This window comes from Phycodurus eques, unplaced genomic scaffold (genome assembly GCF_024500275.1).
Source record: "Phycodurus eques isolate BA_2022a unplaced genomic scaffold, UOR_Pequ_1.1 contig_179, whole genome shotgun sequence".
Classification (NCBI taxonomy): Eukaryota; Metazoa; Chordata; class Actinopteri; order Syngnathiformes; family Syngnathidae; genus Phycodurus; species Phycodurus eques.
In genome coordinates this window covers 734-72,822 of record NW_026904176.1, presented here as the reverse complement: position 1 = coordinate 72,822, position 72,089 = coordinate 734, and the positions used below count along the sequence as shown (strand labels likewise).

At 44.5% G+C, this 72,089-nt stretch overlaps 10 non-coding genes and 3 pseudogenes across 10 annotated transcripts; 8 read left to right on the top strand and 5 right to left on the bottom strand.

Annotated features, from left to right (window-relative positions):
* Window positions 1–6,859: 6,859 nt before the first annotated feature.
* Window positions 6,860–6,935, bottom strand: trnae-uuc (transfer RNA glutamic acid (anticodon UUC)). The gene has a single exon. It is a non-coding gene; the product is annotated as a tRNA-Glu (tRNA).
* A 9,733-nt stretch (window positions 6,936–16,668) lies between these two features.
* LOC133398449 (U5 spliceosomal RNA) lies at window positions 16,669–16,783 on the bottom strand. The gene has a single exon (XR_009767822.1). It is a non-coding gene; the product is annotated as a U5 spliceosomal RNA (small nuclear RNA).
* A 905-nt stretch (window positions 16,784–17,688) lies between these two features.
* On the bottom strand, window positions 17,689–17,814 carry LOC133398451 (U1 spliceosomal RNA; annotated as a pseudogene).
* A 2,325-nt stretch (window positions 17,815–20,139) lies between these two features.
* On the top strand, window positions 20,140–20,221 carry trnas-uga (transfer RNA serine (anticodon UGA)). The gene has a single exon. It is a non-coding gene; the product is annotated as a tRNA-Ser (tRNA).
* A 9,452-nt stretch (window positions 20,222–29,673) lies between these two features.
* On the bottom strand, window positions 29,674–29,864 carry LOC133398443 (U2 spliceosomal RNA). The gene has a single exon (XR_009767819.1). It is a non-coding gene; the product is annotated as a U2 spliceosomal RNA (small nuclear RNA).
* Window positions 29,865–31,369: 1,505 nt separating this feature from the next.
* LOC133398446 (U2 spliceosomal RNA) lies at window positions 31,370–31,548 on the top strand (annotated as a pseudogene).
* A 9,319-nt stretch (window positions 31,549–40,867) lies between these two features.
* On the top strand, window positions 40,868–41,031 carry LOC133398450 (U1 spliceosomal RNA). Its single transcript, XR_009767823.1, has one exon. It is a non-coding gene; the product is annotated as a U1 spliceosomal RNA (small nuclear RNA).
* A 3,479-nt stretch (window positions 41,032–44,510) lies between these two features.
* LOC133398453 (U2 spliceosomal RNA) lies at window positions 44,511–44,701 on the top strand. The gene has a single exon (XR_009767825.1). It is a non-coding gene; the product is annotated as a U2 spliceosomal RNA (small nuclear RNA).
* Window positions 44,702–45,012: 311 nt separating this feature from the next.
* LOC133398447 (U5 spliceosomal RNA) lies at window positions 45,013–45,126 on the top strand. Its single transcript, XR_009767820.1, has one exon. It is a non-coding gene; the product is annotated as a U5 spliceosomal RNA (small nuclear RNA).
* Window positions 45,127–48,419: 3,293 nt separating this feature from the next.
* On the bottom strand, window positions 48,420–48,598 carry LOC133398444 (U2 spliceosomal RNA; annotated as a pseudogene).
* Window positions 48,599–50,099: 1,501 nt separating this feature from the next.
* LOC133398452 (U2 spliceosomal RNA) lies at window positions 50,100–50,291 on the top strand. Its single transcript, XR_009767824.1, has one exon. It is a non-coding gene; the product is annotated as a U2 spliceosomal RNA (small nuclear RNA).
* A 315-nt stretch (window positions 50,292–50,606) lies between these two features.
* On the top strand, window positions 50,607–50,719 carry LOC133398448 (U5 spliceosomal RNA). The gene has a single exon (XR_009767821.1). It is a non-coding gene; the product is annotated as a U5 spliceosomal RNA (small nuclear RNA).
* An 843-nt stretch (window positions 50,720–51,562) lies between these two features.
* Window positions 51,563–51,635, top strand: trnat-agu (transfer RNA threonine (anticodon AGU)). Its single transcript has one exon. It is a non-coding gene; the product is annotated as a tRNA-Thr (tRNA).
* The last annotated feature ends 20,454 nt before the right edge of the window (window positions 51,636–72,089 follow it).

The window sequence follows — 72,089 nt, the reverse complement described above, 5'->3', positions numbered from 1 at the left end:
AGAATGTGGTTTGGCATTGTCTTGCTGAACTAAGCAGGGGCGTCCATGAAAAAGACGTTGCTTGGATGGCAGCATATGTTTCTCCAAAACCTGTATGTACCTTTCAGCATTAATGGTGCCTTCACAGATGTGTAAGTTACCCACTAACACAGCCCCATACCATCACAGATGCTGGCTTTTTAACTTTGCGTCCATAGCAGTCCAGATAGTTATTTTCCTTTTTGGCCCGGCGGACACGGCGTCCATAATTTCCAAAAACAATTTGAAATGTGGACTCATCGGACCACAGAACACTTCCACTTTGCATCAGTCCATCTTAGATGAGCTCGCGGTCAGAGAAGCCGGCGGCGTTTCTGGGTGTTGCTGAGAAATGGCTTTTGCTTTGCAACGTAGCGTTTTAAGTTGCACTTACGGATGTAGCGCCGAACTGTATTTCCTGACATTGGTTTTCTGAAGTGTTCTTGAGCCCATGTGGTGATATCCTTCACATACTGATGTCCGTTTTTGATGCATTGCTGCCTGAGGGATCAAAGGTCACGGGCATTCAATGTTGGTTTTCGGCCTTGCCGCTTACATGCATTGATTTCTCCAGATTCTCTGAACCTTTTGATGATATTATGGACCATAGATGACGAAATCCCTAAATTCCTTGTAATTGTACGTTGAGGAACATTGTTCTTAAACTGTTCGACTATTTCTTCATGCACTTGTTCATAAAGAGGTGAACCTCGCCCCATCTTTGCTTGTGAATGACAAAGCAATTCAGGGAAGCTCCTTTTATATCCAATCAAGGCACCCACCTGTTCCCAATTAGCCTGTTCACCTGTGTGATGTTCCAAACAGGTGTTTGATGAGCATTCCTTAACTCTATCAGTCTTTTTTACCACCTGTCCCAGTTTTTTGGGAACGTGTTGCAGCCATAAAATTCTAAGTTAATGATTATTTGCTCAAAATAATAAAGTTTATCAGTTTCAACATTAAATATCTTGTCTTTTTAGTGTATTCAGGTCAATATAGGTTGAACATGATTAGCAAATCATTGTATTCTGTTTTTATTTATGTTTAACAAAACGTCCCAACTTCATTGAAATTGGGGTTGTACATTTGTGTCACGATACGACGGTGTTCATTTGAACTGCACCCAGAACCAGGCGGAGGCTGAAGAAGTTTGTGGCGAACGGTGGATAAAGAAGAAATTCAAAGGTGGATCCTTGGGCCGTACCGGCGGGTCGTCGAGACAGGGATCGTGCGGCTATCGGTGGCGTGAGTAGGTGGATGGCTTGGCGGCGTGGTGGAAGAGGTCAGCAAGGCGGGGAACACGGAAGGAACACTGAGGACAAGGAAGAACACGGAGTTGGGTCAGAAATATTGCGAGGACCGGCGTAGCTTACGTGTAAGTTGCGAGCCGCTGTACCACGGGTGAACGTTAATACTCTGGCAGTAGAGTCTTGGATCTGGCAGGCTTCAATGCAGGTGATGACGAAGGCTGATTGACAAGAGGTCCGCGGTGTTGCTGATTACTGGGATGAGAGACAGCGCGAGAGGGGCGCCACCCGAGGTCCAACAGGAGGAGGGGCGCCACCCGAGGTCCAACAAGGGAACTGCAGGGCACAGCTCATGACAATTTGTTTGCTTTGAACATGGTTGGTGAACTATTGAAACGTATCAAGTCCATTGAACAGCTCCCAATGCACTTTTGCAAGGCAGAGAGCCGTGCCTTTTACCATTGGAGTGACTTTGCAAAAAGTAGAAAAGTCATGAAATGAGCAAGATATGACTTCATTGAAGAAAAAAGAACAGGAACATCTGACATGGCTGCATTTCTTAGAATGAGTCAGTTGTGTTGAGGGAAAATGTGTGCATTGAAGCATTTGAGTCAAAAGTCTCAAGACTGCAAAAGATACGCTGCAAAAAATAAAGATTATTATATCATTTGATTTGAAGAAAAGGATATTCCAATAGAACAGGAAAATCGGACCTAAATAGATTTCTTCAAGAGGTCAGTGATTCTCAAACTTTTGGACACCAAGTACCACCTCGAAAAAGATCCGATGACAGTACCACCATCACGACCAATGGTAATTATTCATTTGAAAAGTTAGATCCAACTGAACTGCCCTTAACAAATGTGTGTGCTCCTAGGTTAAAATAAAACAAGCAAAATTCCTCTCCCTCTTCTATATCTCTCCCTCCCTCTCTCCTGTGTCCGTCTATCTCCCCTCTCCCTTTCTTCTATATGTCTCTCTTCTCTCCATGTCTCTCTCTCTCTCCTATCTCTCTCTCTTCTATATATATATATATATATATATATATATATATATCAACTCCCTCTTTCTCAATGCTATATCTCTCTGTTCAAGTGAAAGCACCTGTGTGAAATTTAGTGATATTTAAGGAATATGAGGTGAGGAGACCATATGTTGTGTGTCCAGGAGACCAGGTGGAAAGGCAGTAAGGCTAGAAGTTTAGGGGCAGGGTTTAAATTATTTTACCATGGTGTAGATGGGAAGAGAAATGGAGTCGGGGTTATTTTAAAAGAAGAGTTGGCTAAGAATGTCTTGGAGGTGAAAAGAGTATCAGATCGAGTGAAATTTGAAAAGAGTATCAGATCGAGTGAAATTTGAAATTGAGGGTGTTATGTGTAATGTGATTAGTGGCTATGCCCCACAGGTAGGATGTGACCTAGAGGTGAAAGAGAAATTCTGGAAGGAGCTAGATGATGTAGTTCTGTGCATCCCAGACAGAGAGAGAGTCATAATTGGTGCAGATTGTCATGGACATGTTGGTGAAGGTAATAGGGGTGATGAAGAAGTGATGGGTAAGTACGGCATCCAGGAAAGGAACTTGGAGGGACAGATGGTGGTAGACTTTGCAACAAGGATGCAAATGGCTGTAGTGAACACTTTTTTCCAGAAGAGGCACGAACATAGGGTGACCTACAAGAGCGTAGGTAGAAGCACACAGGTGGATTACATCTTGTGCAAACGATGTAATCTGAAGGAGGTTACCAACTGTAAGGTCGTGGTAGGGGAGAGTGTGGCTAGACAGCATAGGATGGTGGTGTGTAAGATGACTCTGGTGGTGGGGAGGAAAATTAGGAAGAAAAAGGCAGAACAAAGAACGATGTGGTGGAAGCTGAGACAGGACGAGTGTTGTGCAGCTTTTCGGGAAGAGGTGATACAGGTTCTCGGTGGACGGCAGGAGCTTCCAGAAGACTGGACCACTGCAGCCAAGGTGATCAGAGAAGCAGGCAGGAGAGTACTTGGTGTATCTTCTGGCAGGAAAGGAGAGAAGGAGACTTGGTGGTGGAACCTCACAGTACAGGAAATCATACAAGGAAAAAGGTTAGCTAAGAAGAAGTGGGACACTGAGAGGACCGAGGAGAGGCGAAAGGAATACATTGAGATGCGACACAGGGCAAAGGTAGAGGTGGCAAAGGCCAAACAAGAGGCATATGATGACATGTATGGCAGGTTGGACACTAAAGAAGGAGAAAGGGATCTATACAGGCTCGCCAGACAGAGGGATAGAGATGGGAAGGATGTGCAGCAGGTTAGGGCGATTAAGGATAGAGATGGAAATATGTTGACTGGTGCCAGCAGTGTGCTTGGTAGATGGAAAGAATACTTCGAGGAGTTGATGAATGAGGAAAATGATAGAGAAGGGAGAGTAGAAGAGGTAAGTGTGGTGGACCAGGAAGTGGCAATGATTAGTAAGGGGGAAGTTAGAAAGGCATTAAAGAGGATGAAAAATGGAAAGGCAGTTGGTCCTGATGACATTCCTGTGGAGGTATGGAAGCATCTAGGAGAGGTGGCTGTGAAGTTTTTGACCAGCTTGTTCAATAGAATTCTAGTGCGTGAGAAGATGCCTGAGGAATGGAGGAAAAGTGTACTGGTGCCCATTTTTAAGAACAAAGGTGATGTGCAGAGCTGTGGCAACTATAGAGGAAAAAAGTTGATGAGCCACACAATGAAGTTATGGGAAAGAGTAGTGGAGGCTAGACTCAGGACAGAAGTGAGTATTTGCGAGCAACAGTATGGTTTCATGCCTAGAAAGAGTACCACAGATGCATTATTTGCCTTGAGGATGTTGATGGAAAAGTACAGAGAAGGTCAGAAGGAGCTACATTGTGTCTTTGTAGATCTAGAGAAAGCCTATGACAGAGTACCCAGAGAGGAACTGTGGCACTGCATGCGGAAGTCTGGAGTGGCAGACAAGAATGTTAGAATAATACAGGACATGTACGAGGGCAGCAGAACAGCGGTGAGGTGTGCTGTAGGTGTGACAGACGAATTTAAGGTGGACGTGGGACTGCATCAGGGATCAGCCCTGAGCCCCTTCCTTTTTGCAGTGGTGATGGATAGGCTGACAGATGAGGTTAGACTGGAATCCCCGTGGACCCTGATGTTTGCAGATGACATTGTGATCTGCAGTGAAAGGAGGGAGCAGGTGGAGGAACAGTTAGAAAGATGGAGGCATGCACTGGAAAGAAGAGGAATGAAGATTAGCCGAAGTAAAACAGAATATATGTGCATGAATGAGAGGGCTGGTGGGGGAAGAATGAGGCTACAGGGAGAAGCGATAGCAAGGGTGGAGGACTTTAAATACTTGGGGTCAACCGTCCAGAGCAATGGTGAGTGTGGTCAGGAAGTGAAGAAACGGGTCAAAGCAGGTTGTAACAGGTGGAGGAAGGTGTCAGGTGTGTTATGTGACAGAAGAGTCTCTGCTAGGATGAAGGGCAACGTTTATAAAACAGTAGTGAGGCCAGCCATGATGTATGGATTAGAGACAGTGGCACTGAAGAGACAACAGGAAGCAGAGCTGGAGGTGGCAGAAATGAAGATGTTGAGGTTCGCTCTTGGAGTGACCAGGTTGGATAAAATTAGAAATGAGCTCATCAGAGGGACAGCCAAGGTTCGATGTTTTGGAGACAAAGTTAGAGAGCGCAGACTTCAATGGTTTGGACACGTCCAGAGGAGAAATAGTGAGTATATTGGAAAATGGATGATGAGGATGGAGCTGCCAGGCAAGAGAGCTAGAGGAAGACCAAAGAGAAGGTTGATGGATGTCGTGAGGGAAGACATGATGGCAGTTGGTGTTCGAGAGGAGGATGCAGGAGCTAGGCTTACATGGAAAAGGATGACGCGCTGTGGCGACCCCTAACGGGACAAGCCGAAAGGAAAAGAAGAAGAAGATGCTACTGACCGAGATACCCAAGGTCAAAGTGAGAGTGTGTGGTGCATCGACGAACATGTGGTGGGTGTTTCGAAGTGTCGGAGTAAAAGTACCTGTGTGAAATTTAGTGAACAATTTACTAAGAATTATGTTGCCTGAACAGGAACTTGAATCCTGGACCCTGAGATTAAAGAGTCTGATGCTCTACCAACTGAGTTATCCAGGATCTACAGTCAATGAGGGAGTGAGGTGAGGAGACGAGGTGCAAATTAAGCGCAAGCAAAATAGGTACTGGAAAGACAGAACATCTGATTAAAAGCCTGGTATGCGAATGACCGAGATACCTACGGTCAAAGTGAGTGTGTGTGGTGCATCAATGAACGTGGTGGGTGTTTTCAAGTGTCTGAGTGAAAGTACCTGCGTGATATTTAGTGAACAACTTCTTAAGAACTATGTCGCCTGAACAGGGACTTGAACCCTGGACCCTCAGATTAAAAGTGATGCTCACTTCCTCTGTAAATCACTGAGGGAGGGAGGGAGTGAGGTGAGGAGACGAGGTGCAAATTAAATGCAAGAAATTTGACACTGACGAAACAGGTACTCGAAAAAGAACAGATTAAAAGTCTGGTATGCTAATGACCGAGATGCCCAAGGTCAAAGTGAGAGTGTGTGGTGCATTGATGAACATGTGGTGGGTACTTTGAAGTGTTCCAGTGTCTGAGTGAAAGTACTTGCGTGATCGTGAACAGCTGAAGAAATTTGTCACCTGAACGGATTTAAACCCTGGACCCTCAGGTTAAAAATCCGATGCTTTACCGACTGAGCTCTCCAGGTTCTACGGATTGATGAATGAAGGAGTGAAGTGAGGAGACGAGGTGCCAATTAAGCGCAAGCGACTAATTGACGAAACAGTTACTCAAAAGACAGAACATCAGATTAAAAGACTGGTATGCTACTGACTGAGATACCGAAGGTCAAAGTGAGAGTGTTGTGCATTGATGAACGTGGTGGGTGTTTTGAAGTGTTTAAGTGAAAGTACCTGTGTGAAATTTTTGTAACAAATGACTAAGAGTTATGTTGCCTGAACAGGGACTTGAACCCTGGATCCTCAGATTAAGAGTCTGATACTCTACCGACTAAGATATCCAGGTTCTATAGTCCATGAGGGAGTGAGGTGAAGAGACGAGGTTTAAATTAGGCGCAAGCAAACCGTACTCGAAAGACAGAACATCACATTAAAAAGCCTGGTATGCTACTGACCAAGATACCCAAGGTCAAAGTGAGAGTGCGTGGTGCATAGATGAACGTGGTGGGTGTTTTGAATTGTTCAAGTGTCCGAGTGAATACCTGCGTGATATTTAGTGAACAACTTCTGAAGAATTTTGTCACTTGAATAGGGACTCAGATTAAAACTCTGATGCTTTACCGACTGAGCTCTCCAGGTACTACAGCCAATGAAGGAGTTAGATGAGGAGACGAGGTGCCAATTAAGCGTAAGCGAGCAATTGACTAAACAGGTACTCAAATGACAGAACATCAGATTAAAAACCTGGTATCATACTGACTGAGATACCCAAGGTCAAAATGAGAGAGTGTGGTGCATCAATGAACATGTGGCAGGTATTTTGAAGTGTTGAAGCAAATGTACCTGTGTGACGTTTTGAGAACAACTTCCTTAGAATTGTGTCACCTGAACAGGGATGTGAACCCTGGACCCCCAGATTGAAAGTCTGATGCTCTCACAACTGAGCTATCCTGGCTCTATAGTGAATGAGGGAGGCAATGAGGTGAGGAGATCAGGTTCAAATTAAGCGCAGAAATATGACTGACTAAACAGTTACTCGAAAGACAGAACATCAGATGAAAAGTCTGGTATGCTACTGACCGAGATACCCAAGGTCAAAGTGAGAGTGTGTGGTGCATTGATGAACATGTGGTGGGTGCTTTGAAGTGTTCCCGTGTCTGAGTGAAAGTACCTGCGTGATAGTGAACAGCTGAAGAAATTTGTCACCTGAACGGATTTAAACCCTGGACCCTCAGGTTAAAAAAACTAATGCTTTACCGACTGAGCTCACCAGGTTCTTCGGTGAATGATGGAGTGAAGACAATGGATGGATATATATTAAATAGGTTAAGGAGGAGCTAGTTTGAAACATTTTATAACGACAAGGATTTCACATCTTTATGGACTGTATTAAAACATTTTGTCGTAGATTGTGGTCTTTCTTCTAACATCCTCCCCCCAATCTCTATCCATTCATTTCCCATACCGCTTTTCCTCACGAGGGCCACGGGCGTGCTGGAGCCAATCCCAGCCATCTTTGGGCGAGAGGCGGGATACACCCTGAACTGGTCACCAGCTAATCCCAGGGCACATATAAACAAACCATTCCCACTCACGTTTATATCTACGGGCAATTTAGATCTTTAATGAATGCAAAATAAGGCCTGTAAAATGATTGTTTGTTGTTCTTTTTAAAATGATTAACTTGATTTTGTTTTGGCCCAGATAACTGATCAAACTATGTCCCAAAGTCATTTTTTTGTTTCAAAGAGACATTTCCAATTTAAATGTCATTAATTAAATTTAACATTACTATATGAAGAAATAAATCACTCGTTGAGAGGGCACCTGAAGGAGCAAAGTGAGATATGGTAAATTTTGTCTGCCTTTTTTTAATAACTTTTAGGATCTTAACCGTTTATCCTACTCTTTATTAAAATAATAAAAAAAAGAAATTCACACTTATTTGATGTAAAGAATCGGGTATTTTTTGTGAACAGAGAGCTAGCTAACATTGTCAGATTCAGAGCTAATTGAATTGAAAATGTATCCATCCATCCATTTTCTGAGCCGCTTATCCTCACTTGGGTCGCGGGCATGCTGGAGCCTATCCCAACTGTCATCAGGTAGGAGGCGGAGTACACCCTGAACTGGTTGCCAGCCAATCGCTGGGCATATACAAACAGCCAACCAATCGCACTCACAGTCACACCTACGGGCAATTTAGAGTCTCCAATTTATGCATGTTTTTGGGATGTGGGCGGAAACCAGAGTGCCTGGAGAAAACCCACGCAGGCACGGGAGAACATGCAAACTCCACACAGTCGGGGCCGGGGCCGGGGATTGAACCCGGGTCCTCAGAACTGTGAGGCTGACGCTTTAACCAGTCACCACCGTGCCGCCAATTGAAAATTTAAAATATATTTTTTTTATTTATACCTATACATTTTTTAGGTATTTGCATTTACCCAAAAAGTTTATGAAGGTTAAATGTCATCTATCTGATATGTTACACACCTCAAAAAAAAAATTCCCCTTCAAGTTATCACACTGAAAAGTAACCAATAGGCAAGACTTACCAATGTTTGCTAGTGATTGCATTAAGTCTACAGTACTTAATCCAACACTACAGCCAAAAATGATTATTTGTCATCAAGGACATTTAGTAAAGGTACATTATTCTGTTGTCATTTTTTAATTAGATCTCAGTAGATGCAATGTACAAAATAAAAAAAATAAAAAGAAATAGAAAAAAGAAAATGTGACATATGTTGGATAGATTCATGATACCGAAGATCTTTAATGCTGCCACAAATATAGATTTTAGTCGTGTAACATCTGTTAACTAACCATTAATAATTGTCTTGTCTGATTAGGGTGAGAAGCTCGGTCATCCGGGGGCTCAAAGTCGAGCCGCTGCGCCTCTGCATGAGAGGAGCCAGATGAGGTGGCTCGGACATCCGGTTAGGATTCCACCTGGACCTGTCCTTGCTGAGGTGTTCCGAGCACGTCGCCCGGGAGGAGGCCCCGGGGACAACGTCTCTCGGCTGGCCTGAGAACACCTCGGAAACCCCCAAGACTTCAAGGAATGTATGCAGTTTAAAGTGACTAGTGATAAAATGGGACAATGTTGATTGTGCAAATGTTGCAGATACTCCTCAATCAGTGTGCAAATGGTGCAGATGCTACTCTGGCATGAGTGGCCAGTATTGGTTAACAACAGATATGCAAATAGTGCAGCATGGCGAGACTACTACAGTGAGTGCACGAGTAATATATAATTGGAAATGTGACAATGAACTCAAGTCAAAAAATTGCCAGCATGTTGTAATGGAATTGTAGGTTAGGTGTTTAAGAAGTTGATCGCAAGAGGGAAGAAGCTGTTGGAATGTCTTCTAGTTCTAGTTTGCATTGATCGGTTGCGCCTACCTGAGGGAAGGAGCTGCTCACCGGGGATGCGGAGGGTCCGAGACGATTTTGCACACTCTTGTCTGAGTTCTGGCAGCGTGCAAGTCCTCAAGCGTGGGTAGGGGGGTACCGACAATCCTTTCAGCAGTTTTGATTGTCCATTGCAGTCGGAGTTTGTCCTTTTTTTTAAGCAGCACCAAACCAGACTGTGATGGAAGAACACAGGACTGACTTGATGACCGCTGTGTGGAACTGCCTCAGCTCCGGTGGCAGGCCGTGCTTTCTCAGAAGCCGCAGGAAGTACATCCTCTGCTGGGCCTTTTTGAGGACGGAGTTGATGTTGGTCGCCCACTTCAGGTCCTGAGAGACTGTAATTCCCAGGAACTTGAAGGTCTCGACGGTTTCACACAAGGCAGCTGGACAACGTGAGGGGCAGCTGTGGTGAAGGATGCCTCCTGAAGTCCGATCATCTCTACAGTCTTGAGCGTGTTCAGCTCCAGGTTGTGTCGGCCGCAACACAGCTCCAGCCGCTCCGCTTCCTGTCGATATGCAGACTCGTCACCGTCCTTGATGAGGCCGATGAAAGTGGTGTCATCTGCAAACTTCAGGAGTTTGACAGTCGGGTGCGCTGAGGTGCAGTCGTTCGTGTAGAGAGAGAAGAGCAGCGGAGAGAGGACACAACCTTGGGGTGCCCCAGTGCTGAAGCTGCGTGTGGATGAGGTGGCCTCCCCCAGCCTGACCTGCTGTCTCCTGCCTGTCAGAAAGCTGTAAATCCACTGGCAGATGGCAGGTGAGACGCTGAGCTGGAGAAGCTTGGATGAAAATAGTTCAGGGATGATGGTGTTGAACGCTGAGCTGAATGAAGTCCACGAACAGGATCCTCGCTTAGGTCCCTGCACTGTCGAGGTGTTCTAGGATGAAGTGCAGTCCCATGTTGACTGCATCATCCGCAGACCTGTTCGCTTGATAGGCAAACTGCAGGGGGTCCAGCAGGGGACCTGTGACGCTCTTGAGGTGGTCCAGCACGAGACGTTCAAAGGATTTCATGACCACAGATGTCAAGGCGACAGGCCTGTTGTCATTTAGACCTGAGATTGCAGGTTTCTTGGGGACTGGAATGATGGTGGAGCGTTTGAAACAAGATGGTACTTCGCACAGTTCCAGAGATCTATTGAAAATCTGTGTGAAGACTGGAGCGAGCTGGTCGGCGCAGACTTTGAGGCAGGATGGGGACACATGGTCTGGCCCTGCCGCTTTGTTAATCTTTTTTTGTTTGAAGATGCGTCTAACATCCTGTTCATGGATGGTTAACGCAGAAGTCAGAGGTGTGATTGTGGTCGGGGGTGCGGCCGGATGGGTGTGGAGTGTGAAAGTGTCCTTTTCAAATCTGCAGTAGAAGGTATTCAAGTCGTTGGCTCATGTGCTAGTGTTCTCAGCTTGGGGGGGATCGTTGCTTGTAATTAGTCAGGTATTGGAATGCATGCCAGACTGATTTAGAGTCGTTAGCGCGAAACTGTTTTTCCAACTTTGCTGCATAGTTCTTCTTTGCAATGTGAATTTCTTTAGTCAGCTGGTTTCTAGCTCGATGATACAGGGCCCTGTCCCCGCTCTGATATGCGTCCTCCTTAGCTTGGTAAAGCTGCTTAAGTTTAGCAGTGAACCACGGCTTGATGTTGTTGAATGTGCAAAATGACTTTGTTGGTACACACACATCTTCACAGAAACTGATACAGGATGTGACAGTGTCCGTATATTCATCCAGGCTGCCAGCTGAATTTTCAAAGAGACTCCAGATTGTGCAGTCTAAGCAGCTTTGAAGCTCAATTTTTGCTTCGTTGGTCCACTTTTTCACTATCTTCACTGTAGGCTTCGCGCATTTAAGTTCTTGCCTGTGCGTCGGTATTAAGTGTATTAAGCAGTGATCAGACGAGCCCAGGGCTGCACGAGGTATAGTACAGTATGCGTTTTTTAGCGTAGTGTAGCAGTGGTCTAAAATGTTATTTTCCCTGGTAGAACAGTCAATGTGCTGCTTGTATTTAGGGAGTTCATGGTTGAGTTTAGCTTTGTTAAAGTCCCCGAGAATAATGAGGGGTGAGTCCCGGTGGGTTTTTTTCAATGTCGTTGACTTGTTCGGCGAGCGTTAGCAGTGCGCCGTTCATGTTAGCTTGAGGCGGAATGTATACGCCAGCCAGGATGAATGATGCGAACTCACGCGGCGAGTAGAATGGCTTACATTTCAAAAACAGCGACTCCAAATGTGGGCTGCAGTGTGTGCTGAGCTCCGTGACGTCCGCACACCATTTTTCGTTGATATAGAAGCATATCCCCCCGCCCTTTGTTTTCCCCTATGATTCCATGTCACGGTCTGCTCGATGAATATGGAAGCCGGGAAGAATGACGGCGCCATCGGGTACAGCGTCGCAAAGCCAGGTGAATCTCTTCTCAATCCACCGTTCGCCACAAACTTCTTCAGCCTCCGCCTGCTTCTGGGTGCAGTTCAAATGAACACCGTCGTATCGTGACACAAATATACAACCCCAATTGCAATGGAGTTGGGACGTTTTGTTAAACATAAATAAAAACAGAATACAATGATTTGGTAATCATGTTCAACCTATATTGACGTGAATACACTACAAAGACAAGATATTTAATGTTGAAACTGATGAACTTTATTGTTTTGAGCAAATAATCATTAACTTGGAATTTTATGGTTGCAACACGTTCCCAAAAAACTGGGACAGGTGGTAAAAAAGACTGAGAGAGTTAAGGAATGCTCATCAAACACCTGTTTGGAACATCACACAGGTGAACAGGCTAATTGGGAACAGGTGGGTGCCTTGATTGGATATAAAAGGAGCTTCCCTGAATTGCTTTGTCATTCACAAGCAAAGATGTGGCGAGATTCACCTCTTTGTGAACAAGTGTGTGAGGAAATAGTCAAACAGTTTAAGAACAATGTTCTTCAACGTACAATTGCAATGAATTTAGGGATATCATCATTTACGGTACATAATATCATCAAAAGGTTCAGAGAATCTGGAGAAATCAATGCATGTAAGCAGCAAGGCCGAAAACCAACATTGAATGACCGTGACCTTTGATCCCTCAGGCAGCACTGCATCAAAAACCGACATCAATGTGTGAAGGATATCACCACATGGGCTCAGGAACACTTCAGAAAACCAATGTCAGTAAATAAAGTTCGGCACTACATCCGTAAGTGCAACTTAAAACTCTACTATGCAAAGCAATAGCCATTTCTCAACAACACCCAGAAACGCCGCCGGCTTCTTTGGCCCAGAGCTCATCTAAAATGGACTGATGCGAAGTGGAAAAGTGTTCTATGGTCCGACGAGTCCACATTTCAAATTGTTTTTGGAAACTATGGACGTCGTGTCCTCCGGGCCAAAGAGGAAAATAACCATTTGGACTGCTATGGACGCAAAGTTCAAAAGCCAGCATCTGTGATGGTATGGGGCTGTGTTGGTGCATGGGTAACTTACACATCTCTGAAGGCACCATTAATGCTGAAAGGTACATGCAGGTTTTGGAGAAACATATGCTGCCATCCAAGCAACGTCTTTTTCATAGCCGCCCCTGCTTATTTCAGCAAGACAATGCCAAACCGCATTCTGCACGTGTTACAACAGCATGGCTTCGTCCTAAAAGAGTGCGGGTACTGGACTGGCCTGCCTGCAGTCCAGACCTGTCTCCCATTGAAAATGTGTGGCGCATTATGAAGTGTAAAATATCACAACGGAGACGCGGGACTCTTGACCAGCTGAAGCTGTACATCAACCAAGAATGGGAAAGAATTACCCCAACAAAGCTTCAACAATTAGTGTTCTCAGTTCCCAAACGTTTACTGAATGTTGTTAAAAGAAAAAGTGATGTAACACAGTGGTAAACATGACCCTGTCCCAACTTTTTGGGAACGTGTTGCAGCCATAAAATATTAAGTTTATGATTATTTGCAAAAACAATAAAGTTGATCAGTTTGAACATTAAATGTTTTTGTAGTGTATTCAATTAAATATAGTTTGAACATGATTTGCAAATCATTGTATTCAGTTTTTATTTATGTTTAACACAAAGTCCCAACTTCATTGGTATTGTGGTTGTATTTCATATCAGGACAAGAGAAAGCTGAGAATGCTGCTGCAGAAGTTGGGGCTTCTCTTTAATGGTTGTGGTTTTAAGGACTGCCATAGGACAGTCCTTACGATGTATTTCGAATGCCAACATTTTATAATGAGACGAATATATGAAAATTGTAATTTAAGTAGTTCCTCCACTAACGACCTAACCACAAATGCATCCATGACTATATGTCATTAATTCAAAGTTGAATATGTATAATATAATAATATAATATATAATATAATATATTGAACTGAATGCACAGTGATTTTTCATCACAGACGAGGCAAAGATAAACATAACTTGTAGGTCAATGCAATAAAGCGAAATGATCTCCAACAATTAATAAATGGTATACAAAATGGTGTTGAAAGAGACATGACAAGAGACATGACGTCTACTATTCTTCTGAGGATAAAACATTACTGAGATCATCGTCATCTACTTCAATCTGCAGGTGAACAATATAAAATGTTGAAGTACAAAAAGGGAACAAAGGTGTTTGGTCTTTGTTTTTAAATAAGCTCCGAGGTGTTCGACAGCAGAATTGGTGGAAGATCTCTCGTCCTCTCGAAAGTCATCGTCCAAGTTAACATCTCTGGTATCGATGTTGCCCACCTCCAAATTGTAAAGGTCAATTTCCAGCTCTTCCAGAACCTTCACAAACAGCCATAGCTTTTGGAACAGTTCTTCATCCAGAGAAGCAAAAACCACGCCCCCCCACCCCCCACCTCTACCTGATATTTTTCCGACTGTGAGAACTCAGGGATTTTCTCCCGAGTCTGCAGTGGGACAGTTTCAGGCGCGAAAGGCATGATTGCAGACTCTGCTGCAAGCTCAGGGGCTGCTGACACAATGGGAGACTCTACACATTACTCTGTCTGCAGAATGAGAAATTATGTTTCGAAAAACATTTGATCAAGATGTAATGAAAACTCCGACAAGAAAGGTGTCCTCGAGTGGGTGGATAACCCCTACAAACACCAAGAGCAGGAGACTGGAACATCTCTTGGGCCTGGTTTTCTTGAGCCTCCTCTAGAATATTTCTGTCTTCATTGGCCTGAAGGAAAACATGAGCGTTGCTTAAAACACAACAACACGTTTCAATATGAGGTACTTTGAGATGCGCTTTTGTTGTAGCAACTCACTGTGAGCAAGGGATCATCTTTGGCAGGCCTAGGTGGCGCCTGAGCAACTTTCTCTGAGGTAAACCTCAGCTGCAGATGCTTTTAAGACCAGGAAAAAGGTTTTCATACTCGGTGGGGTCTGCCCAGGATGCAGAGGCCTACAGCGCAAAGAGATTGTGTTTGAAAAAACGATACAGTGGTGCCTTGAGATACGATTGATCCAGCTTACAATTTTTTCAGCATAAGAAGCGATGTACTAGTACGTATGCAGTGATTCATGCGGGAAGTTCACTGCGAACTAGTACGATGAGTGATTGGTTTGCGCAAGGAACGACGTACTACGCAGTGAATTGACTCATGAGTGATTTCGATAGCTTTCACTGGCAGCCGGTTCTTCAAGCTAATGGCTAATGTTGAGTCAGTCAAGCACATGAAAACAAGCATACACACGGTGCGTGGGTTGGACGGTGTCACCATAATCTTAACAGACGACACATAAAGTCATGAGAGAGACAGGAGACCGACATTGGAGTTAGATTCGCCAGTGCAAGGTAAACTGATGCGGCACTTTTTGCAAAAAGTCTGTAAGGTGCAGTGGCAACACCACAAATCTATATAAACACATGAAAAACCACGCGAAAGAAAACGCAGACCTCCGGAAATGGGGAGAGGAGGAGAGATATCCCCCTGGCCCTGCCCCGTGGCTCTGCTGCCAGACCCGCAATGCAGGGGCAGAGGTCATTGGCGGAAGCTTTTCAGCATGGCAAAGAATATCCAGGTGTGGATAATACTTTACCATTAATAATATTCATTTTCAAATTTAAACTGTATTTTAGTGAATTGACCCAAATAAAAAATATCAATTATGCTAAGACCTTTATGAATGTGTAATACCATGGAATTTACAGTACATTAAAATCTTATTTAAATGAATACATTTACTGGAATAGAAAAAAAGGCGGCACAGTTGGGCGACTGGTTAGAGCGTCTACCTCACAGTTCTGAGGACCGGGAGTTCCAGCCCCACCTGGGTGGAGTTTGCATTTTCTCCCCGTGCCTGCTGTGGGTTTTCTCCGGCACTCCGGTTTCCTCCCACATCCCAAAAACATGCATGGTAGGTTGATTGAAGACTCTAAATTGCCCGTAGGTATGAATGTGAGTGTGGATGGTTGTTTGTTTATGTGTGCCCTGCGATTGGCTGGCAACCAGTTCAGGGTGTACCCCGCCTCCTGCCCGATGATAGCTGGGATTGGCTCCAGCACGCCCACGACCCTAGTGAGGAGAAGCGGCTAAGAAAATGGATGAATGGATGGAATAGAAATAAATATACTGAATATAATCTGGCTCATAATTGAATATTATTACCCTTTTGTGTTAACTGTGGAAGGAACACTATCACATAGATGTGCTTCATTCTTATTTAATTTATTATTTCACTTACCTGATTCGCCAAGAGCAGAGGAGATCCTGGCAGAAACGATTGTACAAGACCTGCAACCTCTTTCCGTGATGGTTGATGACAGCTTCGGGAATTTTGTGAGGACAGTCGACCCCAGGCACAAAATTCTAAATACAAAGTCTTTAATGGAGAGGAAACTACCAACTCTTGATGAAGACTGCCGTGCCAAGGTTCAAAAGGTTTCTCTCTTCCTGGAGAAACCACTAAGGGTCATATTTGTGCACAATTAACCAGAATCGCAGAAGAATGGGGTATAGCGGACAAGTAACATGCAGCATCAGTGCCAGCCGAGAGGATGTTTTCAAAAGCCGCGCAGTTAAAAAGTCACAGAAGAAGTTCATTAAAGGCAAAAAATATCAACACAATATTGTTCTTAAACAAAAACTGATTCCTTGAAAAAGAACAAAATAATTCTGTGAATGACATCTTATTACAATTTTCTGATTATTGTGGATTAGTACATACACAATGACTACTGTACCCATTAGCACCTAACACTATATTATAATTGTAAATACCATATGCATATAAAACCACTAGAAAAGCATTTTGATTTTTCACATTGCAAAGTCAGCTCCACTTTCACACAGCATCAAAACAACTGAGATAGACTCTTGTTGTTGCTCCCCACAGAAATCTTTAGCAAAAGACAAAAGATTTATGCAATCTGAAGAGAAACAACAGCAAACTGCTTTGGTCACAGCGAAGCGGACCATGTCATTGTCCGCCATGCCATTTTAACAGACGGTCTAAAATTCAAACAATTCGACTTTATTTTTTTTAACACAAACAAAAAATCCACCTACATTTGACATACTCCAACATTCTCATCCTGTCACATAATATGATAATTATGAAGACGAGACACGCAAGCTCACTGTAACAGCCCGGCTAACCAACGTGCCTACTTAGTGGCCATATTGGGGAGGTTGACGTTCCCATTGTTTAGCTTTTTCTTCAATAATAATAATAATAATAATAACAGATTAAACCTATTGCGCTTTTCAAGACACTCAAAGACGCTTTACACTGATTATATAACAATAACATTAAGGTGGGTAAACAGGAAGCACAGGTGCTGGTGTCAGCGATGCTGTCCACCGCGGTGGATGCAGAAAAGTCACGCCGGGTGGCGAGAGCCGACTGGATGTCAGGGGACGCGGAAGGATGGTCGCTAGCTGACCTCGATGCACGCAAGTTCACGAGTCGCAACCGAAGCGGGTGTTCGAGAGCTTTCTGAGAGTGATAGGTAGGTCATAATTTAGCCTTTTTGTTTTTGTAAATAAATAATCTCCCCACCTTTCCTAGTTTACAATACATGACAACAACAACGCATAGTCCTTCGGTGAATGTGTTGAGTGAACGTGAGCCTAGAGGATGGATGATTAACTGAATAAGAAAGCATTTGAATGACTATGTGAAAAAGAACTGAACGTGAACGGATGTTTTTGATGAACAGTTCTGAATGATTCAGTATCCTCAAACACTCATCACTATCGGTAACATAGTACCATGCTTAATTACCACACAACTACATCACTATTAAATACACTGTCTTCTTTTTCATTAACCAATGATCAGGGGAGATCGCTGAACGCAGTCGAGATTCCCACATTTGGGGAATTCGCAGGAGTCAGCACAACCGGAGTGCAATGGCTGAGCCTCATCCTGGGTGAACCACCTTCTTGATCATGGTGTCTCACCTGCCAGTTAAGTATGAGCTGATACATGGCGCGAGCACACAAGTCATTCACGCGCACGCTATGTCAAGCGACGGTGTCATCATGAGCATGTGAACAACCATACACACAACGGGCAAGCCGGAACATACGCTAGTTGATACGCTACTGTGTGCTAATACATGAACAAATATGCTTCCTATTTGAGAATTTCAGTTTAAATTGAGACAGTAAATGGATACCCATAATGCACAGCGCCATCGAGAGACGATGAAATAAGTTGAAAGGGAGCTCATTAACACCCAGAAACATATAAACCTCCCTCCATCCATCCATTGTCTTTACCGCTTCTCCTCACGAGGGTCGCGGGGTGCTGGAGCCTATCCCAGCTATCTTCGGGCGGGAGGCGGGGTACACCCTGAACCGGTCGGCAGCCAATTGTAGGGCATATAGAAACAAACAACCATTCGCTCTCACATTCAAACCTACTGGCAATTTAGAGTCCACCCATTCGGGTTGAAGAGAAATGATTGGACAAATAAAAAAAAATCAAAAGTAAACATAATTACAAGTTGTTCTTGACGAAAATAATGCATTCGTCTCGTCGATTGTCAGACACGAAAAAGACTTCCGGTTCCAACAGTTGGCTGCGAATCTCAAATTGCAACTGCCACCTACTCAGAGCTATTGCACATGACAACCTTGGCGACGTTTTAGACAAAAAGCATTCATTCTACTTCCAATGGGCTCACCAACTGTGGGAGGGGCTATAGGGGTTGGGTGCAGTGCGAGCTGGGTAGGGACCTTGGCGTTCCAACCCCCGGCTAGAGAAGCTGGCTCTTGGGTACGTGGAATGTCACTTCTCTGGCAGGGAAGAAGCCCGAGCTGGTGTGTGAGGTCGAGAAGTTCCGACTAAATCTCGTCGGACTCGCCTCCACACGCAGCTTGGGCTCTGGTACCAGTCCTCTCGAGAGGGGTTGGAATCTCTTCCACTCTGGAGTTGCCCACGGTGAGAGGCGCCGAGCCGGGCGGCAATAAGTATACCCACGGCGCCTGTACGTTGGGGTTCACCCAGGTAGCCTGCCTCCGCCTTCGGGTGGGGGGACGGGTCCTGACTGTTGTTTGCGCCTATGCACAAAACAGGAGTTCAGAGTCCCCACCCTTTTTGGAGTCCTTGGAGGGGCTGCTGGAGAGCGCTCCCGCTGGGGATTCCATCCTTCTGCTGGGGGACTTCAATGCTCACATGGACAATGACAGTGAGACCTGGAAGGGCGTGATTGGGAGGAATGTCTCCCCCGATCAGAACCCGAGCGGTGTTCAGTTGTTGGACTTCTGTGCTCATCACGGATTGTCTATAACGAACACCATGTTCAACCATAAGGGTATCCATCATAAGGGCCGGAGTTGTCAACTGATCACCACCTGGTGGTGAGTTGGTTCCGATGGTGGGGGAAGATACCGGTCCGACGTGGCAGGCCCAAACGTATTGTGGTCTGCTGGGAATGTCTGGCAGAATCCCCTGTCAGAAGGAGTTTCAATTCTTACCTCCGACAGAACTTTTCTCATGTTCCGGGCTAGCGTCAGCCACACAGTTCTGTGGGCCCGGGTTCAATCCCCGGCACCGCCTGTGTGGAGTTTGCATGTTCTCCCCGTGCCTGCGTGGGTTTTCTCCGGGCACTCCGGTTTCCTCCCACATCCCAAAAACATGCATTAATTGGTGACTCTAATTTGCCCGTAGGTGTGACTGAGTGTGAATGGTTGTTTGTATGAGCCCTGCAATTGGCTGGCAACCAGTTCAGGGTGTACTCCGCCTCCTGCCCGATGACAGCTTGGATAGGCTCCAGCACGCCCGCGACCCTAGTGAGGAGAAGCGGCTCAGAAAATGGATCGATGGGTGTGTCTCGTTTTCTATGATAAAACGTATTAGAAACAAATTGTTTTATGTATCGAGTGAAGATACACTCCAGAGTTTAAAGTATAGTTTCTTTTCATGAAGCAAGTGTCTTTTTTTAATTGCACAAACAGGTGGACTCAAGGTCCCTGAACTGTAAAACATGACAGAGATGAAAGTGTAGTTTGACCTTCATCATATCTTCCTCCCTTGGCGGAAATGTACATTACAGAAGTGTAACCTTCACTCAAAAAAAATGACTCATTGGATGAACACAAATACATTTTGGGCAGGTTTTCCATCAATTTTATTTGTGTAACGCCAACTCAAATTTAGTAGTTCCGTGTAATGTGATATAATTGAGTCAGCCAAACCCATTTTCATCAAATACAGACAAAGTAAAATAAGTACACTCAGTCCTCAAATGACTATAAAATACTCCTATAAATGACTTTTTGCACTTACCCCATGTGGCTGCGATGGCCGAGTGGTTAAGGCGTTGGACTTGAAATCCAATGGGATCTTCCCGCGCAGGTTCGAACCCTGCTCGCAGCGAGTCTTGTTCATGTGCAAAATAGCTCAATAGTTTGTGTCACTGACTAAAGTTCTGGTGACTCGGGCTCGGTTCTTCCTTTAGCCTGGAGGTGGGGCTCGAAGGCGAGCGGCTGTTGACCGGGCCAGGCACAGCCCGGGAGGGGCCATAGGGGTCGGGTGCAGTGCAAGCTGGGCGGTGGCCGAAGGCAGGGAGTTTGGCGATCCGATCCCCAGCTACAGAAGCTGGCTCAAGGGACGTGGAATGTCACCTTTCTGGCAGGGAAGACCCCGAGCTGGTGTGAGAGGTCGAGAAGTTCCGACTAGATATAGTCGGACTCGCCTCCAGACACAGCTTGGGCTCTGGTACCAGTCCTCTCTTCCACTCTGGAGTTGCCCACGGTGAGAGGCGCCTAGCAGGTGTGGTTTATTGCCCCCTGGCTCGGCCCCTGTCCGTTGAGGTTCACCCCGGTGGACGAGAGAGTAGCCTCCCTCCGCCTTCGGGTGGGAGGACGGGTCCTGACTGTTGTTTGTGCCTATGCACCAAACAGCAGTTCAGAGTACCACCCTTTTTGGAGTCCTTGGAGGGGGTGCTGGAGAGCGCTCCCGCTGGGGACTCCATCGTTCTGCTGGGGGACTTCAATGCTCACATGGGCAATGACAGTGAGACCTGGAAGGGCGTGATTGGGAGGAACGGCCCCCCCGATAAGAACCCGAGCGGTGTTCTTTTATTGGACTTCTGTGCTCATCACGGATTGTCGATAACGAACGCCATATTTCTAGCATCAGGGTGTCCCACATGAGCACTTGGCACCAGGACACCCTAGGTCGCAGTTCGATGATCGACTTTGTGGTCGTGTCATCTGACTTGCGGCCGCATGTCTTGGACACTCGGGTGAAGAGAGGGGCGGAGCTGTCAACTGATCACCACCTGGTGGTGAGTTGGCTCCGATGGTGGGGGAAGATGCCGGTCCGACGTGGCAGGACCAAAGGTATTATAAGGGTCTGCTGGGAACGTCTGGCAGAATCCCCTGTCAGAAGGAGTTTCAACTCCCACCTCCGACAGAGCTGTGGCCGTAAGGTGGTCGGTGCCTGTCGTGGCGGCAATCCCCGAACCCATTGGTGGACACCAACGGTGAGGGATGCCGTCAAGCTGAAGAAGGAGTCCTATCGGGCCCTTTTGGCCTGTGGGACTCCTGAGGCAGCTGATGGGTACTGGCTGGCCAAGCGGAAGCGGAAGCAGAATCAGAATCATCTTTATTTGCCAGGTATGTCCAAAAAACACACAAGGAATTTGTCTCCAGTAGTTGGAGACAAATTCGGCACGGTGGATGACTGGTTAGAGTGTCAGCCTCACAGTTCTGAGGACCCGGGTTCAATCCCCGGCCCCGCCTGTGTGGAGTTTGCATGTTCTCCCCGTGCCTGCGTGGGTTTTCTCCGGGCACTCCGGTTTCCTCCCACATCCCAAAAAAATGCATTAACTGGAGATTCTAAATTGCCCGTAGGCATGACTGTGAGTCGAAGAGAGGAAAAAGGCAGTGGTATTGCTGTTATTTTTAAGTCATTACTTCAGTGTAAAGAAATTATACTGGGTGATTTTAGCTCTTTTGAATATCTCTGTTTTTTAAAGTTGTCCCAAAGGTGATTTTTTAAAATAATTTATCAGTCTCCAAGATCCATCCATCCATCCATTTTCTGAGCCGCTTCTCCTCACTAGGGTCGCAGGCGTGCTGGAGCCTATCCCAGCTATCATCGGGCAGGAGGCGGGGTACACCCTGAACTGGTTGCCAGCCAATCGCAGGGCACAAACAAACAAACAACCATTCGCACTCACAGTCACACCTACGGGCAATTTAGAGTCTTCAATTAATGCATTTTTTTGGGATGTGGAAGGAAACCAGAGTGCCCGGAGAAAACCCACGCAGGTATGGGGAGAACATGCAAACTCCACACAGGCGGGGCCGGGGATTGAACCCAGGTCCTCAGAACTGTGAGGCTGACACTCTAACCAGTCGCCCACCATGCCGCCTGGTCTCCAAGATACAATAGAAAATTAATGGAGGATTTGCACAAGAGGATGAACTGCACAATATACAATAACTGACTGCTGTCAGTTATTTGTACTGACTACAACAATTTTGTCATAACGGGAGACTTTAATATTCATGTTGACAATAACGTGGAAAAAAAAATCTAAAGAACTCTCTGCTATACTAGACAGATTTGACCTCTCTCAACATATCAAGAGTCCAACCCACAGTCAAGGTCACATCTTAGACCTGGTCATCTCTAAGGATGTTGAAATTCTATCATTTGACATTAAGGATATGGCTATTTGTGATCATTTTTGTGTATTCTTTGAATTACAGATACTTCCAAAAGTTCAGACAACCTCTATGTCTATTAAGAAAAGGTACATAAATGAGAGTACTGCCACTAAGTTTATGGAGACCATTGCTGTGCCACAAACTGAATGCTGAGATAGTTGATGAACTTTTGGATAATTTCACCTGTAAAATCTCAAATGTCATGAATGCTGTCGCTCCTATAAAGAGACAATCTTGAGGCGACCTCAAACACCGTGGAGGAGCACAATGATGGTAAAGACCTTGAAATCAAAGTGTAGGAAAGCAGAACATAAGTGGAGAAAAACTAAACTCCAAATTGACTATGACCTCCACAGACAAAGTCTTTGTAATTTTAACCAAGCGTTAGTCAGGGCTAGACAGCAACACTTTTCTGAAATCATCAGAAAGAACTTCAACAATACTCGCACTCTGTTTGCTGTGGTTGACAAGCTCACAACCCCCTCGAATCAGAGAGCTCCAGAACTCCTAACAGCAGATAAATGCAATGTATTTGCTTGTTATTTTCGTGAAAAAATACAATCCATCAGATTAAACATCAGCACAAATCAGCAAAATTATAAAATTATACTACATCTTAACCCACCCAGGAAAAACTCAATTACCATGTCAGAATTTGATACAGTTGACTAAAAAACTGTAGAAAAAACGGTTCAGCAGCTGAAATCCTCAACGAGCTGTCTTGACTCAATACCATCTGACTTTTTCAAAGCAATTGCGAAGTCTGTGCTCGCTGATTTGCAGCAAAAAAACAATCGTTCCCTTCAGTCAGGCGAGTTTCCTAAAACTCTTAAAGTAGCTGCCATTAAGCCTCTGCTAAAAAAAAATAGAACGCTGGACGCATCCATGTTAACAAGCTATAGCCCCATCTCAAATCTCCCTTTTCAAGATTGTTGAGAAAGTTATTTTTAATCAACTCAGCAATTTCTTGAACTTAAATTGACTTTTTGACAAGTTTCAATCAGGTTTCCAAACACATCACAGTACAGAATCTGCTCTTATCAAAGTGCTAAATGATATAAGGTTGAATACTGACTCGGGAAAGGTGTCAATTATGGTCTTGTTGGACCTCAGTGCAGCGTTTGATACGGTAGATCATAATATACTGCTGAACATATTGGAAACGTGGGTAGGACTAAATGGAACAGTCCTTAAATGGTTCAGGTCCTGCTTGGAGGAAATGAGTTATTTTGTAACCATTGGAAGTGTTCAATCTCATCGAATGGCAATGACCTATGGGGTCCCTCAAGGGTCAGTTCTTGGCCCCCTTCTGTTCAGCCTGTATATACTACCCTTTAACTTTAATCTAGACTCTCATAGCTATGGAGATGACACACAGTTATATCTAGCAGTGTCTCCAGATGACAACAGTTCAATTGAGGTGTTGTGTCACTATCTAAAACAGATAAATAACTGGATGAGCCAATTTTTTCTTCAATTAAACCACAACAAAACTGAGATAATTGTTTTTGCCAATAAAGAAAAGAGGATTGCTCTTAGTAAATACCTGGAGTCACTTTCTTTAAAAACTAAAGACCAAGTCTGAAACCTTGGTGTTCTGATAGGTTCCGATCTGACTTTCAACAGTCATATCAAATCAATTACTAAAACTGCCTTCTACCATTTCAAGAACATATCCATAGTGAAGGCTCGCATGTGTCAAGCAGACCAGGAGAAGCTCATCCATGCTTTTATCTCAAGTAGAATTGACTATTGTAATGCTCTTCTGACTGGACCAGGTTCAAAACTCTTCTTTTTTCTCATGCTTTTTAGAGCATTTCCACTTTTAAATGATATTTCTTGCACTGTATGCTGTTTTCATTGGTGGCCGACTGGTTGGAACATCTGCCTCACAGTTCTGAGGACCGGGGTTCAAATCCTGACCCCGCCTGTGAGGAGTTTGCATGTTCTCCCCGTGCCTGGTTGGGTTTTCTCCAGGCACTCCGGTTTCCTCCCACATCCCAAAAACATGCGCGGTAGGTTGATTGGAGACACTAAATTGCCCATAGGTGTGAATCTGAGTGCGAATGGTTGTTTGTTTCTATGTGCCCTGCGATTGGCTGGTGACCGGTTCAGGGTGTACCGCGCCTCCCGCCCGAAGATGGCTGGGATAGGCTCCAGCAAATGATGCTGGATGTGCGCCTTTCCTGTAAAAATCAAACATCTCATGAGGGGACATACAGATCGGTGCAGCGTCTGCAGTGATGCGGATTTTGTATCGATCCGCTGTGGTAAAGAAGGAGCTAAGCCGAAAGGCGAAGCACTCGATTTACCGGTCGATCTACGTTCCTACCCTCACCTATGGTCAGGAGCTGTGGGTCGTGACCGAAAGAACGAGATCCCGGATACAAGTGGCCGAAAATGAGTTTCCACCGCAGGATGTCCGGGCTCTCCCTTAGAGATAGGGTGAGAAGCTCGGTCATCCGGGAGGATCTCAGAGTAGAGCCACTGCTCCTTCACATCGAGAGGAGCCAGGTGAGGTGGCTGGGGCATCTGATTCGGATCCCTCCCGGACGCCTCCCTGGTGAGGTGTTCTGGGCACGTCCCACCGGGAGAAGACCCCGGGGACGACCCAGGACACGCTGGAGAGACTACATCCTTCGGCTGGCCTGGGAACGCCTCGGGATCCCCCGGAAGAGATGGATGAAGTGGTTGAGGAAAGGGAAGTCTGGGTGTCCCTGCTAAAGCTACTGCCCCCGTGACCCGGCTTCGGATAAGCGGTAGAAAATGGATGGATGGATGGATGGAATTCAGCCGAAGTAACCACCGAACTACCCGAGAGTATTGCACACTCAGATAAAATATCTTTTTATAGCTACATTACTCTAATTCCAAGGTTTATAGAATATATGTTTATATGTCATACGACGATGGTGTGACTTATAAAATTAGGGTTCAATTGACGAGGAACTGTCAGTTTGGGAAAATAAAGCAAAAAGAAGGAAAACGCTAGACGGCGCCCGTGGTTCGATCCCGAGTAAGGGATGGAGAAGAGGCTAATTCTGTGAGAGAATTGTTTCTTGAGGAAGTAACCACTGAGCTAGACCAGCGCAAAAAGACTACCGAAAGTTTGAAACATAACTTTAGTTGTACGTCATGAAATCGCAAATCCAAATGAATACGCATTGAAAGGGGGTGAAAATCGTAGGTTTAAATGCACTGGACGGGGCCGGTTGTTCGATCCCGAAGAAGGAATTGAGAAGAGCCGAAGTCTGCAGTCGAAATACTTCTTGAGGAAGTAACCGCTGAGCTGAGTGACATTTTCTTTTTTTTAAATTCGGAAATATATTGTATTTCAGTGTCGCTCCTGGCGAGCGCAGATGCATCTGTGAATGTTTTTAAGTCCAGGTTAAAAACTTTTTTCTCATGCTTTTTCGAGCATTTCCACTTTTAAATGATATTTCTTGCATTGTGCGTTGTTTTAATTGGACTTATATATTTTTTCTCTTTGTTTTAAATGTTTATGAGCTGATTTTCTTTGTTTTTAAATGCTTTTAATCATGTAAAGCACATTGAGTTGCCTTGTGTATGACGTGCTGTATAAATACATTTACAATGGCTATAACAAAAACATTTATATTATCAAATTCATGATCACAAAGAAAATCAAAGGCTTCTATATATATATATATATATATATATATATATATTTTTTTTTTTAAAAAGCACTGTACAGCACCCATGGTTCGATCCCTTGGGAGGGATTGAGAAGAGATTAATTCTGTAGTAGAACTATTTCTCGATGAAGTAACCACTGAGCTACACCAGTGTAGACCAGTGATGCGAATATTAATTCTTATACAAAACTCTAGTTCCGTGACCCAAAATTGGGTTTGGACGTGAGACATTCTATGGCACACAAACGCACAGTGGTTACGTAATGTATATAAACTACTGCTTGGTCACAATAGTATTCATTCAGACTTGAGATTGGACGTTTCTTGGCAACTGGGGTGACGGTGCAGCGTTTGAAATAGGATGGTACTTCACACAGTTCCACAGATCTCTTGATCACTGTGAAGACTGGAGCGAGCTGGTCCGTGCAGACTTTGAGGCAGGATGGGGACACACTCAGGTCAAATAGTGGAGAGGGTCCAAAGAAAAACATGGTGAAGCAGCATTTAGCCGTTATGTGGCACACAAATGGAATAAGTTGCCAACAAATCTTAAATAAGCCCCGAGTGTCAATGTTTTTAAGTCCAGGTTAATAACTATTCTTTTTTTTTTCATGCTTAGGACATTTTCATTTTTAAATTATCTTTCTTTCACTATACGTTTTTAGTAATTTTTGTCTCTTTGTTTTTAAATGATTTTTAGCTGTCTTGTATTTTTTTGTATGGTTTTAAAATGTCTTTTGTCCTTTTTTGAAAAAATGCTTTCAATCAAGTAAAGCACATTGAGTTACCTTGTGTATGAAATGCACAATATACAATAACTACACTAAGACATTTCATTGGGCTTTTACATTAACTTACTGACACTCCACTCGCTTTGTGTGACAGGACGACGACGGCAGCGGGGGTGCGGCATCCCATATTTGGAAGTGGTGACGCAACAGCCTCGAACAGGTGTGTCAAACATAAGGCACGCGGGCCAGAACCGGCCCCCCGTGGGGATGGAGAACACATTCACTGCTATTTTTGTAACTTTTGTTGCTAATTTTGTCCACTGCACTGACAACACTTAAATGAAACTTATCCACTTGTGAAGGCCAAACCATGCCAAGTTTCACTGTTATTGACATTTATGTCTTTCTCACCCAAGCAAACAATATAAACATCAAGTGATACATTTTCTGTAGCGCTTATCCTCACCAGTGACGGTTATTTTGCTAATGTCTTTCTGCTATCATGGGACTTTATTTTAAAATTTTCTTTTCGAAAAGCAACCTAGACCAGGGTGGCACGGTGGATGACTGGTTAGAGCGTCAGCCTCACAGTTCTGAGGACTGGGGTTCAATCCCCGGCCCCGCCTATGTGGCGTTCGCATGTTCTCTCTGTGCCTGCGTGTGTTTTCTCCGGGCACTCCGGCTCCTCCCACATCCCAAAAACATGCATTAATTGACAACTCTAAATTGCCTGTTGGTGTGACTGTGAGTGCGAATGGTTGTCTGTTTCTATGTGCCCTGCGATTGGCTGGCAACCAGTTCAGGGTGGACTCTGCCTCCTGCCCGATGATAGCTGGGATAGGCTCCAGCATGCCCGCGACCCTAGTGAGAAGCGGCTCAGAAAATAGATGGATGGATGGATGGATGGACCTGGACCGAATGTCAGTACTATCACTGGTTTTACGCTATCACAGATTTGACACAAAATCCTTAATTTCCTGACGTTTACTTAGATAAAAATAAATAAAAAGGCAGAATTTTCTTTCTGCGCACTTTAAATAATTGTGCACCATTGTTGTTTTATCGTTTCCAAAGTATACGTAATCAATGTGGACACTCCTCCCTGCCCACTCGAGACGTAAAAAGTTACAATCAATAAGAGTCGCTGTCGAGTCACTTAACGTAAATGTTGTTGAAAAATGATTTTCTTCTGGTAAATTCGCTGTGGCGTTGTATGTATTAATGATAATGTAGTTACATGAACTCTGAATTAACAATCAAGAGTCAATGTTTTAGTACAACTGAGAGTAAAATAAATTCAGTTGACAATGAAAAAAAGAAATAATAAATAAAGATTGGACGGCCGGCAGTGGGTCGATCTCATCATGAGAATATTGAATTCTCAGACAGCGTTCTACCAATATACTCACTATTTCTCCTTTGGACATGTCCGAACCATAAAAGTCTGCTCTCTTTAACTTTGTCTCCAAAACATCGAACCTTGGCTGTCCCTCTGATGAGCTTGTTTCTAATTTCATCCAACCTGGCACTCCGAGAGCGAACCTCAACATCTTCATTTCCGCCACCTCCAGCTCTGCTTCCTGTTGTCTCTTCAGTGCCACTGTCTCTAATCCGTACATCACTGCTGGCCTCACCACTGTTTTATAAACTTTGCCCTTCATCCAAGCAGAGACTCTTCTGTCACATAACACACCTGACACCTTCCAACCACATGTTCCAACCTGCTTGGACCCGTTTCTTCACTTCCTGACCACACTCACCATTGCTCTGGACGGTTGACCCCAAGTATTTCAAGTCCTCCACCCTTGCTATCTCTTATCCCTGTAGCCTCACTCTTCCCCCACCACCCCTCTCATTCTTGCACATATATTTTGTCTTACTTCGGCTAATCTTCATTCCTCTGCTTTCCAGTGCATGCCTCCATCTTTCTAAATGTTCCTTCACCTGCTCCCTGGTTTCACTGCAGATCACAATGTCATCTGCAAACATCATGGTCCACGGGGATTCTAGTCTAACCTCAACTGTCAGCCTGTCCATCACCACTGCAAACAGGAAGGGGCTCAGGGCTGATCCCTGATGCAGTCCCACCTCCACATAAAATTCGTCTTTCACACCTACAGCACACCTCACCGCTGTTCTGCTTCCCTCGTACATGTCTTGTATTCTTCTAACATACTTCTCTGCCACTCCAGACTTCCGCATGCAGTACCACAGTTCTTCTCTGGGTTCTCTGTCATAGGCTTTCTCTAGATCCACAAAGACACAATATAGCTCGTTCTGACCTTCTGTGTACTTTTCCATCAACATCCTCAAGGCAAATAATGCATCTGTGGTACTCTTTCTAGGCATGAAATCATACTGTTGCCCGCAAATACTCACTTCTGTCCTGAGTCTAGCCTCCACTACTCTTTCCCATAACTTCATTGTGTGGCTCATCAACTTTATTCCTCTATAGTTCCCAGAGCTCTGCACAACACATTTGTTCTTAAAAATGTCCACCAGCACACTTTTCCTCCATTCCTCAGGCATCTTCGACAAATGACTGAGAACGATGTGAATTTCTTGGGTAGCCCCTCACTTACACTCCAATATTCTCATCCTGTCACGCAAAAAAATGTAAACGTGTATAGATGCTCTGTGTTGCCGTTCTTTATCAAGATTGTCAACTGTTTTATCGCACTCCATTGTGGGAACGTGACACATTTCATATCATCTGATTGATTGGTGTGTTCGGCTGAGTTTATGATTATTTGGACAATCTTGTGGGGTGCACCGTTCCTGGAGGTACTGCAATACCAAGTCGATACGTGGAGTGGACAGAGCAAGCCCCTATTCCATCTCCCAGTTCCAAAAATCTATTTAATATATGGTCCCCAAATAGGGGACGTATCAGATATTAAACTGATAAGAACCGATACTACACTTGATCTTAGCCAAAAGGCCGAGAAGCAATGCCAGCATAATGCCAGAAAAGACGACCTCATTCTCCAGCCTACAAGCCAAAGTTATAGTGGCACATATCAACATGATAATCACAGATGAGTCACATATGGACACGCCAAACAACAATTATGAAATTAATGTCAACTGTGTCGTTTTTCAACGTTTATATTGAAAGAATGTTGTCAGATGCTCGTGTTCCTTGGTCACGTGGTCCACGTCATTCCAATAGAATGCGGACATTAACGCATATCCTTTTGCCGTGTATTAAGACCGAAGAAAATAATGAGTAATTTGGAATAAAAATCGGTTGTTGGTATAATGTTGTGGCCACGAGCTGAATAGCTGTTTGCTCAACATTTTGAAATGAACACTCATTTTGAAATCAATGGCTCTGCCTCGCTCCAATACTTCCAGTTTCCTGCTTTGGGAACTGACAGTAGGACTCTAGCGCCATCGTCGCAGAGGAGGCGAATTACGCCCCTCCCACTAATTTAGTTAAACAATGTTGCTGTTCCTCATGTTGTTAGCCTTAATAATTGAATAAAAACATACCAGAAACGTCAAAATCCTTGAATATTTTCCATTCAACATTTCAACGTATACCCCAAAACAGTAAGCATGCCCTGCCCAAGAATTAATCCAAAAAAACGACAGAGTGAACGCAAAACCAACCACTTGTGAAGTACTTAACTATAATCAGCCATTATTACTTGACAACACACAACAATAGAAAAAGAAAATCCATATTCGTAAACAAATTTAGTTTGGTTGTCATATATAGTATGTAGTATAGTATAATAATCTTAAGGAAATGTATGGTCACGAGTAGGCCCCGTGTTTCGCAATTAGCTTGACCTATTGATGTGAAGTGACATATCCAATTTTGCTTCCTTAAAATCTTATGACTGGTCACTCGAAGGAGATTGACAACTTAGAGGAGTCTGTGTTAACATTTTGTTTCAGTTGTTGATTAATTTTGTCATCTAATTTGTTCAGCTTACCTCACTTGACCGCTCGTATTCCAAAGTGATGCTCAGGTCACCTGGGAGATCTCAGCGTTCTTACGTAAAGGCTAAATAAGTGTTGCTATTGGACAATGACTTCATTGTAAAACGCTAAAAAGATGTATTTTTTGTGATTATTCATTGTTAATGAATTCATATTAAAATGTGCAAGTGGACATAATGTCAGAGAGCACTGAAGACTTTACCAATTATTCAGAAATAAGTTATAAATTGCGCTGCGATTGGCTGGCAACCAGTTCAAGGTGAACCCCGCCTCCTGCCCGACGATAGCTGGGATAGGCTCCAGCATTCCCGCGACCCGAGTGAGGAGAAGTGGCTCAGAAAATGGATGAATGGATGGATAATTATTACAGTGTAGAATTTTAAACAACTTTTCTATGGCTTCTGTAATTTATTTTGCCCTCATTTCAATGTTTAATTGAGGTGAAAGATAAAACTGTGCTCCCTACTTAAAGAGCTGATGTAATATTCTGTTGGCAGTAACAATAAAATTGCTCAAAAGGGAAAAGAAAGTGATCTGTTCTTATCAGTTTAATATCTGATACGTCCCCTATCTGGGGACCATATATTAAATTGATTTTTGGAACTGGGAGATGGAATAGGGGCTTGCTCCGTCCACTCCACGCATCGACCTGGTATTGCAGTACCTCCAGGAACGGTGAACAGCCTGTTCACCGTTCCTAAAAGAGCAGCCCAATCTGGCTGGTGGACGTCTTGGCATGCAATATGACTTTGGCGGAACAGCAAACCCATCTGAAAGGGCATTTACAAATATAATATACTGTACATGTACGAGTAGGTCGCGACTTTGCAACATTAGGAACATGCGGGTGACAACAGTTGAGAACCGCTGTAGAAGGCTTTTCTTCACCTGCGTAAAAAAAACATCCACTTGTATGTGTGTCGGCGGCACGGTGGACGACTGGTTAGAGCATCTGCCTCACAGTTCTGAGCCTGTGTGGAGTTTGCATGTTCTCCCCGTGCCTGCGTGGGTTTTCTCCGGGCACTCCGGTTTCCTCCCACATCCCAAAAAACATGCATGCTCGGTTAATTGACGACTCTAAATTGCCCGTAGATGTGAATGTGAGTGTGAATGGTTGTTTGTTTGTCTGTGCCCTGCGATTGGCTGGCAACCAGTTCAGGTTGTACCCCGAATGGGTGGTTTATATGTTTCTGGGTGTGAATGACCCCACTTTCAAGTTATTTTATCATGTCTTGATGCCGCTGTGCATTATGGGTATCCATTTACTGTCTCAATTTAAACTGAAATTCTCAAATAAGAAGCATATTTCTTCATGTATTAGCACACAGTAGCGTTTCATCTAGCGTATGTTCCGGCTTGCCCCTTATGTGTATGGTTGTTCACATGCTCATGACGACACCGTCGCTTGACATAGCGTGCGCGTGATTGACTTGCGTGCTCGCGCCGAGGCAAACTGAAGGAATCTGTGTTTTGAAATTCCCTAATTTCCGTGGTTTCAAGCGTGTTCGTTTTTGTGAAAGAACGTCGTTCACAACAATGTATAAAAGCAACCAATTTATTCCTGACAGAGGAGTCTATACATTTTGCAGAGCTCTGGGTTCGTAACTACCCTATCCTATCCTTAGTAGATGCAGTAGTAGAACAAAACTATTGGACTCTACCCCAGACTTATACAATGTTTCAAACAGGCCGGTGTGGAATCGCTGTCGTCTGATTGGTCAGTAATCTGACGTCATCGTTGTTTGGCCAAATGATGACTATCTGATCTGGGTCCAGACGTCGCCTGTCGATATCTCCTGCATACAATGTTTATAGTGGCTCCCCGCCGTTCCTTTCTTCTTTTGCCATCTGTCTCCAAATACCCCCTGATGGGGGCCACATACCCCCCGCTGGGGGCCTTCCTGCAATATACTCCTATACTCCAATACACATTCTCTTCCAAACTAGTTAGAATTACATGTTAGAATATAAAGTATTCTATATTCCCTTCAATCCCCCAAGTTGATCTTCTGATAATCAGAAGATATACCTACTACTAACTACTACTACTAATACCTACTAACTATTTCACTACAATGCTCATTATTCTATTCTTAGCACATCAAAACTAAACAATTTAAAGAGAGCTTATACCGGTATCGTTCAATGGAGCGAGCGATTCCATGGCCACCCTGTTCTCGTGCAGGGACAGCAGCTGATATTGGCCGTAGGGGTCCTTACCCACAAAGGTCTTGAGGACAATTCTGAGAACCAGGTTCCTGAGACAAGGGATAATACAACATCCACAAATAGCAAGCAGAGCCATGACAATTATGGTTGTTGTTGCCAACGTCAGTATGAGACCTCTCCATTTACCAAACATTCTGTTAAGAAGGCTGTAGAATGGGTTGTCCTCCACTCCAGACATTGATTTAAGTTTAACAGACATGGCTTGCAAACCTTTCATGGCTCTGGTGATCTTTCCGTTCGGCGCCGTGTTATTGGGGATAATTGTACAGCAATGTCCTTTAATTCGAGAGCAGGCACCCCCTTCTTCCGCTAACATACTATCCAGGAACAACCTATTTTGGAATGCCATGAGAGATGTAGCTGATAGTTGCTCATGGATGCCCTCCGCTAGTTGGGAGGTGAAATTCACCAATCTTTGAATTTGGTAATGGTGGTAATTTATGAAATCAACATTCTTATTCGGAGTTACCCATATAAAAATACTCTCAAGTCCTGCGGAAATTTGGCAGCAAGCTTTATACTCATCCGGGACACCTCTGGGAATTCCAATGGCATCCAGGTAGGTGGGGTCTTCACCTTCTTCCCAAGCATTTCCGCCCACATTGAAGCCACTGACCATACGGCGGAAACGGTTCAAGCTGCCCCACCAGTCACGCTCCCATGTGAAATCCACCATTTGAGTGAGTTCCTGCTCAGAGAGGGGCTTAATCACTGTGGGAGCTATCATAGAGACCAATGCACAAGTGCCTGTCCATTCCCCGGACAGGAAGTCCCACAACAAACCATCTCCACACATCCACCACAAATCAGACCTCATCTTACTTAATCGGGCCGCATCATAATATTCAATGAAAAGCGTGAAATTACAAAACTGTGGATCTAGGTGGCCCATTGATCGGGAAAGTTTGTTATTTGGGCCCAAAGTTATCTTACTCTTATTTTGAACGATGCAATCCAATTGAGGTTATTAATCGTAGCACAAACAAGACAGTCCTTTTGATAGATTTTGACTGCGTCCCTACCTTCCACAGTAATTTCCTTAAGCCAAAAATAACCTATATTATTTCATTATTCAGGTCATATCCCGTCACTTTGGAGGTTCGAAAAACCACTGGATCTGCATTTTTTTTTTTTTTATTCTGGTACTTTCGCAAATTTTCTCATTATCGGACAAGATGAACTTTGTGTCGGACGTAGCCAATTAATAATAATCTGTCCTAGGGGATCAGCCCCTGAGACATCTATACCCAAGGTCAACAGTACGGGATGTCTGTCCCCCGGGGTAACCGAGTGCATACTACCTCTTTTCAATTTGATCCTGTCCTTCCATCGCCAATTTCTATTCTTCGTCGGCTCCCAGTATCCCGGTTTCGAGTGGATAATCACCTGCTTGCAACTGTAACACAAATCTACCTACTGGTTCGCTTTGAACCTATGGTTCACCGGATACCGGCCAGCTCCCGCATGTCCTGTACTCAAAGCGCACAAGTAAATATCGTATCCCGCCGGGTCGCCCCAGCGTGCGCAATTTACCACCTTACACAATTCAAATTGGTATACCGTCTTTTCCCCCAATGTGTAATTCTAGGACCCCTGTTGGCTTCACGGCCCTCTTTGTTACTCGTTCTCCTTGTATTGAAGGCATTCCAAAATAGATTCCTGTAACTATAATCAGGGAGATCACCAGAGTCATGATGACTTCTTTGACCAGACATACAGGATGTACATATTTCCCCCTATGTTAAATGACTAATTTAACACCAAAACACAGTATCCACACACAACCCCATAGACAAACCAGCAGGTCGTCTCCTTCCGTCGGAGAGGCCCCTGACCAGACCTGCAAACAAATCCTTATATAAATTAATCACGACTCTGCAAAAGATACCCATGCCAATTGACTACCTAATTCCTGTATACATACTCCAGAGAAGGGACAAGTCGGCGATTGTCACCCAACATTGATATTATCCCCCAACCAATTGTTAATTTGTCTCACAAAAGTGTAAATGTCATTCAACCAAGAATCACATAAAATCAGCGTTAAGTCAGCACACCAACATCCTGCAATACAACAATAACACTATCAAGCTCCATCCTCCTGGGCGTCCTGTAAAATAATGTTATTTCAACAAATCAGTCATTCAACAGTCTGTAGACCGCATTCTCTCGTCAGTCACCCGGTCCTTTGGTAACTAGAGGTCTATAGTCTCTTTCACGTGATCACATCCTTCACTACTCCTGTCAGCCAGCTCAGTAGTGCTCCATTTCTGCTTTTAATTAAGATGACACAAACACGAAACACAAAACATAAACAATTAACATGACACGACAAGCGAGACTTCACAGACAATAACATTAACCTGGACCCAGGAGTGAATGTCCTCTCACATACACCACACAGACAAAACTGAACACAGCACACTTATTGGTTGAACCATAACACCTAAACCACTACAGACCAGGCTTCTGTCCATATCATTAATTAAACGATCCTATTGTAAATCTCCCTGGCCTTTGCAATACCATAAACCCGTAAAACTCACACACGCCTGTCATAAAGCTGCCCCCATCCCCCAGCTGAGGACGCCTGTGTCCTGTCATAAACCATTTGGTGCACCCTCACTTCAAGTGCTCTTTTAAGCACTCATCCATTTTCTGAGCTGCTTCTCCTCACTAGGGTCGCGGGCGTGCTGGAGCCTATCCCAGCTGTCATCGGGCAGGAGGCGGGGTACGCCCTGAACTGGTTGCTAGTCAATAGGGCACATAGGGGCACATACAGACAAACAACCATTCGCACTCACATTCACACTGACGTGCAATTTAGAGTCTCCAATTAATCTACCATGCATGTTATTGGGATGTGGGAGGAAACCGGCGAAAAGCCACTGAGAGAACATGCAAACTCCACACAGGCGGGGCCGCTGATTGAACCCCAGTCCTCAGAACTGTGAGGCTGACGCTCTAACCAGTCGTACACCGTGCCGCCACTCTCTAAGCAATATATCAAATCCCATTCACCAGCTCAGATAGCAACTTGGACGTCATTTATTCAAACTCCGAAGCGTTTTCTTACACCATAAACCTCCCGTACTGTTTTCAGGCTTTTATCCCAGGCATGCAGAGCCGCTCTGGTCCGCTCTGCTGACCCGGAAATAGAAAGTCACGATGCGACTCTGGCTTGATCCCATCCGCCGGGTACACGCCTAAATTTATCTATTATTTAATTTATCTTCCAGAATATCATATGCATACCTATTTATACATACAATATGTATGCCTTATTTATTTAGTTAATAAATATAATGGGTACCCTTTGAAGCGCTTTGTAACTTTTACATATATAGTCATATAATTTCATTCATCAAAGTTCGAAGGTTTACTTTATTTTGTGTACACAATTTATAAAACGTATCGCACCGAATATTTATAACATTCACACTTAGTCCACATTTTTTTTTTTTACAATAGAGGCCTGCGCAGGACATGTTTGGGACAAGTAGAATCACTTGTCTGATCTGATGAGTAGTGGAAACTCATACGTCGAAATATAATGGTTAACCAGCGCTTTGTCGACAGACGGCACGTTTTCTTTTGCACAAGGATAGACTTTGGGCCATCCAGAAAAAGTGACGACAATTATTAATAAGTACCTTATGCTTTGGACTGGGACCACCATTGTCGGTTCGGTCCATTACCACCACATAAATTCGGGCCTCGGCCCATCTCAGTGTGTCAATTCCCTCTTCGTTGTAGGGCAAACACTGAAATCTTGACATATATCACAAAAGAACCACAAAAATATTTTACCTTACACAGATCAGGGTGCCACCAAAAGCGCAGCTTGTTCAGCATTGACATATAACTTTCCTGTAGGTAACATCAGTCTCCTAGGTTCTCCTTTGTTATCATACTCAGCACCTGTCTCTTGCCACTTACGCTTGTCTTCTTTTGGCGCCTCCTCCTTCATCATCCTTTCGATAGCCTGCTATTTCTTTCGCCGCCGCATCCGCTGCGCCATTCCCCCGGGCTACCAGAGTGCCCGCTTTCGCCTGTCCTGGACACTTGACCACAGCCACCTCCACCGGCCTATCAATAGCCTCACTCAGTCATTGAATCAGCTCTGCGTGGGCCACTGGGTCACCAGTGGTCGTGACAAAACCCTGTCGCCTCCATGCAGCCAGATCAACAAACAAACATCCTACCACATACACCGAATCAGAATAAATCGTAACACACTCACCTTCAGATAACTCTAGTGCCCTGCACCTGGCCAGCAGTTCTGCAGCTTGAGCGGAGGGTTTCATAACATCATTTATGGACCAAAGCGTTGGGATTTCAGAATTTGGGTTTCAGTGATATAAGGATACTACGGCACGTTAACAAAAGCAGTCGGGTTTACCTCGAATGTTACCGGAGTCACGGATGTACACAGACCCCTCGGACCACAGTGAGTCCGGCAGCGAGCTCAACAGCTGTGCGGCATCCTCATGGTCCGAGAGTTCTCTGCCATGGAATCGCGCTAAAGTCACATGCTGCAACACCCCTCCGTCCACCATGGTACCTTGAATACAAAAACATTCAGTACTCGGAGAGTACAACACATTGGGTATTTGATCTTGTTGCCAATCGTTTGCCAAATGGCATTTTCTCACCATGGGTCCCAGTTCTCTGGCTTTATGACCTAATGCTAGTGCAAGTGATGTGATGTTTATCATAAACCACTCACTCTGCTCTGGTGCCAAGGTGGACGCAGCCACCACACCTTGTTTCCCTATGTAAATTCCTGTACTATTGAGCCTCCAATTTTCTTCCTGTATCGACTCAAAAGCTTCCCTATAAACCAAATCGTCATTTTTATCATAAAACAGTGTGAGATGGAGAGGGTCACTTGGAGGACGATAGGGGGCAAGAGAGTCGATCCAGGGCTTCCACCGCAGGAAGGCCGAGTAAACTCCGCCTCCCTCCTTTGTTTCAGGTTTTAGTCGGGCCCAATATATGTCAGCAGTTGCTTCCGGAAGTTCATGTTGTATCATGTTCCATTGTTCCGGAGGACAACTTCTGTCCACAGTTCATCATGGTCCCATCGGGGAACCGTATCGTCAGTCCATCCGGGCTACAAGGGATGGTAGCCCTGGTCTTGAAAAGCAGATCTCTGCCCATCAGGTTCACTGGTGCCCCTTTTTTCATGAGGACAAACTGATGTTCATGTGTCTGTCCACCAATTTCAGTCTTTAATGGTGTCGTAATCGGCAGACTCATGGGCACTCCTGCACAGCTCATTCAGGTGGTTGTCGTCCCTTAGCGGGGTTCAGAGGCTCTGTCTTTCCTCCGTCCCCTGGCTCCGGGCTCATTGGGCATTCGGACCAGTCCTCATCGCAGTAGTATTGGCGAGATGGCTCTTGTTGCTGTGGAGCCTGCTGCGGATGCTGATGCCGGGCCGCGCCCAACTCTCCCTCGTGAAGCTTTGTAGCCTCCTCTTTGAGGTGTGGCCTCTCCAGGTTCCACTGGAGGCCGTTGTTGAATCATTGGGTAAACAGCACATTGGCAATCCCAGTGTCCCTACTGACCTCAATTGAAGCACGCTTGGTCCGTTGGAGGTCGGCAAGGGCTTTCCCTGCCTCCGTTGGTGTACTCTGTCACGACTCCCGCCTCGTCTCCTCGTTGACCCCTGCGCCATCCACATCTGTTTCTCTGCTTCCATTTTTATTTATTTATTTATTTATTTTATGGCCACTTTACGGGGCTGGGCCAATTGTAGCTTCAAAACTTGTTCCTGCATGTCCTTTACCTCATCTGATGATTTGTGTTTTCTGTTGATAAAAAGTTACAAATGGTGTGACATATGACAGTTAAAGAAGCTATCTCCCCCTTTCATGAGGTCAGGGTCTTTAAAAAGTTCAGTCCTAACTTCAACCGGCAAGGTGTCAAGTAAAGCTATTCAATAAATAACATTTGCCTCCCTTAAACGGGAGGGATGTTACCCGGTCTCATCTGTCCAAATACTTATACAATTTTCGAAGTGAGAACTGGGATCCATGAGAGGTTTGTAGTCCGGAAGCTTCGGCACCGTTGGGAAAGAGGACGGGAACATGTCGCGGATGACTGCAAACACTATAGGAGCAAAAGGGGCAAATAAAATTTCAGGTTCGACATTATTCAGACCCGACCGTGTCAAAATATCATCCGATTGGTGAACCGAAATGCAACAGGCGCGTATCAGTCTCACTATGTCACCACACGCCAGGCTCATGCCGTCCGTCAACCTTTTCAGCCCCTGGATCCAAATTACACCAACAGCAGCCAGTCCGGGAAGCCGCTTCTGTAAAAACTCAAAATTTTTTAAAGACAATTTTTATATTTACCCACCTCTTTGAATGCGGTGACGTCACTGGGGCTGTTTTCGGAAAGGTCCGTAAATTGTATTTAGCGGGGGAATTTGTCGCTCTTTTTTTTCTGAACAGCTGTAACAGCTGCCATGGCAGGGCACACCAGACAAATCTCAAATTTTTCTTCTCAATTTTTCACTCTTCTATTTTCTTATTCAACCTTCAATTCTCTCTCCACCCTGCAGCATCCTACTTTTCCTTCATCTTTTTCCTTTCAGAATAACCTCTCTGTTACGTGAAACAACTTACATTCCTTTTTCTTTTCCACTTTGCCCACACACTTCTTAATCCTGTTTGTTTCTTTTTCTGCCTTTTTCTTTCAATCCACAAATTCGACACATATCACATTCATTACCTCGACACTCGACTGTCCAATTCACAACCCCGAGTTTTGGTGGCACATTCATCTTATTCTAAATCGGTTTTTGGGGGTCCCAAAATCCCCAACGTCTACCGAAACGTTACAATTTGAAACCGCGTCCGATTTCAAGTCAGTCTACGACGGGACAAGTAGGTACCTTGTTACCCTACTTCCAGGATTTTCTCTGATCCTGGTCTGTCAGGTCCCTTGTTACCCTGACGTCAGGTCCTCCGTTACCCTGACTTTAATTATGCAATTTTAACAACACAACGTCTTATTAACTATAGACAACAAAACAACTGTACCACAAGTCTCCGAAATTTCGTAGTTTCCAATGCGCAGAATTCGTGATATACTCAAACAGGCTTCCGCTCACCTTTTTTATTTCGGTGCACCGGGGAGATTTGCAGTCCAACTGAATTCCTGTCCGCTCCTCTGTCTTTTTATCTATTGTTCCTTCAGGATCACGTCGGGGTCACCATTTGAAGGAACCTGTGTTTTAAAATCCCCTAATTTCCGTGGTTCCAAGCGTGTTCTTTTTCATGAAAGAACGTCGTTCACAACAATGTATAAAAGCAACCAATTTATTCCTGACAGAGGAGTCTATACATTTTGCAGAGCTCTGGGTTCGTAACTACCCTATCCTATCCTTAGCAGATACAGTAGTAGAACAAAACTATCTGACTCTACCCCAGACTTATACAATGTTTCAAACAGGCCGGTGTGGAATCGCTGTCGTCTGATTGGTCCGTAATCTGACGTCATCGTTGTTTGGCCAAATGATGACTATCTGATCTGGGTCCAGACGTCGCCTGTCGATATCTCCTGCATACAATGTTTATAGTGGCTCCCCGCCGTTCCTTTCTTCTTTTGCCATCTGTCTCCAAATACCCCCTGATGGGGGCCACATACCCCCCGCTGGGGGCCTTCCTGCAATATACTCCTATACTCCAATACACATTCTCTTCCAAACTAGTTAGAATTACATATTAGAATATAAAGTATTAAATATTCCCTTCAAAACTCATACTTACCTGGCACGGGAGACACCATGATCAAGAAGGTGGTTCACTCAGGGTGAGTCGCAGCCATTGCACTCCGGTTGTGCTGACCCCTGTGAATTTCCCAAATGTGGGAATCTCGACTGCATAATTTCTGGTAGTGGGGGACTGCGTTCGCGATCTCCCCTGATCATTGGTTAATGAAAAAGAAGACAGTGTTTTTAATAGATATGTAGTTGTGTGGTAATTAAGCATGGTACTATGTTACCGATAGTGATGAGTGTTTGAGGATACTGAATCATTCAAAACTGTTCATCAAAAACATTCGTTCACGTTCAGTTCTTTTTCACATAGTCATTCAAGTGCTTTCTTATTCAGTTAATGATCCATCCCCGAAGCTCACATTCACCCAACACATTCACCGAAGGACTATGCGTTGTTGTTGTCATGAATTGTAAACTCGGAAAGGCGGGGAGATTATTTATTTACAAAAACAAAAAGGCTAAATTATGACCTGCCTATCACTCTCTCAGAAAGCTCTCGAACACCTACTTCGGTTGCGACTCGTTAACTTGCGTGCATCGAGCTCAGCTCGCGACCATCCTTCCGCGTCCCCTGACATCCAGCTCGGCTCTCGCCACCCGGCGTGACTTTTCTGCATCCACCGTGGTGGACAGCATCGCTGACACCAGCACCTGTGCTTCCTGTTTACCCACCTTAATGTTATTGTTATCTAATCAGTGTAAAGCGTCTTTGAGTGTCTTGAAAAGCGCAATAGGTTTAATCTGTTATTATTATTGTTATTATTATTATTATTGAAAAAAAAGCTAAACAATGGGAACGTCAACCTCCCCAATATGGCCACGAAGTAGGCATGTTGGTTAGCCGGGCTGTTACAGCGAGCTTGCGTGTCTCGTCTTCATAATTATCATATTAGCATTAGCATATTACTCCAATTCTAAAGTCTTTACACTGGCTCCCAGTCGGCTGTAGAATAGATTTTAAAGTTCTGTTACTGGTCTATAAATCATTAAATGGCTTAGGTCCTGCATACATGAATTAAATGAGTCTTTGAAGACTCCTTGAAGTCTCGGCACCCTTTGCACAATGGTCATTGCATTATATTAGTCATTCTAAGTGCTAGAGGACTCTGCATTTTTGTACAATTGTAAAAAAATAAAATAAATAAATAAATAAAAATAAAAAATTTACCAGCATTACCAGATAACTATTAACTCTTTATTGCTCAGTGACTGTTTTTCTTAATGTCTTTATGTCTCAAAAGTATTCTCTGTCAATTGACTGTCTGTTGTCATACTAGAGCGGCTCCAATTACTGGAGACAAATTTCCTTCCTTCCTTTTTTGGACATACTTGGCAAATAAAGATGATTCTGATTCTGATTTCCATTACGTAACCACTGTGCGTTTGTGTGCGATCGAATGTCTCACGTCCAAACCCAATTTTGGGTCACGGAACTAGAGTTTTGTATTAAAATAAAATTTTCCCTTTGCTGGTCTGCACTGGTGTAGCTCAGTGGTTACTTCCTCTAGAAATAATTCCACTGCAGAATTCATCTATTCTCAATCCCTTCCAAGGGATCAACCCATGGGTGCTGTCCAGTGCTTTTAAAAAAATATATATCTAGATCGACGCCTATGATTTTCTTTGTGATGGTGAATTTGATAATATAAACGATTTTGTTATAGCCGTTGTCATTTTAGAGAAGTAAGCCGACATTTAAAGCAAAGGAAATTTATTTATCTAGCACATTTCATACACAAGGCAACTCAATGTGCTTTTCATGAGTAAAAGCATTTAAAAACAAAGAAAAACAGCTCATAAACATTTAAAACAAAGAGAAAAAAATTAAAGTACCATTAAAACAGCTTACAGTGCAAGAAATATTTAAAAGTGGAAATGCTCTAAAAGGCATGGGGAAAAAAGAAGAGTTTAAGAGTGGACTTAAAAACATGCACACTTGGGGCTGACTTCACTTCTGTTGGCAACTTATTCCATTTGTGTGCAGCCTAATAGCTAAATTCTGCTTCACCATGTTTACTTTGGACTCTGTGCTCCATTATTTGACCTGAGTCTGGAGATCTCAGAGCCCAACTGGTTTTATATCCGATTAGCATTTCTTTTGTGTATTCAGGACTTCAACCATTTAGTAATTTATAGACCAGTAACAGAACTTTAAAATCTATTTTAAAGCTGAGTGGGTGCCAGTGTAAAGACTTTAGAATTGGAGTAATATGCTCTGACCTCTTTGTTCTGGTCAGAACCCGAGCTGCAGCTGTTTAATTCACTGTTTCATCAGGAACGTGGCATCCTCTAGTGTTACTTGTTTGGTCAAGAGGAGAACAGTTTTTCCGGTGTGCTGTGCTGCGTTGCAGATGCATGTGCACTCGCCAGGAGCGACACTGAAATACAATATATTTCCTAATTTAAAAAAGAAAATGTAACTCAGCTCAGCGGTTACTTCCTCAAGAAGTAATTCGACTGCAGACTTCGGCTCTTCTCAATTCCTTCTTCGGGATCCAACAACTGGCCCCGTCCAGTGCATTTAAACCAACTATTTTCACCCCCGTCCAATGCGTATTTGTTTGGATTTGCTCGTTCATGACGTACAACTAAAGTTATGTTTCAATCTTTCGGTAGTCTTCTTGCGCTGGTCTAGCTCAGTGGTGACTTCCTCAAGAAACAATTCTCTCACAGAATTCGCCTCTTCTCCATCCCTTACTCGGGATCGAACCACAGGGTGCCGTCTAGTGTTTTCCTTCTCTTTGCTTTATATTCCCAAACTGACAGTTCCTCGTCAATTGAAACCTAATTTTATAAGTCACACCATCTTCGTACTATGACATGATTCTTTAAACCTTGGAATCAGAGTAATGTAGCTATAAAAAGATCTTTTCTCTGAGTGTGCAATACTCAAGGGCAGTTCGGTGGTTACTTCGGCTGAATTAAGTAATAATGGCTGATTATAGTTAAGTACTTCACAAGTGGTTGGTTTTGCATTCATTCTGTCGTTTTTTGGATTAATTCTTGGGCAGGGCATGCTTACTGTTTTGGGGTATACGTTGAAATGTTGAATGGAAAATATTCAAGGATTTTGACGTTTCTGGTATGTTTTTATTCAATTATTAAGGCTAACAACATGAGGAACAGCAACATTGTTGAACTAAATTAGTGGGAGGGGCGTAATTCGCCTCCTCTGCGACGATGGCGCTAGAGTCCTACTGTCAGTTCCCAAAGCAGGAAACTGGAAGTATTGGAGCGAGGCAGAGCCATTGATTTCAAAATGAGTGTTCATTTCAAAATGTTGAGCAAACAGCTATTCAGCTCGTGGCCACAACATTATACCAACAACCGATTTTTATTCCAAATTACTCATTATTTTCTTCGGTCTTAATACACGGCAAAAGGATATGCGTTAATGTCCGCATTCTATTGGAACGACGTGGACCACGTGACCAAGGAACACGAGCATCTGACAACATTCTTTCAATATAAACGTTGAAAAACGACACAGTTGACATTAATTTCATAATTGTTGTTTGGCGTGTCCATATGTGACTCATCTGTGATTATCATGTTGATATGTGCCACTATAACTTTGGCTTGTAGGCTGGAGAATGAGGTCGTCTTTTCTGGCATTATGCTGGCATCGCTTCTCGGCCTTTTGGCTAAGATCAAGTGTAGTATCGGTTCTTATCAGTTTAATATCTGATACGTCCCCTATTTGGGGACCATATATTAAATAGATTTTTGGAACTGGGAGATGGAATAGGGGCTTGCTCTGTCCACTCCACGCATCGACTTGGTATTGCAGTACCTCCAGGAACGGTGCACCCCACAAGATTGTCCAAATAATCATAAACTCAGCCGAACACACCAATCAATCAGATGATATGAAATGTGTCACGTTCCCACAATGCAGTGCGTTAAAACAGTTGACAATCTTGATAAAGAACGGCAACACAGAGCATCTATACACGTTTACATTGTCTTTTTGCGTGACAGGATGAGAATATTGGAGTATGTCAAATGTAGGTGGATTTTTTTAATTCGTGTTAAAAAAAAAAGTCCAGTTGTTTGAATTTAAGACCGTCTGTTAAAATGGCAATGACACTAATGACATAGTCCGCTTCGCTGTGACCAAAGCAGTTCACTCTTGTTTCTTTTCAGATCGTATAAATCTTTCGCCTTTTACTAAAGATTTCTGTGGGGAGGAATAAAAAGAGTCTATCTCAATTTTTTGATGCTCTGTGAAAGTGGAGCTTTCTCATGTTGTGAAAAGTTAACTTTGTCTGAATAGATCAACCTGTTTCACTCATGATTTTGTATTAAAAACATTCATCTGATAACTGTAAAGTGTCTGAGTGGTTTCGGAAGCGCTGTGTAAGCTTCTTAAACAACTCAAGAAATCATGAGTTATTTGGAATAAAAGTCGGTTGCTGTTATATAATGATGTGGCCACAAGCTGAATAGCTGTTTGCTCAACATTTTGACGAAAAAACATCAATGACTCTGCCTCGCTCAACAACTTCCTGTTTCTTTCTTTGCTAACTGACAGTCGGACTCTTGCGCCATCGTCGCAGAGGTGGTGAATTCCACCCCTTCCACTAATTTGGTAACACAACGTTCAAATTTGTCATGTGATAAGTGTTAATAATCGATTAAAGACATGCCAGAAACGTCAAAAGACATGAATATTTGCCATTAAACATTTCAACTTATATCCAAAAACAGTAAGCATGCTCTGCCCAAGAATTAATGCAAAAAACGACAGAGTGAAAGCAAAACCAACCACTCGTGAAATATTTAACTATTTTCAACCATTATTACTGAAAACATACAAAAAAAGAAAAACATACATATTTGTAAACAAATGTAGTTCGGTTATAATACTTAAGTATAATAATCTTAAGGAAATGTATGGTCACGAGTCGGCCCCCTGTTTCACAATTAGCTTTACCTGTTGATGTGAAGTGAAATCATATCCAATTTAGCGTCCTTAAAATCTTCTGACTAGTCACTCGGAGGTTGACAATTTACAGGAGTCTGTCTTCCGTATTAAAATTTTCTTTCAGTCATTGATGGCGAAAATGCAATTTTATCATCTAATTTGTTAAGCGAACCTAACTTGACCACTCGTTTTCCAAAGTGATGTTCAGGTCACCTGGGACATCTCAGTGTTCTTATGTCAGGGCTAAATGAGTGTAAACGACTTCCTTATTAAATTATTATTTTTTAAAAATATTTTTTGTGAGTCTTCATTGTTAATTCATTCATATTAAAATGTGCAAGTGCACATAATGTCAAAGAGAGAGCACTGAAGACATTCAGAAAAAAATAGTTACAAATAGTGAGGAAATTAAGCAAAGAAAAAGAAGAATCACCTTTATTGTCATGAACATGCACAAAATTTGTTCTCTGCATTTTACCCATCACAGTGAACACACAAACTTGTTAGTGGAACACACTGGAGCAGGGGGGCAGCTGAAACGCCCGGGGAGCAGTTTGGGGTATCACTGTCTTGCTCAAGGACACCACAGCCGTGATTCCGGGGGATGTTGGCGGATGCTCTGTGAACCACCTTCTTGATCATGGTGTCTCCCCTGCCAGGTAAGTATGAGTTAGACTCGGCGCGAGCACGTAAGTCATTCACGCGCACGCTATGTCAAGCGACGGTGTCGTCATGAGCATGTGAACAACCATACACATAAGGGGCAAGCCGGAACATACACTAGATGAAACACCACTGTGTGCTAATACATGAAGAAATATGCTTCTTATTTGAGAATGTTAGTTTAAATTGAGACAGTAAATGGATACCCATAATGAACAGCGGCATCGAGACACAATAAAATAACTTGAAAGTGGGGTCATTCACACCCAGAAACATATAAACCACCCATTCGGGGTACAGCCTGAACTGGTTGCCAGCCAATCGCAGGGCACAATCAAACAAACAACCATTCGCACTCACATTCACACTACCGTGCTGCCATGATTTAACTCATTAAAGAAAATCGAAAAAAATTAAACATAATTAGAGGACTTGAAGAAAATAATGCATTCGTCTCGTCGAATGTCACACACTGATAACACTTTCGGGTTTGATGTGCGTCTCAAAACGCTACTGCCACCTACTGTGACCTATTGTGCATGACAACCTTGGCTAATACTCAAGCAGGCGAGTGGTCTTAACAGTGGTTGTCAACTGTCACCCGCATGTTCCTAATGTTGTAAAGCCGGCAGCCGTGAACCAATGGTTAAGATCATCGGCTGCCACCGTGGGGGAGCTAGGTTCCAAAGCCCGACTGGACCATCCGCCAACATACCCCGGTCTCACGGCTGTGGTGTCCTTGAGCAAGACACTGCTACCCCGAAATGCTCCCCGGGCGCTTCAGCTGCCCCCTCCTCTAGTGTGTTCCACTAACATGTGTATGTGTTCACTGTGATGGGCTAAATGCAGAGAACACATTTTGTGCGCATGCATGCATGTTCATGACAATAAAAGATGAAATTGAGACAGGAAAAGGTTACATAATGCACAGCGGCATCGAGAGACGATCAAATAAGTTGAAAGTGAGGTCATTCACACCCAGAAACAAATAAACCACCCATTTGGGTTTAAGAGAGACCAATGATTTGACTCATTCAAGAAAATCGAATATAAACATAATTGGAAGTAGTGCTTGACGAAATAACGCATTCGTCTCATCCATCCATCCATTTTCTGAGCCGCTTCTCCTCACTAGGGTTGCGGGCGTGCTGGAGCCTATTCCAGCTAACATCGGGCAGGAGGCGGGGTACACCCTGAACCGGTTGCCAGCCAATCGCAGGGACAGACAAACAAACAACCATTCACACTCATATTCACACCTACGGGCAATTTAGAGTCGTCAATTAACCGAGCATGCATGTTTTTGGGATGTGGGAGGGAACCGCAGTGCCCGGAGAAAACCCACACAGGCACGGGGAGACCATGCAAACTCCACACAGGCGGGGCCGGGGATTGAACCCCAGTCCTCAGAACTGTGAGGCAGATGCTCTAACCCGTCGTCCACCGTGCTGCCGACACAGATACAATTGGATGTTTTTTTTTACGCAGGTGAAGAAAAGCCTTCTCCAGTGGTTCTCAACTGCTGTCACCCGCATGTTCCTAATGTTGCAAAGTCGCGACCTACTTGTACATGTACAGTATATTATATTTGTAAATGCCCTTTCAGATTAGTTTGCTGGACCGCCAAAGTCATATTGCCTGCCAAGACGTCCACCAGCCAGATTGGGCTGCTCTGTATTTGTTTACCGAGAGAACAAGGAAGCAACATTTCTTGTCACTTTTCAACGATGCTCCATGTGGGAACTTAATACGCCTGCGTACTGTACCGAAAATCTGAATAACAATGCACGTAAGTTTTTGATAGTTGTCTGCGACCCATTGAATCCCGAGAGCGACCAACCCCCGAAATGAGATTCATTGGTTTTACACTACATTCTGCACACTTCATGTCATATGATTGTTGGGTGTGCACGGTTAAGCGTTTCATTACTTTGACCAAGTTGTGGGGGTGCACCGTTCCTGGAGGTACTGCAATACCAGGTCGATGCGTGGAGTGGACGGAGCAAGCCCCTATTCCATCTCCCAGTTCCAAAAATCAATTTAATATATGGTCCCCAGATAGGGGACGTATCAGATATTAAACTGATAAGAACAGATCACTTTCTTTTCCCTTTTGAGCAATTTTATTGTTACTGCCAACAGAATATTACATCAGCTCTTTAAGTAGGGAGCACAGTTTTATCTTTCACAATAATTAAACATTGAAATGAGGGCAAAATAAATTACAGAAGCCATAGAAAAGTTGTTGAAAATTCTACACTGTAATAATTATCCATCCATCCATTTTCTGAGCCGCTTCTCCTCACTAGGGTCGTGGGCGTGCTGGAGCCGATTCCAGCTAACATCGGGCAGGAGGCGGGGTACACCCTGAACTGGTTGCCAGCCAATCGCAGGGCAATTTGTAACTGATTTCTGAATAATTGGTAAAGTCTTCAGTGCTCTCTGACATTATGTCCACTTGCACATTTTAATATGAATTCATTAACAATGAATAATCACAAAAAAATACATATTTTTAGCATTTTATAATGAAGTCATTGTCCAATAGCAACACTTATTTAGCCTTTACGTAAGAACGCTGAGATCTCCCAGGTGACTTGAGCATCAATTTGGAATACGGGCGGTCAAGTTAGGTAAATTGAACAAATTAGATGACAAAATTCATCAACAACTGAAACAAAATGTGAATACAGACTCCTCTAAGTTGTCAATCTCCTTCGAGTGACCAGTCATAAGATTTTAAGGTAGCAAAATTGGATATGTCACTTCATATCAATAGGTCAAGCTAATTGCGAAACACGTGGCCTACTCGTGAGCATACATTTCCTTAAGACTATTATACTATACTACATACTATATATGACAACCAAACTAAATATGTTTATGAATATGGATTTTCTTTTTCTGTTGTTGTGTGTTGTCAAATAATAATGGCTGATTATAGTTAAGTACTTCACAAGTGGTTGGTTTTGCGTTCACTCTGTCGTTTTTTGGATTAATTCTTGGGCAGGGCATGCTTACTGTTTTGGGGTATACGTTGAAATGTTTAATGGAAAATATTCAAGGATTTTGACATTTCTGGCATGTTTTTATTCGATTATTAAGGCTGACAACATGAGGAACAGCAACATTGTTTAACTAAATTAGTGGGAGGGGTGTAATTCGCCTCCTCTGCGACGATGGCGCTAGAGTCCTACTGTCAGTTCCCAAAGCAGGAAACTGGAAGTATTGGAGCGAGGCAGAGCCATTGATTTCAAAATGTGTGTTCATTTCAAAATGTTGAGCAAACAGCTATTCAGCTCGTGGCCACAACATTATACCAACAACCGATTTTTATTCCAAATAACTCATTATTTTCTTCGGTCTTAATACACGGCTAAAGGATATGCGTTAATGTCCCCATTCTATTGGAACGACGTGGACCACGTGACCAAGGAACACGAGCATCTGACAACATTCTTTCAATATAAACGTTGAAAAACGACACAGTTGACATTCGTTTCATAATTGTTGTTTGGCGTGTCCATATGTGACTCATCTGTGATTATCATGTCGATATGTGCCACTATAACTTTGGCTTGTAGGCTGGAGAATGAGGTTGTCTTTTCTGGCATTATGCTGGCATCGCTTCTCGGCCTTTTGGCTAAGATCAAGTGTAGTATCTGTTCTTATCAGTTTAATATCTGATACGTCCCCTATTCGGGGACCATATATTAAATTGATTTTTGGAACTGGGAGATGGATTATGGGCTTGCTCCAGTCCACTCCACGCATTGACCTGGTATCGCAGTACCTCCAGGAACGGTGCACTCCCACAAGATTGTCCAAATAATCATAAACTCAGCCGAACACACCAATCAATCAGAGGATATGAAATGTGTCACATTCCCACAATGCAGTGCGTTAAAACAGTTGACAATCTTGATAAAGAACGGCAACACAGAGCATCTATACATGTTTACATTGTCTTTTTGCGTGACAGGATGAGAATATTGGAGTATGTCAAATGTAGGTGGATTTTTTTGTATCCGTGTTAAAAACAAAAGTCCAATTGTTTGAATTTAAGAACGGCTGTTAAAATGGCAATGACACTAATGACATAGTCCGCTTCGCTGTGACCAAAGCAGTTCATTCTTGTTTCTTTTCAGGTGGTATAAATCTTTCGCCTTTTTACTAAAGATTTCCGTGGAGAGGAGCAACAAGAGTCTATCTCAATTTTTTGATGCTCTGTGAAAGCGGAGCTTTCTGTTGTTGTGAAAAGTTAACTTTGTCTGAATAGATCAACCTGTTTCACTCATGATTTTGTATTAAATACATTCATCTGATTACTGTAAAGTGTCTGAGTGGTTTTGGAAGCGCTGTGTAAGCTTAATTGCAGTTGTGTTGTTATTAATTAAAAGGCTTTAATAATTGCATTAGAGGCACGGGGGAATATGGCTGTATGCATGCGTACATTTATTATGAATTTACATTTATTTTAAATATGTGTGCTTGTTTTCATGTGCTTGACTGACCCAACATGAGCCGTTAGCTTGGAGAAACGGATGCTCGTGAAAGCTGTCCCGTAAGGAAGAACGGTTACAATCACTCACGAGTACGTTCACTGCATAATATGTCGTTCCTTGCACTCGTACGAATCACTCATCGTACTCGTTCGCAATGAAATTCCACCTGAGTCACTTGTGGCGAACAGGACATTCAGTTCAGTAGTCCATCCAGCTTGCATGTGGCTAATGTTGCAAAGTCGCGACCCACTTTCATATAAATTGAAAAGAATAAATTATTTTGTTTAAAAGTAGATTTTATGCCGATCTGATCGGTGTTATCGTTATCGGCCGATAATTAGCATTTTATGCTGGCCGGCTTTCATGTCATAAGTCGCCGATCCGATCAATGACGTCATCGATCGGATCCGCATTTAACTCCGCCTCTTGGTCGCGTATGAATCCAAAAATGTGTAAATGTGTGTTGGTAAGACAATTAAATTCCTTGATACTTTGTTTCTTAACAAGCTAACAATGCACTTTTGCCCACTTTGTTGCTGTTAACTAGTTAACCAAAATCGTAACTCTCAACAGAAAAGAAAGGCCTCATAGCTCAGTGGCTAGAGCACTGGTCTAGTAAACCAGGGGTCGTAAGTTCAATTCTCACTGAGGCCTGAAGTGTCGTTTCCTAGTTGTTATCCATGACGCTAGACAAGGTAAGAAACCAGCTTCCTGAGTAGTCGAAGTTTTTAAAGGGCAATTTCAGAAACAAAAAAAGGAGACAGAGTGAAAAGGTAGTGAAATAATATAGGAAAAGAAGACAACAAAAGATGAAACACTTGCTGTTAACAAGATGAGGAAAGTAATATAGTACAATTACGCAGAATCGAGTCTTGTATCGGGCAGTTGTGCTACACCCTGCGAGGTAAGGATACAACAAGACAGGACGGGATTGGACAGGACAGGAGTGGAAGCCTGCAGGACAGGGGGTTGTGGACCCGGCTGTACAACTGAAGTGTGGGGTCTGTTAGTGTTTCAGCTAATGTACTTACACCTAATTCTTACACCTAATTTTGCAAAATGAAACTTCAAGTACTCTGAGATTTAAGTAGACAAACGGTTGGAAAGGTCTGGCATCAGCTTATTCGCAAGGGATGAAAGCGTACCTGATGATTTTTGACACACTCAAAATGACCATGCAGACAGCCACATTCCAATTGTGGATAGCATCATGAATTGCAACTGTGAAAATTGACTTCAGGCCTCAGTGAGAATGGACCTCACAAGCAATGGTTTACTCAACCAGTGCTCTAACCACTGAGCTACAAGGCTTTCTTGTGCTGGATAGACTTAGCGTATTCGTTAAGGAGCTTATTTAGCTGTCACCGTGGCATGGTTAGCACGTCTGCCTCACAGTTCTGAGGACGAGTTCAAATCTGGTCTCGCCTGTGTGAGTTTGTATGTTCTCCCCATGAGCCACGTGGTCCCGCAACGCTATCCACCATGCCGCCTTCGACACCACACACCTGCTCCAGCAACTAGAAAAATGGCCGTCACCCAGGCCGACCTCAGCGGAATCCCCAGACGTTCAAAGCGTTTTGTAGGGGGCCTACTCATTGTTTAGCATAGTAACCTCCACGGTTAACGGCATCAGCTTAAACACGGTTAAGAAACAAATTGGGCCGCTCCGAACCGAAATTCCTAACATTCGACGCAGTATGGAGAGACAAACCGCTAACCTCCAATCGTGAGGCGAGACACTCGAGGGCACTATCCTTGTCCTCAACACTACAGTGTCATCCTGAACCAAACTAGACAGCTGCTGTCGGTGATCCAAACGGATTATGCTCACACACAGATTGTTACCAAATTGATGAATGACATGCTACGTGAAATCTCTTCATCCATAGACAACTTTGCAATGGATAGAATCCCTCCATACTTGGTACCCCTGAGCTTAGTCGAAAGCATGTAACATTTGCACAACCAACATTGTCCCAGATGATCGCACTACTCGTCACTTTAAACCGCATACACTCCTTGAAGTCTCAGCGCCCTTTGCACAATGGTCATTGCACCGGACTATTGCAATATTCGTCATTCGAACTGCTCTAAGTTAATGTTTATCCTTTGTTTTAGCTTTGCCCCTGGCCCGAATTACTGGTCTCACTGCCATCCCAATAGACACACCTACACACATCGATCCACAAACGTCAGTCCTGACACCGACACCTATATATATACATACACATAGGCTGACCTTAAGTAAGAAGTTGCCATGAACAACTGTTATAGCCAAAAAGGGGAGCGGGGTGGTGGATATGCACTAATGTTGTACCTTGGTAACTGCATTGTTGTGTGTGTTCCTGCAAACTTGTGCCATCGTCCAACGAGACGTCGCCAAGATCCCCCATCGAGCCGGATCAAGCCGACGAAGGGGGGATATGTAGCAGACACGCCATTAAAAGATGACACCCAGCACCCCAGTCTCGGGCTACCGCCGCTCTCCCCGCCGAGGTAGACAACCACGGAGTGCCGAGATTCAACTTCGCACACAGACGCTAAGTGAATTACAAGCCAGGAATATCAAAATGAGACAAACAACTGGTTTTGAACGCCGACGCTAAGTGAATTACCACCACCAGGAGCATCAAAGTGGAGATAAAAGACACCTGGTTTGGCACCAGAATGCTAAATTAATTAACTTCGCGGGTTCACTAACCACTGTCTTCACTGGGATCTAATATTTTAAGAACTTTACATGTGTAAGCGGGTCAATCTGTGTGTTTAATGAAGTTTATATAGAATTACACAAAATCTGTAACTGCCTGACAAGAAAATGCCTCCCAATCCAGTGTAAACTGTGTGTCTAGAGCTCGGTGCTCCTCCTCTGTAATTTCTTCTTCTGTGGTCCATCCATCCATCCATCCATTTTCTACCGCTTATCCGAGGTCGGGTCACAGGGGCAGTAGCTTTAGCAGGGATGCCCAGACTTCCCTCTCCCCAGCCACTTCATCCAGCTCTTCCGGGGGGATCCCGAGGCATTCCCAGGCTAGCTGAAGGACGTAGTCTCTCCAGCGTGTCCTGGGTCGTCCCCGGGGTCTCCTCCCAGTGGGACGTGCCCTGAACACCTCACCGGGGAGGCGTCTGGGAGGCATCCGAATCAGATGCCCCAGCCACCTCATCTGGCTCCTCTCGATGTGAAGGAGCAGCGGCTCGACTCTGAGATCCTCCAGGATGACAGAGCTTCTCACCCTATCTCTAAGGGAGAGCCCGGACACCCTGCGGAGGAAACTCATTTCGGCCGCTTGTATCCGGGATCTTGTTCTTTCGATCACGACCCACAGCTCGTGACCATAGGTGAGAGTAGGAACGTAGATCGACCGGTAAATCGAGAGCTTCGCCTTTCGGCTTAGCTCCTTTTTACCACAACGGATAGATACAAAGTCCGCATCACTGCAGACGCTGCACTGATCCGCCTGTCAATCTCCCGTTCCATTCTTCCCTCACTCGTGAACAAGACCCCAAGATACTTGAACTCCTCCACTTGGGGCAGGATCTCAACCCCGACCTGGAGAGGGCACGCCACCCTTTTCCGACTGAGGACCATGGTCACAGATTTGGAGGTGCTGATTCTCATCCCAGCCGCTTCACACTCGGCTGCGAACTGCTCCAGTGAGAGTTGGAGGTCACGGCTTGATGAAGCCAACAGAACCTCATCATCTGCAAAAAGCAGAGATGCAATACTGAGGCCACCAAACCGGATCCCCTCTACGCCTCGGCTGCGCCTAGAAATTCTGTCCATAAAAGTTATGAACAGAATCGGTGACAAAGGGCAACCTTGGCGGAGTCCAACCCTCACCGGAAACGAGTCCGACTTACTGCCGGATATGCGGACCAAACTCTGACTCCGGTCGTACAGGGACCGAACAGCCCATATCAGGGGGTTCGGTACCCCATACTCCCGAAGCACCCCCCACAGGATCCCCCGAGTGACACGGTCAAATGCCTTCTCCAAGTCCACAAAACACATGTAGATTGGTTGGGCGAACTCCCATGCACCCTCGAGGACCCTGCCAAGGGTGTAGAGCTGGTCCACTGTTCCACAGCCAGGATGAAAACCACACTGCTCCTCCTGAATCTGAGATTCAACTTCCCGACGGACCCTCCTCTCCAGCAGTTGTCTAAATAGACCTTACCAGGGAGGCTGATAGTGTGATCCCCCTGTCGTTGGAACACACCCTCCGGTCCCCCTTCTTAAAAAGGGGGACCACCACCCCAGTCTGCCAATCTAGAGGCACTGTCCCCGATGTCCACGCGATGTTGCAGAGGTGTGTCAACCAGGACAGCCTGACAACATCCAGAGCCTTGAGGAACTCCGGGCGAATCTCATCCACCCCCGGGGCCTTGCCTTGGAGCCGTGCTTTGTCTGCCCCCTCACATAGGACCTGTTTTCCATGGGTGACCCTGCCAGGGGCATAAAGCCCCAGACAACTTAGCTCCAAGGATAATTGGGACACACAAATCCCTCCACCACGATAAGGTGACGGCTCAAGGAGGCCTTCTGTGGTCCCCACTATAACTGTTTTCTGCTGCCCCGCCTCTGCCCTTTTGTATAATCTTACTTTGGGAGAGGTGGGTGATCATATTTAATTCAGTTGGTAACCCTGAACCATCCTAATGTTGCTCTTTGTTTATTATATGCATCTTTAGTTCAATATTATTGTTATGTCTTTTCCTGTCACATAATGGGTACATGTCAGTTGCATTCAGAATAGTATTTTTAACAGTTGAAGATCGCTGGCTTGATGCTGTGACAAGCTGAACTGACTTCCGTGTTGTCGATGTCATCATATGTACAGGAAGTCCTCGATTTACGAACGAGTTCCGTTCCTACGCTGGCGACGTCACACGAATTTCCCCGTAAGTCAGATTTCACCATTAAAGTCAAAATTTACGGCGAAATACTTCTGTTACGGGTATTGTCTCACGTGATTGTGACAGCAAGCTCAGTGTGTGTGGGCGTGGGCGTCGATGTGTGAGTGAGACGGGACTGCGAAGGAGGAAGGAGTACGCGTCGATGCGAGTGTGTACAAGTGTAGTGACGGCGACCGTGGAAGAGTAGCGATTAGCGGAGGACCCGTTGACGTTGAATGTGCAGAGGAGCTAATAAAGCTATTAAAGCAGCAAATCGGTGCTTCGTGCCTTTATTGTTGCCGCCACCCAGCTCAGCTGTGCAACGAGAGAAGGGAGTTAACCCCTGCGTCTCCCGACTACGGTCAGGTGACCGTAGCAGGAAAGGTTAACACTTCGTATAAAGAAACTAAAATACATTAAAATAAAAAAATAAGATGCTGTAATTACCATTAATGCTGAGCGTGTGAAAAAAAGGAGGGCGAAAAAGGCAAAGATACTCCCGGCGCACAAACACAGACAAGCACTATGCATTCGCTAAGCAGAAACACTATGGTGCTGGGACAAAATGGCGGACGAACCACGGGCCTCGTAAAGTCGAAACGTCGAAGGTCGAGTATGTCGTAACTCAAGGACTTCCTGTACATTGTTTTGATGTTGAGGCGGCATGACTTGATGGTTGATTGTCAATTCAGAGAAAATTACAAGATTAAATTTTTTTAACATATGGGTGAATATAAACCTTTGTAATTTTGGTGGCAGTGTTGCTGTCACAAAAAGTGTTTCTTTTTGTACAGAGTTTTCTGTTCCGACAGAGGAAATGTCTTGTTTTCAATGCAATGTCTCCAAGTTCTGTGGCATGTTACTACCACCTACTGGTCACAGTGTATATTGCCACTGAATAGTCAGCATGCAGCGTCACATGATCAGTGAACAGGAAACGTGCTGCCAGGGGACAAAGGCTTGTCGGTGAAAACAAGAAAATGGACACTAAAGGACTGTAACAACTCCTAAATTTCTGGTCAGAAGGCGCACATTTTTCACTGTGTTTACTTGTGTAAAGAAGAAAAATGCTGGTTAAACTTCAGTTGGAGCGTGGCTGATTTGTACAAGAAGAAAACTTTGTTATATCCATCTTTCACCCAAAGTCAGCTGGAATGCGCGACAACTCACAGGCGGTATAGAAAATTGATATTGATCATTTAATCCAATTGGGAAAATGAAAATATTCAAATATAAGTGTTAAATATATTGTAGAAGTTACCATTTATTTGCTTAGCTTGCATTAGTATTATGGACGATTTTGATAAAGGAAGATGTCTCGCTTTCAAGAAGATGACTCAGCAGGAATCATCAGACAGAAGGACGTGGCCGGGACGTGGCAGGTGTTGGTCCCATGCTTTCACCTTGAAACCCTACCCTTAGTGTGTTGTGTCTTGTAGCTTAGTACGTTATGTCTTGTAAACTTAGAAACCTCCCTATTTTCAAATAAATGCAGGAGCCACGGGAGAGATTGTTTAGAGCGTGATGAGAGGCTGTAATCTGAACAATCTCCCATACGACCTCCTCATGAGAAAAAGAAACGAGCGTCTTCATTCTTTTGTGTCTATTTTTTATAATGTTGGGTAAGATAAATCCAACATTAAATTGGTCCTTCGAGCCGGATGTCAATACACCCTGAGGATTCCAGTTGTGGAGCCGACATCCAGTTAAGAGACCGTGGCCACGGCAATTGAGACCCTTTCCGGGGCTGGTCTTCGTTCTTCTCAACTGGGATCTGAAGGTTGACGACAATCCACAGGATTGAAGACGACTTTGGTGAGTTAAATTTCAAAAACAATTTTTTCACACACTGTAAAAGAATCATTTCAGCTGACTACTCAAATAGGGAAGGTGAGCAAAAGTCTGATAACGGAGCGGGAGCAGATGTGTAGATTCTGAAAACGCTTGCTGGTCAGTGAAGAAAAAAGACACCAACCCGTTTAGTGAGAACTCAGCAGAAAGGCACACCCACGTTGGTTACGAGATTCGATAAGTTGTTACGTAGCAACTTTGGCTACTATGGTGTTGGTTTTGTTTATGTGGTACATGGGACGTCCCACCCTAAATGATACAACCAATTTTTTAGATAGAAAATCACCTACCAACTGGACCAATATGACAAACCCAATAATAGGAAAATTTTTAATCATTAACTCTGATCAAAAGGAGTACAGCTGATCATCAGAACTGTGGGCATGGCCTCCAAACGCGGCAAACCGGTTTAATATTTTGTGCCCTCCAAAATCAAACTGCTTTAATCATAATTCCATATGCGGCTCTCACCAATGATGCTCAAGAGAATGGGCAGAATTGGGGATTTGGATTTGACTGGTATGCAACTATAGGCTTTGGATGGGAACACCTCATTGGTGAAACAGGTTATGATTGGTCCAACTGGTCACAAAAAACAGCAAAAGAACATAGAAAGAAGTTTAACATCAGTAAATGGCCCATAGTTTAATGTTGAAATACAAATCAAGTCACCCAGTGTGTTTGATGATGAGCTTGTGGGCATATTCTGGCGGAAAAGATCCCCAATTCCGAGCAGCATTGTGTTATGGGAACTGTGTTAAACCAGAAATGCCATTGAAAACTTCAAAGAAAGGTGGACAAATTTTAATGGTTAACAACATAACTACTGATGCTTGGTTCCTTGTTGTCACAGGAGTTTCAGGACAAAATAACAATTGGTTACTATTGGTGGAACAAGCAGCAAATGTAGCGAGAAAAGATTGTGTGGTTTGCATGGGTCCCAGGCCTTTGTTGCGCATAGTTCCGGCACAATTATCACAAGATTGTATTATTCCATTTATGAACGCGACTGTACCAACTGAGAGGTGTAAATCGTGGGATCCTATATATCCCGTAACAAAAGCAGATAAACACAAACCAATAATTTCTACTTTAGTAGCACCAAATAATTTCACTTGTATAAACATGATTAGTAAAGGAAAAAAAATTAGGACCACAGAACGACACACAGTGTAAAGTAACCTTAAAAGTAGGACCAAAGTTTATGCCAGTATCACGGAGCGACATCTGGTCGTGGTGCGGAGATGATAGACTGTTTGATAGATTACCTAAAGATATATCTGGATTGTGCGCTATTATCACATTGATATTGCATGTGTCAGTATACCCAATGTCTGTTCAAGATTTAATGGAAAGGGCACCAATGTTTTTGTCCAATCTAGAACATAGACAAAAAAGAGATTTATCCTGGCAGAGGCAAAATTATCCAACATAAAACATACATCGACGCCATAGATGTTCCTCGTGGGGTTCCTCATCAATACAAATTAGCTGACCAAGTTGCAGGAGGATTTGAATACTTCATATGCTGGTGGTGTACGATTAATAAAAATGTTGATGGGATAAACGATATCCACTTCAATGTACAGAGATTAGGAAATTAGACTCAGAGTGGGTTGGAAGCTGTGCATGAGCAGCTCAAGGACATTCCAAAACCGCATAGCTGTCGACATGCTCCTCACAAGAGAGGGAGGTGTTTGCGGTATGTTTGGAGAACAATGTACATACATTCCAAACAATACTGCTTCAGATGGCAGCTTGACCAGAGCCATCGATGGTCTACGGACCCTATGAAGGAACACTGGTGTGGACACCTCCTTGTGGGACAGCTGGATGGACGTTTTTGGTAAATACAAAGCCCTAATTTCACCAATATTGATATCAATTGCTGTTTTTGCAGCCATTCTGACATTGTGTGGATGTTGTTGTATCCCATGCATTCGGGCTTTAATCAGTAGATTAATCACCACAGCAATTACCCACATGGAACCGTATGGAGCAGATGTGATTACGATGTTTAAACTACAACATTCATGTATGACAAGTTTACTCTGAGTGTAAATGTATTTGTTTCATAAAAATTATTCTACAGTTAAAAAATCGAAATTAAGTGACTGTAAAATTATATGAGGATTTGTGCAAATACATGATAAACAGGAGGGAAATGTTAAATATATTGTGGAAGTTATCATTTATTTGCTTAGCTTGCATTAGTATTATGGACGATTTTGATAAAGGAAGATTTCTCACCTTCAAGAAGATGACTCAGCAGCAATCATCAGAGAGAAGGACATGGCCGGGACGTGGCAGATGTTAATCCCATGTTTTCACCTTGAAACCCTACCCTTAGTGTGTTGTGTCTTGTAGCTAAGTACGTTATGTCTTGTAAACTGAGAAACCTCCCGATTTTCAAATAAATGCAGGAGCGACAGGAGAGATTGTTAGAGCGTGTTGAGAGGCTGTAATCTGAACAATCTCCCATACGCCCTCCTCATGAGAAAAAGAAACCAGCGTCTTCATTCCTTTTTGTGTCTATTTTTTATAATGTTGGGTAAGATAAATCCAACACTCATCTACTCCAACTAATACTGCCATTCACTCGGAAGTGGTTCGGGTTCATAAACCGTGGCTTTGAGGTCCACACAATAATGTGCAATAATTACGTATCATTTAAAAATCCATACCTTCGTATCCTTAGCCTCGAGCCAATTAAAAGCACTGATGTGATAGAAATTGTGACGTATCACGTGATACTAATATATATATATATATAATATATATATATATATATATGTGTGTGTGTAGATGTTTTTAGTTTTTTACTGTCGGAAAAGGAGAAACGGGATGTTTAAAAAAAGGTACGTGAAGATTCTGTCTCCTAATAAAGAGACGGTAAGTCATAAGAGAGAGAATGACTGCATTATAATTTAGGTCAACCACCGATAAGAAAACGATTCCACGAGAATCTAAAGTGAAAAGACTTACAGCACCTGGTATTCCCAGGCGGTCACCCATCCACCCATTTAAACATCGCCTCTGAGATCGGACGAGATCGGGCGTTCTCAGGGTAGTATGGCCGTAAGCCACATGGTTACCTGAAAAGCAACATTTTATTTTTAAAAAATATCATATTTCGCTTAAAAATATCTCGAGCGGATCGCGTCATCTTTATTCTCCAATTGTTGGCTGGTCTATTTTGGATTTTTTTGTGTGGATGATGCGAACTCAGACCCCTAATGATGACGACAAACAATGGACTTCGTTTTCCCTTGCCTGGACGCGGGTCACCGGGGCCCCCCACTGGAGCCAGGCCTGGTGGTGGGGCTCGAAGGCGAGCGCCTGGTGGCCGGGCCTGCACCCATGGGGCCTGGCCGGGCACAGCCCGAAAGGGTAACGTGGGTCCCCCTTCCCATGGGCTCACCACCTGTGGGAGGAGCCATAGGGGTCGGGTGCAGTGTGAGCTGGGCGGTGGCCGAAGGTGGGGACCTTGGCGATCCGATCCCCGGCTACAGAAGCTGGCTCGAGGGACGTGGAATGTCACCTCTCTGGCAGGGAAGGAGCCCGAGCTGGTGTGTGAGGTCGAGAAGTTCCGACTAGATATATTCGGACTCGCCTCCACACACAGCTTGGGCTCTGGTACCAGTCCTCTCGAGAGGGATTGGACTCTCTTCCACTCTGGAATTGCCCACGGTGAGAGGCGCCGAGCAGGTGTGGGTATACTTATTGCCCCCCGGCTAGGCGCCTGTACGTTGGGGTTCACCCCGGTGGACGAGAGGGTAGCCTCCCTCCGTCTTCGGCTGGGGGGACGGGTCCTGTTGTTTGTGCCTATGCACCAAACAGCAGTTCAGAGTACCCACCCTTTTTGGAGTCCTTGGAGGGGGTGCTGGAGAGCGCTCCCGCTGGGGACTCCATTGTTCTGTTGGGGCACTTCAATGCTCACGTGGGCAATGACAGTGAGACCTGGAAGAGCGTGATTGAGAGGAACGGCCCCCCCGATCAGAACCCAAGCGGTGTTCTGTTATTGGACCTTCTGTGCTCGTCACGGATTGTCCATAACGAACACCATGTTCAAGCATAAGTGTGTCCACATGTGCACTTGGCACCAGGACACCCTAGGTCGCAGTTCGATGATCGACTTTGTGGTCGTGTCATCGGACTTACGGCCGCACTCGGTTGAAGAGAGGGGCGGAGCTGTCAACTGATCACCACCTGGTGGTGAGTTGGCTCCGATGGTGGGGGAAGATGCCGGTCCGAACGTGGCAGGCCCAAACGTATTGTGAGGGTCTGCTGGGAACGTCTGGCAGAATCCCCTGTCAGAAGGAGTTTCAAGTCCCACCTCCGACAGAACTTTGCTCATGTTCCGGGGGAGGCTGGGGGACATCGAGTCCTCCATTGCTGAGGCGGCCGACCGGAGCTGTGGCCGTAAGGTGGTCGGTGGCTGTCGTGGCGGCAATCCCCGAACCCGTTGGTGGACACCAACGGTGAGGGATGCCGTCAAGCTGAAGAAGGAGTCCTATTGGGCCTTTTTGGCCTGTGGGACTCCTGAGGCAGCTGATGGGTACCGGCTGGCCAAGCGGAATGCAGCTCTGGTGGTCGCTGAAGCAAAAACTCGGGTATGGGAGGAGTTCGGTGAGGCCATGGAGAAAGACTTCCGGACGGCTTCGAGGAAATTCTGGTCCACCATCCGACGTCTCAGGAGAGGAAAGCAGTGCACCACCAACACTGTGTATAGTGGGGATGGGGCACTGCTGACCTCGACTCGGGACGTTGTGAGTCGGTGGGGAGAATACTTCGAAGACCTCCTCAATTCCACCGACACGCCTTCCCATGAGGAAGCAGAGTGTGGGTTCTCTGAGGCGGGCTCTCCTATCTCTGGGTTTGAGGTCACCGAGGTAGTTAAAAAGCTCCTCGGTGGCAGGGCCCCGGGGGTGAATGAGATTCGCTCGGAGTTCCTAAAGGCTCTGTATGTTGTGGGGCTGTCCTGGTTGACACGCCTCTGCAACATCGTGTGGACATCGGGGACAGTGGCTCTGGATTGGCAGACTGGGGTGGTGGTCCCCCTTTTTAAGAAGGGGGACCGGAGGATGTGTTCCAACTACAGGGGGATCACACTGCTCAGCCTCCCTGGTAAGGTCTATTCAGGGGTGCAGGAGAGGAGAGTCCGTCGGGAAGTCGAATCTCAGATTCAGGAGGAGCAGTGTGGTTTTCGTCCTGGCCGTGGAACAGTGGACCAGCTCTACACCCTCGGCAAGGTCCTCGGGGGTGCATGGGAGTTTGCCCAACCAGTCTACATGTGTTTTGTGGAATTGGAGAAGGCGTTCGACCGTGTCCCTCGGGGAGTCCTGTGGAGGGTGCTTCGGGATTATGGGGTACCGAACCCCCTGATACGGGCTGTTCGGTCCCTGTACGACCGGAGTCAGAGTTTGGTCCGCATATCCGGCAGAAAGTCGGACTCGTTCCCGGTGAGGGTTGGACTCCGCCAAGGCTGCCCTTTGTCGCCGATTCTGTTCATAACTTTTATGGACAGAATTTCTAGGTGCAGCCAAGGTGTAGAGGGGGTCCTGGTATTGCATCTCTGCTTTTTGCTGATGATGTGGTTTTGTTGGCTTCATCAAGCCGTGAGCTCCAACTTTCACTGGAGCAGTTCGCAGAAGCGGCTGGGATGAGAATCAGCACCTCCAAATCTGAGACCATGGTCCTCAGTCGGAAAAGGGTGGCATGCCCTCTCCAGGTCGGGGATGAGATCCTGCCCCAAGTGGAGGAGTTCAAGTATCTTGGGGTCTTGTTCACGAGTGAGGGAAGAATGGAACGGGAGATCGACAGGCGGATCGGTGCAGCGTCTGCAGTGATGTGGACTTTGTATCGGTCCGTTGTGGTAAAGAAGGAGCTAAGCCGAAAGGCGAAGCTCTCAATTTACCGGTCGATCTTCATTCCTACCCTCACCTATGGTCATGAGCTGTGGGTCGTGACCGAAAGAACAAGATCCCGGATACAAGCGGCCGAAATGAGTTTATCTCATTTCTTCCGCTTGTTTCCGGGCTCTCCCTTGGAGACAGGGTGAGAAGCTCGATCATCCGGGAGGATCTCAGAGTAGAGCCACTGCTCCTCTGCATTGAGAGGAGCCAGATGAGGTGGCTGGGGCATCTGATTCGGATGCCTCCCGGACGCCTCCCTGGTGAGGTGTTCCGGGCACGTCCCACCGGGATGAGACCCCGGGGACGACCCAGGACACGCTGGAGAGACTACGTCCTTCGGCTGGCCTGGGAACGCCTCGGGATCCCCCTGGAAGAGCTGGATGAAGTGGCTGGGGAGAGGGAAGTCTGGGCATCCCTGCTAAAGCTACTGCCCCCGCGACCCGACCCGGATAAGCGGTAGAAAATGGATGGATGGATGGATGATGCGAACTCATTCTCAACACTACAAATGTGTGATCAGATCATAGATTTTGAAAAGTAAACACACTCGAGAATTTGAGAACTTGCACGCTGCCGAAACTCAGACAAGAGCATGCAAAATCCTCTTGGACCCTCCACATCCTGGTCACCAACTCTTCAGAAACATAATCATCTTTATTTGCCATGAATTTCCAAAAAACACACAAGGAATTTGTCTCTGGTAGTTGGAGCCGCTCTAGTACGACAACAGACAGTCAATTGACAGTCACTTTTGAGACTTAAAGACATTGACAAAAAACAGTCACTGAGCAATTGAAGGTTGCTAGTTGTCTGGTAATGCCAGTACATTTTTTTTTGACAATTGTGCAAAAAGATGCAGAGTCCTCTAGCATTTAGAGCAGTTCGAAAGACTAATATTGCAATAGTCCGGTGAAATGACCATTGTGCAAAGGGCGCCGAGACTTCAAGCGAGTCGTGCGATAATCTGGGACAATGTTTATTGTGCAAATGTTGCAGATTATCTTCAATCAGTGTGCAATTGGAGGAGATGCTACTACCATGAGTGGCCAGGATTGGTCAACAACAGTGTTGGATTTATCTCACCAAACATTATTATGAATAAACACAAAAGGAATGAAGACGTTGGTCATTTTACTCATGAGGAGGGCGCATGGGAGATTGTTCAGGTTACAGCCTCTCAACACGCTCTAAACAATCTCCCCCGTCGCTCCTACATTTATTTGAAAATAGGAGAGTTCTACAAGACATAATATTCTAAGCATTAAGACACAACACAAAACATAGGACCAGACGACACCTGTCCCGTCCCCGACCACATCCGATCACGTCCTTGGTCAAGGCGCCCTTCCATCAAATGTTGCTGAGTCATCTTCTTGAAGGCGAGACATCTTTCTATCTAAATATTGTCCATAATACTAATGCAGGCTACTAATGCAAAATACTAATGCAAGCTAAGCAAATAAATGATAACTACTAAGATATATCTAACAAACAGATATGCAAATAGTGCAGCGTGGTGAGACTACTACAGTGAGTGCATGAGTAATATATAATTGTCTTCTTCCAGCTCCTTCCCCCAGGTAAGTGCTATCAAACAATGCAAACTAAAACTAGCAGACATTCCAACAAGGTGAAGACATGAGACCAACACCCAGCCACGTCCTTGGTCAAGGCGCCCTTCTCTCTGATGATTCCTGCTGAGTCATCGTCTTGAAGGCGAGACATCTTCCTGCCTCAAAATCGTCCATAATACTAATGCAAGCTAAGCAAATAAATGATAACTTCTACAATATATTTAACATTTCCCTCCTGTTTATCATATATTTGCACAAATTCTCATATCATTTTACAGTCACTTCATTTCGATTTTTAACTGTAGAATCATTTTGATGAAACAAATACATTTATACTCAGAGTAAACTTGTCTTACATGAATGTTGTAGTTTAAACTTCGTAATCACCTGGATCAGGAAACAAATCAGGTAAAACAATATCATCATCATCATCATCGTCATCATTATCAACATCCAATAAAGGATACATCTGCTCCATACGGTTCCATGTGAAAAATAAGAAAATAAGACAGTTTTCATTAAGTTGACCTATAATCACAAACTCTTGAGAGGGGAAAAAAACAAAACCCTTGGTCTTCTTTAACAGATGTATACTCAATGTTCAGTCACTGAATAAAGTTCAGAAGTGAACAGAAAATATCTATTCCATGGTTACAATCATTTTCGAGTGGGTTCACTTGTTCAATCATGTTCATTGTAATGTCATCCATGTTTGTATTCATTTCTGGAATCACCATGTGGTGGATTTTTTTCGTCTGTGGTTCCGAGTCGGAGGTCACCTGGGAGAAGTCCGACGTCCGTCGGGCATGGGATGAATGAAGACTTCGAGACACTTGGCGTTTGGGGTAATTCGATTTATTGAACAAGCCTTCGTGTCATAACAGCTGCTTACATTGCCAGAACGACGAAAAAGCCCCCGAAAAACCCTGGATCTATGTTTATCAAGCTTTCCTTCTCTGGGCGTGGCTTTCGTGCCTCCCTGGGTGCACCCGGAAGGATGGTGCTCCTCATGACCATATTTGGAATCGCACTCGCCTGCTGGTGCCTCTTCGTCTGGTCAATCTCCCTCCCCTGGGCCCTTTGCTGCGATAATGCAAAACATTCCTCTTTGAAGACCTGGCCCCTGTTGTAACCCCCAGACAGCTTTCTGTCAGGGGGGAAGCAGGACACCCCAAAAAACATATAACTGGTTAAAGGACGTTCTTTGATGTAGAATTACAAAGAAAAGATAGTTGGTGTGAATACAGGTCTCCAACCATTTGACCTTCCCAAAGGAAGTCTGGTTTCAGTACTATTGAAATATACTACATATTCCCCCCTTTAATGAGATCCCCGAACTCATTACCCGACATAGAAGCAGCATCTGACACCAGGCAAGAAACAGCAAACCAGCGTCAGCCCAAAAAGTTAACCTATTATCTACAATTTGGAAGAATCTATTTGGTCAAGACAGCCTATCATGTTCCATGGCATCTACTTAAGGTTAACCATTAACTAGGAAAAACAATTATCCTACGAAGGCCGAATCACTCCCTGCGTCCCCTCGTCACCCCCTGAGGCCACACGTGCGTACCAAACAGCCAAATAAACCAAATCTCCTCCCCGCTATCAAAAAGGAGCCAATCCCAAATTTATCAATTTGTACGCGCAGTCTCGTGGAAGCGCCAAGGTTTCGCGGCTCTCGGTCGAAAAACCTTTCTCAAACGAGACGAGGAAAAGAGCGAGAGCCATATCAAGCCTCCTTCAGAGCCCCGTACACCAAAACACCCAAAGGGACCCTGACACGGATAACAAACCATGCCCAACAGGATAATACAAACATCGAAATAAATGAACAAAAAATCGCGTAAAACACAAAAAAGAACTGTGGAAGCAAACATATCAAAATACACACAAATGAAAATAAAAATCTTAAAGGTGGTCTCCCTCCATATGGTCTACAGCTCGTGTCATTGATGAAGAAACTCAGAACCCTTCCGCTCAGGGCCCGCTGTCCACCATCACCGTCCATGAATTAGTCCCAGGATCCAGGTTTATACAGGCGGGACCCCCCACAGCTCCCGGACACTCCTGGAAAAACAAAAACACCTGCCAGTATTTTGCAACAAAATCAAACCTAATCCAACACTTTTTCAAATGGATATCTAACAGTACAACATATGGAGGGCAGTTAGTTCCACACATCTGAGGCAGACACGGTTGTGGGAGTCGTTTATTCCGTAAGTGCTAATACCCCCCTTGCATCGCTTTATGCCTCCAAACCACTGCGGACATGACTCCTGCGCGTACCACCGCTGAATATTATTTTGTTTTGTAACACCCTTGCATGAAGGAATCTGAGGCAAGAAAATGACCTAACTTCCATTTAAAAACCATCCACAAAAGTGTCCATTAGATATGCATCTATTACTATGGAATTCATTGATACCACGTCACCATTAGGTTCACCCCCCTTTAATACTGGCAATTGTACTGTTGCTCGCATGCTATCCGTTAGCAGAACCAGCAAACCCCCTCGCTAGCTGGCATCGCCGATGCGTTCAGGTTCATTGACGTGTGCTTGACATGAGGTGAAGGAAGGGTGACGGACTCCTCATTTGTATCGTGGACAGTATCTCCGCCTGTCACGCGGAAGACTGGGTTTCGATTCCCCGACTGGGAGTTGAGTTCATGTGGTCTTTAGCTTTTGGTGGGGCTCTTCTTTGTGGGATTTTGTTTTTTTCAGTAAGAAGTGAATTGAGGAAAGGGTCACTACAGGTGGGCCTCAGCCAATGAGTTGACAAGTCGTAATTGCACAATATTTCTCACTAAGAGTAAGATGTTAAATGATAGCAGGTCCACAACATCCGAAGTCCAGACATACGATAACAGAACGAGCTCCATATAGCAGAGGATGGTTTCGACCAATCAGCCTTTGGGTTATGGGGCCAGCACTCTTCCACTGCGCCACTCTGCTCTCTAGCCATTGTAATTGGTATGTACTCTTTTACCGTCTGACAAATATCAGGCAGCCGCCAGCAACAGGGCTGTTCGGGTTGTCTCATGGCTGGATCATGCTACAAGACACATTTGGTCCTTCCCGATGACACTATATCAGACTACTGCATTCAAATCTTGACATTTCTCGGGTAGACACTACTCGACATTTATTCCGATAGCACACTATCCCATCTTTTACCATCAGTGGGCTTTATCTTGTCAAATCAAACACTGTCCGAGAGGTGGAAGCAGAAAACGTGTCACCGGTCAACGCGGCGGGACACACTCGTTACGATGGTGACGACAACAACAATGCGCTGTGTCAATGTCTTGTTTCTGTGTGTGCCTGTGCATGTGAGTGACTGTGGGGGGACAAAATGTGGAAAAACCTGTTCGTCACTGGTGCTCGGGAGAGAACGTTCATTGAAGGATTGCTTGAGGTGTGTTCACGTACTTTTCATACAATACGGCTCGCAAGCAGGCAACAAAAAATTATGTACCCTAGCAAGCGCAAGTTCATACGGTTGCACGTAAACATGCCGGCGTTCCGTTGAATCATGCCCTAAAGCTTTGGCAGACATTGGTTTGTGCGTGAGAAGAAATGTTAACAACAGCGCGCAAGTATGTTGACAACGGTAAGCACGGGAGGTGATGCGCCGGTCAGAATACGCAATCCTACTGGTCTCTGTCAAGTTGCGCTGTCGGAGAGTTGTATGTCACACTACACGGAAGATATAAAAAAAGAACCCAATTTTCAATACTTCATTTTGGTGTCGCAGGGCCAAATCGTTTGCCGTGGCTTATGTCACAATATAGGTTTTGTCACCACCACTGTGTCACAATATAGGTTTTGTCACCACGGCTCGCAAGCAGTTTTGTCACCACGGCTCGCAATACGGCTCGCAAGCAGGCAACAAAACGTTATGTACCCTAGCAAGCGCAAGCACATACAGTTGTTCGTAAACATGCCGGCATTCCGTGGAATCATGCCCCCTTAGGGCTGGAGCCTTAACAGATGGGGACCCGAAATAGGCCGCTGCCTTTTGAGTGGCCCCTATGTAGTCATTTATGAACTCACATTTATTTCAGTATGCTCGGTGCTGTTCATTGTCATCCCAAATGCATTCAAACGGGCACTCAGGTGAGTGAACTCAGAAAGCGCCGATTTGTAGATGGACTACTACTCAGCTTCTCTCCAGATTGAGAATTTTACTGACTTCATCCTGCAATAGTTAAAAAAATACATATTAGTTCAGAATGCATGTTTGAAGCTGAACAATGAGTACAGTTGCGGAAAAAACCCGTACATACCTTTAATAAAAACAGTTTGCATGGGCACAGGCCGTGTCCCATGCAGCCGCACCATCCTAACTGCATGCATCTTATTTGGACCAAATAGACATGAAAATAATACCTGTAATTGTACAGAATGTGTCTGTGTGTGTGTGTGTGTGTGTGTGTGTGTGTGTGTGCGCGCTTAACAGAAGTACTAAACTGTGTTTAAGAAAAGTTGAAACCGCTGTGACAATACGCAGTTTGAATATTTAATGAGGATTTTTTTCAGGTACCACTAGAGGGAACCCGCACCATTCAACAATTTAAGAACCACTGCTCTATGCTGTTCATTTATACTTAATTGTTGTCCATGTGACCCTCAAGGTAGACTTATTGATGCATTTAAAATTGGGGGAGGGGGGGGGAATCATCTCCATTTGTCATTCCCCCACCTTTCACACCAAATTTACATCACTGTCTCCAGATCAATCCTTTTTCAAACCACTACATAAAAATTGTTCAACTGTACAAGTGTCCAAGTTTTCAATTGTGTAACAATGTCTTTATGTTGGTAACAGAGGACTTGCTTCTACTGCTGTTTAAATGTCCGATCACGATGTTTTGAGCAAATGCCGTACTGAACCAAGTGACTTCAAATGATAAAGGATCAAGGATCAATCCACTGTGATTATATCGTGATTTTGACAGAGCAATAAACACACATTCATTTACACATTTCTGCATTGTACCTGTGTTGAAAATGCATGTGAAAATGGCGACTCCATGTGGACCATAATAATACTGCAATGCACTTCATATACCCACACTGGCAACAGTATTCATTCGTTACGTTATTTGAAAGCATATTTATCGAACTTAACAATCATGTGACAACTTGTACACAAAAAAATAAATAAAATCACTGGTTGTTTGAATGGATGGCAACGTACGACAGCCACAGCTCGAATCACTAAGTAGTTGGTCCGTGACACTGATGCAAACTAAGTACAGTAGCGGTGCTTGCGACTGGGACTGCCAGGACAGAACATTTTCTGACAAAAAGTGTGACCAAAAAAGAAATAAAAGGAGTGTGACCTGAGTTGGGTGTGAGTATTTTTAAACAGAAAAGACAAAAGTGTCTTCATTTTGACATATTTTGTTATTTAATTTCCAGTATTCGTATTCGTATTCTTTGACCACCAACGATCGAATCAATTCGATCTCTTACTCTATGTACTAATTCCAAAATAGTCCAGTAGTCTAGTCAGCTGAGATACCCACGACCCTCGACGAGATAAGCGGCTCAGAAAATGGATGGATGGATGGATATATATATATATCATCCATCCATTTTCTGAGCCGCTTCTCCTCACTAGCCTATACCAGCTGTCATTGGGCGGGAGGTGGGGTACACCCTGAACTGGTTACCAGCCAATCGCAGGGCACATACAAACAAACAACCATTCGCACTCACATTCACACCTACGGGCAATTTAGTTGTCAATTAACCTCCCATACATGTTTTTGGGATGTAGGAGGAAACCGGAGTGCCCGGAGAAAACCCAAGCAGGCACGAGTCTCTGCTAGGATGAAGGGCAAAGTTTACAAAACCGTGGTGAGGCCAGCCATGATGTACAGATTAGAGACAATGGCACTGAAGAGACAACAGGAAGCAGAGCTGGAGGTGGCGGAAATGAAGATGTTGAGGTTCGCTCGAGAAGTGACCAGGTTTGATAAAATTCGAAATTAGTTCATCAGAGGGACAGCCAAGGTTAGATGTTTTGGAGACACATGGGTGCAGGCCCAGCCACCAGGCGCTCGCCTTGGAGCCCCACCGCCAGGCCTGGCTTCGGAGGGGGGCCCCGGTGACCCGCGTCCGGGCAAGGGAAACCTGAAACCATTTATTGTACTTGTCATAGGGGTTTTTGGTGCCGTGCTTTGTCTGGTCCCTCACCTAGGACCTGTTTGCCATGGGTGACCCTGCCAGGGGCATAAAGCCCCAGACAACTCCTAGGATCATTGGGACACACAAACCCCTACACCACGATAAGGTGACGGCTCAAGGAGGGGATAAACATTGAAGCCATAATTTATTAACAATGAGACAGAATCATGATTAAGTTTGCAATTTAACATTATGCAGAATAATTTTGATGGCATTACATAATAGACCAGCACCACCTTTTCACTGCCACCATGTGGTCACCCAGTCCCTCAATAACCCCTCTGCTCATGACCTCAACCCCTGATGCCGCTGCTTATCATAACAAAACAATCCTAATTTTAGCAAGAGTTATGTTCTTAATACACAAAGACATTCCATGTCAGAAAATGCCATAAATTACACACCTACACACACCCACTTTGAAGGTTTATGCTTTCTTATATCAAAGTCAACCCGCTCATTTGTTCACATATCAAATAATATGTAAGTATCCTTGAATTGCTTAAAGTGTAATTCACAAATTCAGATCACAGAGACAACAAGAATCAATGATGCTTGCAATACATCCATCCATCCATCCCTTTTCTGTACCGCTTATCCTCACAAGGGTCGCGGGCAGCCTGGAGCCTATCCCAGCTATCTTCGGGCGGGGGGCAGGGTACACCCTGAACTG